Source organism: Columba livia, chromosome 1 (assembly GCF_036013475.1).
Source record: "Columba livia isolate bColLiv1 breed racing homer chromosome 1, bColLiv1.pat.W.v2, whole genome shotgun sequence".
NCBI classification, from domain to species: Eukaryota; Metazoa; Chordata; class Aves; order Columbiformes; family Columbidae; genus Columba; species Columba livia.
This window is the reverse complement of record NC_088602.1, coordinates 77275809-77337885: the sequence shown is the minus strand read 5'-3', so window position 1 is coordinate 77337885 and position 62077 is coordinate 77275809. Positions and strand designations below refer to the sequence as shown.

At 45.2% G+C, this 62077-nt stretch overlaps 1 protein-coding gene and 1 long non-coding RNA gene across 3 annotated transcripts; both read left to right on the top strand.

The window, feature by feature from the left end:
- The first annotated feature begins 7347 nt into the window (after positions 1-7347).
- On the top strand, positions 7348-12705 carry LOC110365465 (uncharacterized). The gene is made up of 3 exons (XR_002424968.2): positions 7348-7535; positions 10949-11115; positions 11888-12705. It is a non-coding gene; the product is annotated as an uncharacterized LOC110365465 (long non-coding RNA).
- A 24069-nt stretch (positions 12706-36774) lies between these two features.
- On the top strand, positions 36775-41775 carry NHLH2 (nescient helix-loop-helix 2). Of its 2 annotated transcripts, none has more exons than XM_065063432.1 (3): positions 36775-37934; positions 38232-38483; positions 40095-41775. In XM_065063432.1, the coding sequence occupies exon 3, from the start codon at positions 40115-40117 to the stop codon at positions 40556-40558; it is 444 nt and encodes a 147-aa protein (XP_064919504.1). In that variant the 5' UTR covers positions 36775-37934; positions 38232-38483; positions 40095-40114; the 3' UTR covers positions 40559-41775. The 2 variants fall into 2 exon arrangements, with proteins under 2 accessions (XP_064919504.1, XP_064919498.1); XM_065063426.1 differs by lacking the exon at positions 38232-38483 and adding an exon at positions 38121-38198 and having other exon boundaries at positions 36787-37934.
- The last annotated feature ends 20302 nt before the right edge of the window (positions 41776-62077 follow it).

Here is a 62077-nt window from a genome sequence, read left to right as displayed (position 1 = left end):
GACATTTGTCCTTAATTTGTGCTATACCAAATCCATGGGAGGTTTTGAGATTTTTTTTAATTGAAAAGTTTCTTGAAGCAATTTGAATTTGCACTTTGAAGTTTAGCCCATCCCACATGAACTGAACATCCTCACCCTATGGTCAGTACTTCTTGAAACCTCTGTATTTACCTAGTGTCAATCTCAGATTATCCAAGCAGAACCAGACAAGCCACTTCACCTCTGTGCCTCCATTCCACCCCCCAAAAAGAAACAGATTATTCTTCTTGCTACAAGCCAGGATTTTCCAGAACGTGCATATTTCCTTATTCTGGCACTGATCCAAAAGCTGCTTAAGGTCAATGCAAAGATTTAAACTGATTTCCCCAGGCTTCACCTTAGTTAATAAATATATTCTGAAGTCTTTGGACAAACAGCATTGTAGATACGCACTGTTTCAGTATTAGTGCATCTTCTACCATCTTCAGTCAGTTCTTCGGCTGACAATATTCCCCACAGAAGACAGACTGAGCTAAAGCCAGGTGTTGAGCTCCAGATTTCACCCATTATCTTCTAAAGCAACTGACTTGTAATGTAAATTGTTCTGCTTTTGTTAGGAATGAAGTGTAGCAACTCACCAAAAGTGAGTTGGGGCATTTCTTCACAGAGAAGATGCATCGCATCTAGGCAGTGGGACTGACACCTTAGGAAGTTTAATGGCCACAGGACATCGAGCTTTTTGTTACATCTTGGGCAGTGCAAGCCTGGAGAGACCTTCCCTGGTGAGCAGAACTATCCTTATTTCCCAAATAGGGAAGAGGAGGCAATGACAGTTTAAAGCCAAGCTCACAGCAGACAACAGGAAACCTCCCATTAACCTCAGAAGGGCCCAGATTTATCTAATGAATCCGTAGCACAGGCAGGGAATTGACCCAAACCTCACGTGAACAGTAGCTCTGCAGATTGGCTGCATGATTCTGCTCCTTTTAGCATTGTCTAAACTCCTTGCATTCATTTTGCCATATTGATGAATGGTAGTTTGCTTCAGCCATTCATCAGTGCTGATGCTGTGAAGCAGTGTGGAGGTACTGCTGTCCTGTTAGGTCCCATTTGGTTTAGCACTGATCTGATGAGGTCTCTGTTTAGTGTTCAAGACACTGACAGAAGCCTTTCTGTGGTGAAGATGCAGCACTAGTTAAAACTGGGAAAAAAATACTGCCAGACGGAGAAATCCTGCAACATTTCCTCAGTGTCTCGCAGGCTATAAGGGTTTACCTCTTAACAGATGCTCCTCGACCTGAAAATTCTCGGCATTTTGATCAGTGTATTAACACACAGCACTTGAATTGTCAAAATCATTTACACCTCCAAACACATTCCTTTTGCCAGGCAGTTGGAAGTAGTGTGTTAAATGTCTAAACAAAGGCACTGACCTGTGAGACTCAGCAAGCTCTTTGCATCATACACCCTGTAATATTGTTTGTCAAAGAAGGACAGAGGTACAGTCCCCAAATCTGAATTACCACTCTGAAGTCACACCAACCACAACAGACATTTCTCTCTCCCTGGCCTAGAAGTGGTGCCACATGCAGAGAATCCCCTGTTCGCTTTCAGTGGTGCTGCTCATGCACGTACACCGTGTTGGGTGGGTAAGCAGGAAAAGTAAATCATGCTGCTTCTCACAAGCTACTTCCCAGGGCTGGGCAAAAGGAACAGCATTTATGCTCAGATAAAAGTCAGGAATAAGTAGGTTTCAGGGTACATTTCTCTGATCAGCAAGTTCATCTTCAGATCCTGTTACAAAAGTGTGCTGCAGCATTCATCCTCAGGGGCTATCTTTGAAGGACAGATATTGAAGATGTCAGTTTATGTAGCCTAGGACTTCTGGAAGAAACTGCCAACACCTTATTTCTGACTGTCAAGTAATAAGCCAAAGCCATCAGTTCATCTCAAAGAGAACCTAGGGAGTAAGGAAGGAGTGGGTAACAATTTGTTACTAGAGCTGAGCTGTTGACTCCTTCCACAGATGAATAGCTAAGCTACCAGGGATCGAAGACATTGCCTCCAACAGAAGGGATTTGACACACATTTGCTTTGCAATAGCAAAATTACTACTAAACAAAGTGGAGACTCCACCCTTTGAAACCTACCCATCTATTGTTTGAGACTCACAGTTCCTTGAACATCTTTTGCAGTGATTTTGAAGATCCATCAAAGGACACCTTTTCTGATGTAGCAGTCTGTGTTGAAGTGGTAAGGAAATATTGGGGGACCTGGTAAGTCAGTCTACATGCATGTATTTTAATGCTGGCTGCCATATCATTGTAAAAAGACATTTTCATTCCTAAGGAGACTTCTCTTTTCTAGGTGGAGCCCTTTCTGGTTCTTACCCAGTGAGCATGTGGCAATGAGAAAAAGAATGACTGCCTGTAGTTGTGCAAGATCCATAGCAAGAATGAGACTGCATGGAAAGAAAGTAGCTTGCAGAAATGCTGCAGGGATATTTGTATTTCCAGTCTCAAAACCAGGTGCCCAAGCCTGCAAGGCAGTGTTCCTGCTTTGGTGCTAACATCTGTTGGTCAAGGGGCATATGGAGTTAAGTTAAAAAAGTTAAAGCTACTGTTTTCACATTTCACTGGGGAAAATGATTGAGTAGTAGGTGAGATTCACTGGTTGCAGATAAACACCCCACACCCACATGATATAGGGAAACCTGCAATATATTTGGTGAGTACAGTGACCAGAAGGATATTAGAGTTCAGAGAGGTGCTTTTGGAGAAGTTACAATGTATTGGCGCTTATACAAACATATAATGTAGAAGAAACACACAGAAGAAGAAACATGTACTTCAAGCAACAACAACAAATCTAGCATTGAGACCCACTAAAGATCTAAATATTCTGTAAGTGACCCCACCTCTGAACTGAGGCAACTCCAGTTTGTCCAGAGACACAGATCCAGGCTTAGGGAAAGAGCACTAAGGGCAGTTGAACCAAACCAAAGACAGCATCAAAACAATGGTTCCTACATCAGAACAAGTGTATTTTCATGATGCAGGAAAGCCAACTAATAAATCATACACACAGCCCCCCACAGAAACAACTCAAGAGGCAAGGTGGATAACATACAGGTCATGAGCAGGTGTGGAAGATGTTGGAGAAACAGCATAATTTCACCTCCCAGTGGGGTATCCTCTGGAGAAGAGAAGCACAGCTGTGTAATGGATTGTAAGGTACCTGACACAGACATCCAGCAAAGAGGATTTCCGTAGTATGGTGACAGAGCCAGGGAGATTCACACATACTAGGGACATCTCTGAAGACTGCTAGCTGTTCAGCTGCCATTGTAGTAACTCTGCTCTAAGATCAATGACCAATTTGATTTCTATTGGACTGCAGACCCAGCTACCATGTTATACTAGCAAAAATGATAAGCAGGAAAATGAGCTGGAAGAAATACATCTGTGTGCTGATTATATGCATTGGCCTGTGCAGGGCAAATGCAACTGAAAGTAGGAAATGCATTATTCTGTACAAGAAACAGCAGCCTATTATGTGCTTGAAACAGTTAAACACATCCTGCTCTCAGGAAGAATTCAAAGAAAACCACAACCATACCTCAGAAAAGTAGAGAGCAAAACCATGGCAATGGGAAGAATTTCAGTATTGATGTGTGCAGTGCACTAAAGCAAGCTTACCTGGATGCCAGCACCTCCCTGAGGGCTCTAAGCATAACTTCCTTGTCTCTCTGGATCCATCGCAGCAACATTCAGCCGTTTCTCCTGACAAAAAAACAGAAAGTTGAGTGCATGTTATTGCCATTAAGTGGACATAGCAGGATACGTCTGACAGTGCCAACATGACACGTGTCCAGGAGCAGCATGGTAAGGGCTACTCTGCAAGGAAGGGAAGTCAGGGACCTGAGGGTGACCTCAGCACAGGCAGGGCAGCACCTTCACCAGCACAGCACAGTCCCATGGTACCTGAGCAGGGCAAAGAGGTGACAGTCCCAGATAAAGTGAAGTGATGGGTCAGGGAGCCCAATCAGGAGCAGCAGGAGACAGGGTCAGAGCCAGGGCTTGGAATAAAGCTGCTTACAACACAGGTTTGGCATCCAGCCTTGGAAAACCAGCCAGTGAGGGTGGACAAGACAGAGGTACACCTAAGACACAGCTCAGGATAGACCTAGGCACTTCTGCCCTGAGCTTATATAGAGTCCTTGGGCCTATAGGCAGATGGTGTGTTGGTGGAGAGCCTAATAAGCAACGGGCAGGTCAATTAAAGTTAATTGGTGCCCTCAGGGTCCTAAAAGTACACAGAAACACCCTTTTCAAGTAGCAAATATTTCAAACTTTCCATTTGAAAACCTCAGGAAACAAGATATGCCCTTGCTTAGTTTAAGATATAAGACCATGGAGAAATGCTTGAACATCCTCACCAAGTGTAAGGATTAAGAGGTTACTGTAAATCCTATCCAGCACTGTAGCAAAGTATTTCAAGAGGTGAAAGCTCTGTGAGGTTAAATTAGATATTGACCCCTTTGTGCCACCTGTGAGACTACTGCAGTGTAGAGTTCTGCTGGACTTTTCTGTCAAGCCAGAAAACAACAAAGAACAGATCCACATCTGTAGCCATCTACAGACTTCTACAGACTTTCTATGCCAGCATCAAGAGGAAAAGCCAGTGGTCAGACAAGCCCTGGTCATATAGTGAAAATGGAGTATGCAGTATGCCACGGACATGCTGAGAGTTCATGACCACACACAGCAATAAAATGATAATTTCCATGAATGACTGGACCCTTAGAAACTGAGATACATTAAGGGTGTGATAGGAATCCAAGAACTTATGATTCTACCTACATCACTGAAAAGTGTACAATACCCTGAATCAGGCCACACCCCATTGGTACATCTACTGTATTTCAAGTGTAAATCTGAATATACACTTAGAATCAAACTTACCTCACATCATCAGCACACGCATAGGCAGCACCTGCCTTCAAGTGTGGGCAATGGGAAACACACTGTTTTCAGCCTGAGGCTGCCACCATGGTCATACATACCATCACAGTGATACCAACTGGATAGTGTTGGGCAGATAAGACCTCTGTTTGGTCCTTACAGTGGTACACACCACAAGGGCCCTTGGGATTCATAGGTGGTCCAAGATTGGAGCGTCCTTATAGCAGCAAGATCAAAGAAGTCACAGGCTGGTGAAGTGGAGCATGGTGAGGGGAACGCAACACAGCTTTTGCCCATTTCCTGAAAATATGTTAACACAACCAGTGAAACAGTGTGAGAACAGCCAGGGAGTTGCAAAAAGATCTTTGAAAGGAAAACACATGGAAGGAATCAAACTTGAAGTGCTACAATCTCTGTGACTTTTCTTTGAGATCCCTAAACTAGTGCCACTGGAAAAGGCCCCTCTGTGTATCCTGTTTTTCACAATCTTCCCTAGGCAGCTGCTGCTGTCTGCTGCTGGAGGCAGCACACTGGACTTGAAGTACATGTCATCTGATCCGGGAAGGCCATGTGTGTGAGATGTGTGAACTGAGTGAAGAATGTAGTGACTAGTAACAGAAAGAAACTCTATGTAGACTTAAAAAACCCCAGCCCATCTCTGGAAAGGGCCAGGGGGGCTGTTCACTGTTCAGAGACAGGATCATGAAAAGTTACTTGAGCAAAAATTGTGATCAGAAAGTTGACAGTGAGTTTTGCAAGGAATAGCTTACCAGACCCACCTTACTCACAGGATGGATCAGAGGGCATTGAAAGACATGACTAATTAGCACTAATTGGGAACCTCTCCTCCAGATACTGTCCCTTTTGAATACAGCAATCTTTGGGAAGGTAGAGTCAGTAGTAAAGGCAGCCAAGCAATAAAGGGAGTAGAAAGGGGTACATACCAAGCCAGGCCATCACAGGACAACCTCCTCACAGAACAGAATCACCCATTGTAAAGGCTTGGCCAGAAGAGCAATGCTTCTTCATCCGATAAGCAGTCTCCTGTAACCCATGGTGGGAATGATGTGTGGGATACAGAACTGTTGAAAGGGCTATGAAGATAGGCAGGCCAGCATTACAGCAAAGGAGTCTGAGACTGTGGTTGAGTAGGTTTGCTTCAGCTATCAAGTAGTCATGCAGAGGGAGTGTGGGAGGCAACAGTTTGAGCTGCAGTGAGATGCAAGTGCTGAGGTAGCTGCAGTCTCAGGACAGAAGGGTACACACAAGGCAATGGAAGAGAAGCAGCAGACAGCACACCCAAAGAAACAAGAGCTATGCCCAGAAATGAGAGCACTTACAAGTAGCTTCTGCCATTAGCTTGCTTGACATAGGAGGGTTGGAAAGAAAAAGCTGTGGGAGCAGCAAGAAGGATCAGCAAAATGGATGCAGCAAGAGAAAAGAAACTGTGCCCCTGATAACAGCAACAATGCAAACAATGGCTAAGAGAGGGATTCAAAGTCTGGCGAACTTGAAAGGCAGTAACAAATGTTCTTTCTAGATGGGGCTGTGCACTGGTAAGTGCGGGGTATAGCAAGTCACCAAACATTCAAACAAAACAGTGCAACAAAAGCAGGTAAAAATGATGCAATAGCAAGCTGCACGGGCCATGGAGCAGTGAGTGCAGGCTTGGAGGAGCCTGGAGTCTGGATGTTGCCCCAGGAATTCTGTCCACCCGCATGCAGGTACAACTCCTGCTGCAGCTGCAATCCCTCTAAAACAGCTGTTGTCAGTGACTAAACCTCTGTTTAGTCTTAGAAACATTGCACTGTTGCTTGCTGTGTGTCCTGCTAAGCAGTGCATGAAATAATCTCAAAAGCTGTACTCGAGGTTGAATCCACTGCCAGTGGCCCTAGAGGGATTTAAAGCTCTCCTCCTGTCTCAAACTGCATCAGCCCCAGGGCAGGGTAGGTTTCTAAAAGAACCTCATGTCCAAACCATACCAGGACCACAGATTTTCCAGTTGAATTAGCTTTTGGGCTTCTGAGGCTGAGCAAAGCTGTGCGATAAAACACACTGGAACGTCTGACCTGAAACCCCTGTCTCCAATTCTTTCAAAACAAATAGCATGTAAAAAAAAGAGCAGGTTTTAACCAGCTTTGGTTTGCAGCCAACATGGGCACATGGTTAGCTTTAGCAGGACTGGACAGCATATGGCACAGCGACCTGGCTTGCTGTGAATAATGGAGTATAATAAAACCTGTCAAACTGCTATTGGCAGCTAGGGTGAGGAAAAACTCTCTGTGCAGAGACAGATTGAGAAAACCTACTTGTCACTGCCATGCAAAATATTTTCCAGCAATTAATATATATTCATAAAGTGCCTCTAAGCCTGTGGTGTTTTATCCCCAGTTCCTGATTTTTTACTGGAATCCTGCACTACTGCAGGGTTGGCAATGTTGGGAATGCTAGCAGCTAGGAGGAACAAAAAACAGGTGCACAGGGAGGGGAAGGAGAAAGAAAAAGAGCCAAGAAACAAGTCCAGAAGAAAGAACAGCAGGAGGAGCTGGAAGGGGTGGTAAGAGGACAGACGAGGGTCATGGCCGCCAACAGGTGTGTTGGCTGAGAAGCTCGTGAAGGGGCTGCTTGTTGGCTGGGGTGGGAGAGTGGGTAATGGTGTGTCTGTGGTCAGGCGAAGGGAGGAGGAGGAGGCAGGATGCTGCCGGCGAAGCTGGTGCTGGCTGGCTCTGTGACTGAGGAGGTCTTTGTTGGGGCTGGGAGTGCTGCATTTTGAGTGCTAAAGCTTGAAGGTAAGGAATCGATAAAGGAGTTTCTTTCTAATCCATCTACCCAGCCAGTCCTGTCAGGGAAATGAGGACTAGGGGAAGTGCAACTCTTCACCTACGGAAGTTCAGCCAGTGCCTGGCCTCTGCGACATCTCTGCAGAGCATGTGGGGCCATGAGGTGGGCTCGCAAGTGCAACTCTGGCTGATGTGCAGGGGACTCCAAGTCCCAGTTCCACCTCCAGCCTGGGGAGGCTGATCCAAGCTTTGCCGCAGCAACACAGGTCAGAATGAACCTTGAATTTTGTCTCTGGAGTCATCAGGCTGAGCTTTGGTTTTAGGCTGCATCTCTGGAGAAAAGCAAGTACCGCAAGGCTTAAGGGCAGCTCAGCCTGAGCTTGTTTGTGCCCCGCAACATTCTTCTCCCTCTGGCCTTGGATTTGTCTGGTTTCTGCAGTTGTCCCATTCCCTGAGAGCACCACAGGCAAGCAGGAGCACTGCTTAGTGATTACATCCTGCCATTTCAAGCGTCAGTCTTGTTTTTTCGAAGAAAATACTGCAAGTGCCTCCCTCAAATGCCTTACAATGTTGCTACTGCTGTTTGGGGTAGCTGGTTTGTGATATCAATGGCCTGCCATAGCTGTGCTAAATGCACTTACATGGGAGCAATAGCAACAATCTGGAATTCAGAAAGTCTACAAACAGTCAGCCTCGTTTTAATTAGTTGAGTACAGAGACTAATTAATATGCAAATGAGGAGCTTAGCAATATTAATCATCTGTTTTACTAGGCTGCTTTACTAAGGAGTTTCTAACGAATTTGCTCATGAAGTTTCCATGACATTAAAAATCAGCTAGACACCGATCTGAGAAATACCCTCCACTTAATATACAGGGAAGAGAGAAAGGGAGGGTGGGGCTTTGTCTTTTTGGAAAGAAAACACCGGTGGCTAAAACTAATTTTGTCTTTGGCAAGTGTCATATAGGCTGAGTCAACCTTTTCCAAACCCTAATTGAAAGCATTTCAACAAGACAGACAGCAGAAAACACTTGGACCAAGAGCTGTGCACGTGTGTCTGTGTGTGTGTTTGCATAGATGCTTGTGAAGCACATATTGACTAAAAAATTGCACAACTGACAAAAATCACAATTTACTAAAAAATAACTATCTACCTTTGACATCTATCAATAGCGCTCAACACTGTAGAGCATAAGCCCCAAGTAAAATCATGGCAGGGTATATCTTCTGTGATTTTCCTTCCTCTATTCCTGTTACTAACAGCTTAAACCACAGTATCTGAAATCCTGCCCCTGAGCTACACCACTCTTTGCTCTGCTAGGTTTAGATTTTGCACTTTGCTGAGCTTCTAGGTGAGTTTGGTGGAACTTCTTGTCAAATTCACTCTCTGATTCTCATACATTACTTCAATGCAATCACATATGTGTTCCCTTCACTGCCCCAGAAAACACAGAAATTAAATAAAGAATGTTTCCATTGATAACAAATCTACTAAAGCATTTCTGTACCTCCTGGTTTTCTTCTCATATCCCTTTACCCCCACATTCCCTCTATTAAAAATGGAGCCTAAATTATTGGCATTATGTGTTCCTTTAAATGACTGAAAAAGGTAGAATGAGATTTTCAAATATCTTCTTGAGTCACAGGTGGGACCAAAAATCTGCCAGCAAAATACTTCAGAAAATTGAAGACAGCCTTAAAAATTAATCCAAAAACACTGGCTGATCTTTAGTGCCAGTAAATGGAGCTTGGGGCTGGCTTGCATTAAAGAGGTTCCTGAGGTTGCAGAGCTGGAAAATGGAAATAGCTCCGCAGCACCTGCCATCACTCCTGAGATAGGCTTCTCCCTCCCAACTGGCCACGTGGAAGATACACATTCCATTTATTCTGAAACAAGACCTGGGCTGAGGCTGCCCTTGCTCTTTGTTCACCTTCACTTAAGTGACAGTCAGGGCATGTTTCCTTCCTGAGCCAGGGATACTGAGATGAGAAGGACAGCTAGGACAGCTGAGCCCTGTGCTCACTCCCAACATCACCTGAAAAATCCTACTGCTGCTAACTGGTACTCAGTTTTTCTATAGCTGTCTGCAACATAGAAAATTGCTTTAATTTTACTTTTTGCATTTAATGAAGGAGCATTGCTCATTGTTCCTCTAATCTCTGTCTCTTTTCATCACTCTTTCCACCATGCTTCTAGCTCCCAGACTCAGGAGCTCTTGGGGTGGTTGCAGTAGTGCCAGGGGAACACCAGGGACTAGGGTCACACTGAGGTCCTTGCAGGACCTCGTGGGGACAGGGCAGGGGCAAAGGGGAAAGGATAGGCTGTGGGTGTATGTCCGGAAGATTTTAGTGTGTCTGAGAGTAAAGAAGGCAAGCAAAGTTGGGGAAATAAGGGCTGGGAGATGTCACACTAGTGTGGGAGGATCTACAGGCTTTGAATCCACCTCAGGAATAGGGTTTATAGAGTCATAGAATCATCTTGGTTGGAAGAGACCCTTAAGATCATCAAGTCCAACCAAAACCTAACTCTAACACTAAACCATCTCCCTAAGAACCTAATCTACGCATCTTTTCAACCCCTCCAGAGATTGTGACTCCACCACTTCCCTGGGAAGCCTGTTCTGGTGCTTCACAGCCCTTTCTGTGAAGAAATGTTTGCAAATATCCAATCTAAACCTCCCCTGGCACAACTTGAGACCATTTCCTCTTGTCCTACTGATCGTCCCACTGTTATGGGTGCATGAGCTCTGATATTCCTCATCATCCTAACAAACCCAATTCTGGCTTTCATGGAAAGAGCTGAGGTGTTATCTCAAACAAAGGATGCTTGCCTGGGTGTTTCCGTTCTTTCAGAGGCGGGTGTGTAGTCTCTCCCGCCATACTCCATGCGGTACAAAGGTCTTTGCTTTCTTCTCTTTCTTCTTTCAAAATGTTTCTGAGTAAGGCTTCCCTTCTTTGCTCTTGTCCTAACATCAGTTGGAGAAGACCCTCTTCCTGATGGCAGGGGCATGCTGGATGGACTGTCCCCCTCTCCCCTGTCAGTCTACACTGTCCCACGTTATACAACCCTCCCCCCTTGGTCCATGCCTTCCCCACCATCCTGTCACAACCCTCATCCTGGACCCCATCCCCATGATCCCACAAACCTCCAACATTCATTAAGATCTGAGCCTCGTATGTTCAGGTACTCATGGCACATTTCATCTCCCTGTCTTCTGCCTGCAGAGCTGGAAAAACTGATTCTGGGACCCACTGAATCCTGATCCACAGCCTGGCAATGGAGCAAACTGGAGGACAGGAGTCTGGAAACCTTCCTACATCCATTAAGGGTCCTCTCCTCTCAGAAGGATGACTTTCTGCCACCTCTCAGCCTCATCCTTCCAGTCACCAAGGTGATAGAGATATCTGCTTCTACAGAACTGCTGAAAGGCTTGGGCTTGTCTTTCCCGGATCAGTCCACCTTTGAGTGGTCATGAGGAACTGACAGGTTGCAGTTTCCAGAACTAACATTTTAGGAAGTTATGAGTGACTGAAAATTGGCAAATAGAACAAAAATGTTTAGCTGGCTTTAGCTGCAGCTGTTGCTAGCACAGCACCCACATCACCAAGCAGAAGGAAAGTCAGGACAAGAGATGGGAAGGTGCAATAAATACAGCCAAGTAGTCTAAAAAGCAAAGACCTGCCATTTTGCTGATATGAGCAAGTTAAAGTAGCCTCTAAATGTAGGGTCTGTGAAACAAGCTCTTTCTAAGCTTAAGACTAATAGCAATGTTCCCAAGGGGGGGAAAAGACCCCATTGATTGGAGAGAATTTTAACAGGGAAATGTTTTCTCTCAGTATTAGCAATGCAAATGACAGCATGGTGCTGGAGTTTGGTAACAGAAGGATGAAATTGTGTAGAAACTGACTGAGGAAAAAAACAGAAAGCATGTTTTTTTTTCCTTTTTCCATGAAAAGGTAAGCAGAACTGAATGACATGAAAAAAAAACAAAACAGGCAGGATATTTTAGCCTATTTTATACAGCAAATTTCCATTGTGTCATTAGCCAGCCTTCTAGAGTCTTTTTGTTTGTCTGGTTGGTTGGCTTTGGTTTGGTTTGGGTGGGCTTTTTTGGGAAAAATTGCAGTATTTAATATGGCTTTATTATTTTTACCACATGTTAGATTTTCCAAGGAAACTGAGGAGCAATCTTCTTGTTCTTCAAATGAAGCACAAAGATAGGAGAAAAGACAAAAAGAAGAGAGCAAATATGATTAAACAGAAGCAGTAAAGTGTCTAATCTCTAACACAGGATCCAACAAAAAAGACCACTGAAATGGTCTTTCCAAGCCCTGGTGTAATGTCTCTGTATAATCTCCTCAAAATAGTGTAAACCACAGTGATTATTAATATATTTTTGGTTGTTTATATGAATCTTGGGGGGGAAAGGAAGCTTCTGCCATTTTAATTCCTTTGTTAATGTCTTTATGAATGCAATTAGCACTTCATTCACGCTTCTTTGTCTCTGGATCCCATTACGATATGGCTTATGCCAACTCCTCTCTCCCAGGAGAGGTGAGGCATCACGCAGCACTCCGCTCAGCTGTGTGGCTGAGCACTGACAAACTCAATTTACTAAAGGAGAGTGTGAGATGACACCAAGCAGTCGCTGTTGCTGTGATATGGACAAATAGCCTCTTTCGTTCCAAACAAGACATCACCTATCCTGGGGAAACGTGTCTGTACATAGGTAAGTGGAAGGAAAACAAGGTTGATTTACCTGACAAGAAAGTAACCTACTGCAGCTGGTCTTCAAACTGAAATATCTAATTATTCCATCGCTTTTTTTACTGTTGTATCTCACCTGCTTACCAGATATCCATTCAGCTGCTTTTCATTTCTAAACATGGCACTAAAGTCACCCCTCTTTTAACCCCATCAGTCTCTACAGTCCTAAACCAGGGATGGATCCAGCCCCTCAAATTTTTCTTATCTGCTCCAAAAGGCTTTGACATGAGCTGAACCCCACGAGCTCCAGCTCCTGAGGCTGCACTGCTGAAAGCCAGACCTTTACATTACCAGGGGCTTGGGCTCACTGGGGTCTGATCCTGACCTCGTCATCCATTGGTGTAAATTGGGAGGGTGCCCAGTGAGATGAGTGGGCTTGCAGTGATGTAAAACTGAAGTCATAAGGAGCTCAAGCGTGTCAGCCTGCGAGGGCAGCTTTTCAGTGCTACATGGACATTTACAGGTGCAGGGACTGTAGGCATCAGGTGTTTGAGTGGTGCAGCACCACTCAGTGCTGCAGTGGGCAGTGACATGGGCAGTGACAAGTCTACGTGTTCCTGAATAAACCCACCGGGTACCAATTCACATCTAAATACTTTTGTGAATCTTGTTCTGAACCCCTTCGAGGCCAAGAGCCAAGGACCAGTCCTGATTCAGGAGTGTGCTCACTGCACACAGCCAGGAAAATCCAGAGAGATTTGAGCCTGTTGGAGCCCAGCAATGCTCCCAGCTGCAGGGTGACAAATTTTTTGCCAGCTTTGTCAGAGCAGAGGATGGAGGTGGATGCAGTTTACTCGCAGAATCAATTCTTTAAAACAGCTACACATATTCTCCCCAGACAGCAGGATGAAGGCAGTGAAGCTACAAGCTGTTCCTCTTGCCAAAAACTTCTGTGGAAGGGAACTGGGGGAAGTGGTTCACAGTGCTGTAGACCCTTTTCCCCCCTCTTTATGCTGGTTCCATGCAGTCTTTGCCTTCCCCAGCGCATCCTGGCACACAAAGCACATAGACAGACAGACACAAGTCCAGGTGCTCCCAGTGGGCTCCCCTCTTGCACCATCCCCTCGTCCCACAGGAACCCACTGCCGGGTAAAGGGGATTGTCTTTTCCATCAAAAAACAGAAAGGAACGAAAAACTGTGGGCTAAAAGCCCAAGGAAAAGAGACAGGAATTCTTTATCGCTTATTAAATGTGCAATTCAAAAGCTGGTGAATAGGGAGATGAAAAGCTCCTGCTGAGAAATGGAGAGAGAAATTGCATTTTGGCCTCGGGGAAACCTGTGCCTATAATATTAAGGATGTGCAAATAAATAAATAAAGGCAATAGCTAGATTTACGTGTCTAATATCCTTGCATGCCGTGATCAATGTCGATATTTTACTTTTTTTATGAGGTTCTCCAAAAATCTATGGCCCTTCCCTTTATTAATTGTACATCCTCATTGCAAAGGTCTTTCGCATGTCTCCAGCAACTAAGTCTTAGCTGTCAACTCCATTAAATTCTATTATAATATGGCATGATTGAATGCTCCAGTGGGATTGGCTAGCCAGTGTGTATTAATATATTATGGAGCGCACAGAGGCAGGCACCAGCACCTTGCTGCATTCACAAAGATGCTGTTGTGTTTACGTTTTTTCTTTCCTCTCCGTGTGGGCATCTGCTGTTTCAGTGGAAACTGGCTTTACTGTAAATTATCCCTTGCAAAAAGAACAACGTAAACTGCAAGGGAGCTTTCCCTGGGACATGGAAGCCAGTGGTCGTCCCTCAAGTGAACAGATCTTATTTTCTTCCTGGGATGTGTTTGTATGACTTTAATTAGTTTGTGTTTGTATAGTATGAAAATCTAGGAGGCCCATGGTATTTAATGTTAGGCAATATTGAAGAGCAGAGGATTTTCCACCTTGCTGGTTAGAAACAGGGATGTTATGCTTGTTATGCTGCTCAGAGCGAGCAGAATCAGAATTCAAATAGATGAGATGACAGTTTTGTTTGTTTGTTTGTTTGTTTGTTTTGGTTTTGGTTTTTTTTAAGTAGGATACACAGAAACATCACCCTTGGCTGCCTGCAAATGAGGAAATATTTCTAATCAAGACAGTTTTAACTGGGGCATAGGGGGATTGGGTGACATATTTTTCGAAGAATGGGGAGAGGACTTTTGTGGTACAAACACCACATTCTTCCACACCAAAAGCTCTGTTTGCTGCCCCTGTGGGAGGAAGGAGTACCTGACGTGGCTGCAAAGCCTGTCTTCACGATTCCTTGCTTCTCTCAGAGCCTAAGCAGCCAGCTGGTGCAAACCCTGAGCTGGTACAAGCTGAAACAGCCCCCTGCAAGCTGGTCCTCTCTCCAAAGGTGAGGAGAGTCCTTGACATGCCACCTTGCCTCCTCCTGCCCCATCACATTTCCTGCTTCATTACCTCACACCCAGCCTCACCCTTCCTTTGCAGGGGGAGGAAGTGGTCATATCATTGCACCTCTTGGATATTTGCATCAGGCTGATGTTTTGCTCCCAGAGTCGGGTTGGGGCTGAGCTGCGTGACTGTCTAGTGGTCTTTTAAACCCCTATAGCATTCAAAGGGGTCTGGCAGATCACACATGTGGGTAGTGGAAGACCTGTGCCTTTTTGGGGCAGTGCATGTAGGGTGGATAGGATGTCACCTATGGTGACAGCTTTTGGACAGTTTAATCCTACCCTTAGTGCATATTTGTAGCCTGAAATGAGCAGCCCAGCTTGGGCACCTGCTGCTTTTCCTAGGAAGGCAAAAGAGAAAAGCACACAAAGACTCTGACTGAAAATCAGTTTAATTCAGAACTGGGGAAAAGACATGTGAAGACATATCCAGGTGTTAAACCATGTGTAGGTCATGAGATCTCTACGTGTCCGGGGATGCTCTGATCTGATGCATTGCTTAGTTAGCAGCCATAAGTCAGCACTTTTAGGTCTCTGGAGAGCTCTGCTGGGTCACCAGCCTCTCAGCCCATTGCAGCTGTGTGCATTGGTGCCATTAGCTCTCTTTTCATGTGTTTACACTTGAATTTTCCAAAGCCCTGTGTGCTCCTGTGAACAGGAATGTGGCCAGGGCAGCACCAGCCACAGCACTACAATGGATGAGCTTTGATGAACATTAAGGCTGTGGCTGCAGACAGAAGATGTAGCCTGACTGTCTTCTGGGGCCATGCTGAGGTCAAACCAAGACTAATTCATGTCTGCCCAGCCAGGATGAGGCTGTCAGGGAGTCAGGCAGGTCTCTGTGTACCTTGATAGTGCACTGTAGGCAAACCTTGTGAAGTTCTTCAGTTATTGGGGGTGGCTATCACAACAATATTGCCTGAAATGCAGCCTCTTTCTCCTCCCATGATTTGTTCAGGATCGTATTCTGTGCTGTGCGGTTTCAGTTCCCATGTTTCTGATATACTAATTGCCTTGGTCAGAGATGTTGCCTTGCCCAACTCAATCTGGTTTTAAAGACAAAAACTCACCTAATTCCATAATTCATCCTTAGCATCACACTTCACTTGCTTCCAGGAATCATAGACTGATTGATTGATCTGTCACAACAAGGGCTAAAGACTGTCTAGTATTAGGGGCTGAGGCCAGGGAGAAAAAGATGCTGCTCATACTAATAGATTGTAATTCTTTTCCCAGAGGATATCATTGCCTTTAGCCAATTCAAGAGAATAACCATCCAATTTAGAAGAATAAAAATAATCATTATGGTTACAACAGTGACCGGGGGAAAAAAGAAGTAAAAAAAAATCAAACCTTTTTGAGAAGCAAAAGAGGAAAGGAGATCTTCTACTGCTTTGCTAAAGATGTACTTCATCTTAGTGCCTGTGCTGCACAGAGAGGAAAACCAGTTTGCTTTGTTCCTCCTGAAGCCAAGTCAAGGGGCAACAGTGTAAAACAGAAGCATGAGCTATGTTTTCCTAGATCTGAGGAAGATGTAAATGTGTAAAACATGATGGAAGATGTTGGATTTATTTTTCCTTTTTTTATTTTTTTTTATTTTTATTATTATTATTTCTCTCTCAGGAATGGTCTGACAGCCCCAGGCTGGAGTATGTGTCTCTCCCAACTACTCTGTCACCCGGGTAACCATGGAGACCATGACGATCGATTAGATGCCATCTGATCTCAACCTCATAAAAAAAACCCACGTGCACCCGTGCGCACACACATACGTGCACGCACTCACAAAAAAAATAAAAAGAAAAAAAAAAAGAGAGAAAAAAACCAGGCAGCAGATGGCAACCAGGCCACTAGACCTGTCTCCAGAGAGAGCAAGCTGGGGAGAGACAAAGAAGAGACAAAGAAGGAAAAGGTGGAGAGGGAGAAGACAAAGAAGCAAAGAGATAAGGGGAGAGAAAGGAAAGAGGGAGAGATGGGAGCGAGTCCTCAGCTGGTGTGATTTCTGAGGGACCTGTTTGGGTGGAGCAGTGATCATTTACACTGCCTGCAAGTCTGCCTTGCTTTGAGGGTGGAGGCTGAGGCTGACAGAGATAGAGGAAGAGGAGAAAAGTATAAAAATACCAGGTCAAATCCAAGGGAAAGCCCACAGAAGTGCAGTAAATGTGCCCTTGTGCACATCTGCCCCTGCAGCAGCTAATGCCCACCTATAACTGGTCAGGCCAAATAAGGTCTCTCTCTAAGGATGTGGGAAGGGGTCCAAATGAAGATAAGAGCTCCTGCACTAGCTCTCTACCATGAAGAGGACTGCTGCTATGCTGTGGTCACCCCACTTGTGATCTCAACTTTGTGAGGGATGGAGGCAGAGAAGCCACCTCACCTGCACCTCACCTCTGAGGAACCCATGGGCTGTCCAGCCAGACACACTCTCACTAGGCTGAAGGTGAACAGCAAGAGTAAAACTGCCTGAAACCCTTCACAGCATGAACTCCTGTGTCTGTACAACACCCACAACAGCTAGGTCCTTCCACCTGCTGGAGACTCCTGTGGAAATGCCGAATAACTAAATAAAACATAAAGGGATCTTGGAATTGTAGGACAAGTGATTGGACTGAGATCCAAACAGCATCTGGGAAAATAAATTGGGGTTTTAACCATCCCTCTGTGGGGAGATACCAAAATGAAACAAGTTAGAGACTCTCTGAAGTCTCACAGAAAGGATCCTATGGTCCATTTTTGTGCTGCTGTCAAGAAGTTAAAATGCTTTTTAAATACAAACTGATTTGAAAATGAGCAGGCCCAGAGCAGAGAAGAGAGGGTGCAAGCAGCAGAAGGCCAGACTTATGTATGTAACTCCATGGACCTCTTTGGGAAGTCGTGACTGGTATTTCTGTGATCCGCACTGAGCATCTCCATCTGTGAGAAAGAGGTCCCTCTGGTGGGAACTTCACCTCACCCTACCATGAATATCTAAAATAGACTAGATGAGTTGCATCATCCTTTTCTTCAGGGAGTTTAAAGGGAGCCAGGAGGAACTATATTAGATGAAATGGGAACATAAGAAATTAACAGACATGAATCCCTCTTCAGTTGCGTCAGTAGCACCAAGACTGCTGCTAAATAACTTATCTTTTTCTTCATCCTCCTTTTATAGACACATATGCAATCACATCATAGCAGACAGGAGCTGGTTCCTAGGGATACCTTCCTAATATGCTGTCAAGAATGGTGGGCACTGTGTGGATGATACCTTCACTGTGAGGACATTACCAGATGAGGAAAATGCTCCATGTTCGGGACATGTTGACTCAAGTGAGTTTGAAAGTTGCTCTCGGGAACAGTGGACACCTTGAAAATTCAGCAACTGACAGTGTGTGCTCACCAAAGTTAACCTTATTTTCTTCAAATGGGGATAGTCTTCTCTTGAAGATGGTACCAGTCAGTTGTTGGGCAGGGTGTGGAGGGCAGGGGCCTGATGATTGTCTGAAGAGGGGCTTCTTTGACACCAGCTCTGAAGAAGGTGCTAACTCACCTTCTCTTTAAGGAGTGGATGAAGAGGACCAGATCTGTATTCATGATGCATAGAGGTTAGTCATATGTGTGTTCATCCTTCAATGGGTTTCCTGAAACATTCAAACCAGGATATTATCTACACTGATACCTGTTTGCTTCTTAGATTGACATTTACCCTAGTTAAGAAAGCAATCCAAACTCAAGTGACGAACACTACCCGTGAACATTAGTGAATCCAGAGAATACTTCTGCAGATTCCCCAAGATGGCTTACATCCCAAATCCTTATTTTCAGATTTCTGATTTCTTCTCTGAATCACTCCTTTTAAAAGAAAGCTTCATTTATGTATCTTAGAGTAAGCATAGAAGGGAAATAAATCAGAAAACTGAGAAGAGATTGCTGTTGGTGAACTGCACTCATGAAAGCATTTTTTCCTAGATACCTTCAAGGAAGATGAAAGCACAAAGTCATCTTTTGTTCTCAGATACCCCTCTGAAAAGTCGCATGGGATATTTCTGCAGCCAGACTGTTATTCTTGATTTGCAGTGAAGAAGTTGAAAAGGAAGCATGACAAGTCATCTCACAGGGGTCTGATCAAGTCTAACGTAATCCACCTTAACACACTAGTTATTCCATTCAACCTTAGTCCTTCATCAGGAAAGAGTCCTGTACTTCTCTGAGTGTAAGCCAGTGACAGTGGATTAGTGTCACTAATGGAGGGATGAAATTGCTCTAAGAAGGCTAAAGGTCTAGCTATCATGAGTGTGATTCTTGAAATGAAGGAGAAACGGATCAGGCATCCAGAAAGAGCTGAGTTCCAGAACCATTAGAGCCGTGTTGTGTCTGAAGACCAGTACCGTTTCAGGTGAAATTTGTTTCATTAGGTAAAGTACTAGATTAAAAGCAGAAAGAGCCAATGAATGTTCTATGATCTGTATTACACAGGACAAAAAAAAAAAAAAAAAACAAACCACAAAGCAACAACAAAAAAAACCAAACCAAAACATAACATTAGTGTCCCAGTTCACTTCTTAGCCTAGTGGTAAAATTTTGCTTCCTTGAAATCAAGAGCAAGTTGTTCTGTGGGTCAGATTTTCCTCTCTGTTTTTTTTTTCCTAGCAGATGGGTAATGGGAAAATAAATTATCCCCATTTAGCCAGAAATCCGTGGCACTGACCCAGTCTGTCCTGAGACACTTGTCTTCCTGTTCTCTTGCAGAGGGGAGAGGTTGATTAGTGTTTGGTGGTTTAAGCAACTTCAGTACTCACAACGAGCTCCTGTGAATTTTTTCTGGGATGGAAGGCCTGAAAAGTCCTAAGTAATTTCTAGCTCCATAGAGAAATGACAGAATTGATGTTTCTGGTTGTGTTAACAGCTCACCAGGGGCTCACAACAAGCTTCCCTGGTCTCCACAGCCTTTCTTTTGATGAAGCCTAAGAGAGGGACCACAGCTATACCAATGCTGATCACACAATAAGAGATGCTTCATGGCACCTCACCAGCAGCAAGAACAAATGTATGCCCTAGTGAGAAGGCTTTTTTTTTTAAGTTGGCATTAAGCTGGGTATAGGTAGGCAGGGTAGAAGCATGTTCAAACATTTTCTAATTACTAACACATCTATCTCCCAGCAGAACTGAGTATTCATTATCCTCAAGGCCGGAGGGCAACATTATTGCTGCAGTGTTTTGTCACCAGGCTACCATGTTGAGTGGTGGTAGCATGTGATACTGTATTTTAAAGCAAATTATTCCAAATCTCACCCAATCAGTAAACAAATACCACCTCAGAGATACTGCAAGAGGAACAGGAACTGGACAATAGGCTGAATTTGGACTGTTGGGTTGACAGGGTTTTGCTTGACAAGCAAGCTGTTTTACTTTCTCCTGCCTGCCAAAAGACGACTGAGAAGCCTGGTTTGGAGCAAATCACCAGAGCGATACCCAGGGAATTTTCTGAAATACACAATAAAGGAAATCAATATCCCATAATGATGTAACATAGGAGTACAAGAAACCCGGCATGTTTGGTGTCTGTGACAAATTCTGAGTGGTTGATTTCTCTGTTTTGTCTTAGTTGCTGCAGATTACATGACCATATCCTTAGAAGCAGAGCACAGAACATTTTGATTTGAATGACCATAGCTAAGTTCCCAAAAATCAAGAGGCACTGAAACAAATACGCCCTTATCTTCAGAGCTCCTGGACAACCATAAACCCTCTAGCTGCTATTGAAAACAAATACAATTTTATTTAGATGGTAGGATCTGAGAGATCAATTGTATATTCAGGCATACAAGCCACTGTGCTTACATAGGTAATTAACAGTGCTTGTGAGCATTCCTTTTGAAATTACATCCATGATGGACACTCGTCAAACAGAGCTCACTGTTCTTGCTCTTCAGAGAACCGTTCTTTTCCCACTGGCTTAACTGGCAGAGGCGTCAGATTTCTCTCACAAGAAAGTACTTCCCTGCAGATTGTTGTCACCTGTCCTCACTTCCAACAGTCCTACCAGCCAGTCTGCAAGCCAGAAAGCTTCCTTTCACTTCAGTGAAGTGCATGTACCCTCCACTTCTTCTGTTTTCAGCCAAACTCAATGTTTTCTCACAACTCTGCCTCCTCATCCTGCATCTTATTTTCCACCTGCACACTTAGCCCAGCTATATCCCAAAAGACTGACCATTCCAGCCTCCTCTACACCAAGAGCCATTCCTCCTTCAAATAATTTCTCAGAGCTTTTCTCAGTCTTTTTTGAACAAAAAGTCAATAAAAACATTCTTAATTCAACCCCAGGCTCTCACACAAAGGCACCAGCTCACAAAGCAGGACAAGGACAGATTTGATTTAAAGATCTCTGAAATGGCCTTTTTGCCTAATGAACTCATTGTAAATATTTTATTTCCACAGCGGCAAGAACAAACTATAAAGGGAGAGGCTGAAGAGCAATAGCAATAACCCTAGAATGGGGCAAGGGGGTTTTATTTTGAGCAAAGAGTATGTGTGGGAAGAGTACCTAGTTTGGCTAGCCAATGACCAAGGGACAGCACAAGTACAAGGAAAATACTGAAGGATGAAGTAAGGAACAAAACAATAAAGCATATGCAACATAGAAGTAAGAAAGTCGGAACTGGAGTCTTCAAGACAGAGGTTGCCAACAAGAGGGTGGCCAGGCACACAGACCTGAATAACCATGCATGAAAGAGTGGTGGGCACAGCCTGATATCAGTGGAAGACCTTGGTGGTCCATGTAGCATGGAGGCACAGTGTAATTAATGGGAGGTGTAAGAATACATTAGCTTCCTGGGAAAACCAGTCCTTCTAGCACTCCCTCAAACAAAATAGTCATCTGAAATTGAATGGAACAGTACTGAAATGCTTCTGAGCGTCTGAGTGATGCCACGGCATTTTATCAGGCTGATATGGCTCAAGTAGTAACAAATCGGAGATGTTTATGAGCATTGATTCCCTTTTCAGGTCTGACATGGGGTGAGGTGCTGCAGGTCTCATGAGGCACCTGTCTGCAATGCTGGGTTTTAAGGGTGTGAGCAACTCTGTCGGAAAAGCCTCCCATGGGACAGGGAATTCCTGCTGGCTAGAGTATTTAAAGCTAAGCAAAACATTAGTAAAGATACTTTAGTTTATAAGCATATGCTGGGTGAAAAAGGGAACAGATGGGACCTCATTAATCTCTTCCATCTCTAGTTTTCATGAGCCCCTTTTCTATTTTGTATTGCCCCATGCCTGCATGCTATATACATAAGGGACTCAGCAGAAGGGTGACCCTATCACTATTTGTAAAATAACACCTACGCTTATGTCCCATTAAAGAAATAATGACACTAATAATAGTAATAATATGACCTGAGGGCTCTGAGGAGACCCAAGCTGTGGGCCAGAAGAAGCAGGGCTGGGAAAACCCACTATAAGCAAGAGTCTTCAGTGTGGGCTGTCCTTCTGAAAGGGTAAGGACAACAAACACTGGAGCCTGAGTTTAGCTTCTGAGTCTGGATGGTTTTGTATCTTTGTTAATGAAATTAGTTAGAGTTTTTTACCAGTTCTCTGTCCTTGCTCAGCCATCCTATTTTTATGACAGAGGGCCTTAAGCTAAAGAGCAAGAGGGCCACTTACTCCTGGCTGCTCATGATGGACCAAATTCACTAATTTCAAGCCCTTCTACATTAATTTGCCTGTTGGCTGGCCACAATCATAGAATCATAGAATGGTTCAGGTTAGAAGGGACTTTAAGGATCATCTAGTTCTAACCACCCTGCCTTGGGCAGGGACGCCTTCCACTAGACCAGGTTGCTCAAAGCCACATCCAACCTGGCCTTGAACACAGCCAGGAATGGGACATCCACAGTTTCTCTGGGCAGCTTGTTCTAGTGCCTCATCACCCTCATGGTGAAAACTTTCTTCCTTATATTTAATCTAAATCTATCCTCTTTCAGTTTAAAGCCATTACCCCTTGTCATATCACTACATGCACTTGTAAAAAGTCGCTTTCCAGCTGTCTTATAAGTCTCCCTTCAGTATTGGAAGGCTGCAATAAGGCCTCCCCGGAGCCTTCTCTTCTCCAGGCTGAACAACCCCAGCTCTCTCAGCCTGTCCTCACAGCAGAGGTGCTCCATCCCTCTGATCATTTTGTGGCCTCCTCTGGCCCCTCTCCAACAGGTCCATGTCTTTCCTGTGCTGAGGGCTCCAGAGCTGGATGCACAGCTCCAGGTGGTGTCTCACCAGAGTGGAGGAGAGGAGCAGAATCACCTTCCTTGACCTGCTGGTTACATTGAGACCAGCCATGAAACTCATCTTTAGATCCTTATTTTTCAATACCACAAGTCCCAAGATTTGTTTCTATCTCAAGTCAAAAATCATGCAGAATTCCTAATGTGAATAATTTACATTAGGGAATGGTATGACAGCTAGTTAGATCAACACACTCAGATAAGTTCCCTCCTCCCTCAAGCATGCTCGAAGCTCAACATGACCTGATCTTACTGCTAGGAACTCTTTTTCCTGTTTTTTTATTGTGGTGTTTTGGAGGGGTGGGGTGGGGGTGTGGGTTTGGGGCTTTGGTTTTGTGTGTGTGTGTGTGTGTGTGTGTGTGTTTTTTGGGGTGGTTTTTGTGGTTTTTGGTTGGTTGGTTGGTTGGTTTTGTTTTTTTTTTTCCTTCTCCTTACTCTTTTCCTACTCCTTCCTTCTTTCTCTCCTTTTCTTACACTTTTCCTACCTTTTCCCTGCTTCTCTCCTTCCAGTAAACCGTCATCTCTCCTTGCCCTTACGTAGTACAAAACCCTGTTTTATCTCAATAAAGGAGGATTCAGACAAGATGAAACAGAGTGGGTGCTCACGGCTTCCAGGCCTCTTTCAGACAGCGCTTAGCCCAACGACTGCCTTCCTCATGCAGCTTTTCATCAAGGTTTGCTCAGGATTTGATTCCCCCCAGCCTTCAGGACTGCATCCTGCCAGTTTGATATAGTGCAATGCCAATTATTTCAGCTGTGACATCTGAGGATAAAGTTGTGGGGGAGGAGGCCAAATAAGTCCCTGAGAAATCACACTGGCCAGATCTTCAGAAGCACTGAAGAAACTAATTCCCTCCAAAATCAATACTGCAATGCCGTTGAGGAATCAAAGCAATGTACTTGAGCGAGAGCAGAGCTGAATATACCTGTGAACAAGTGTCCTGATCACATACACCTTGGTGCCTGACCCCCTCTCCCTTGCAATATTACAAGTCATGAGGAAATTAATTGCAGTCCACAGGGCAGTGCAATCATAAAGCATGAGTAAGTGAGTGAAGAATCAGGGCAAATAAAAATACACTAATGGTGATCAAAACACTCTTTCCCAGCCCATTTTTTTTAATCTTTCTTTTTTTTGCCTTCTCCTCTTCATGCTTAACTTCACTTCTCAGGCTTCCTAGTGCTATGATTATTATTATTGCTATTATTATTATCATTGTTGCTTTGTGAGCTGAGAGTTGCAGATCTCAAGAATAAAGCAGATGTCAGCAGCTCCGAAGGAACCTACTCTATTACACAGCAGAACAAATGAGTATGTCAAAGAAGGACTCGCCAATCTAACAAGAAAACAGCACAAACAGACACAAAATAAATAAATAAATAAACCCTGTGGGGACAGGCAGGCTCGTTCTGATTAGACATTATGCTAACATGATGCCTGCTTTCTACACTAACAGTGTTTTAATACATTTAAATGATACTGGGGAAATAAGTCATGAAATAGGAGAAGCAGCCTTCATGTCAGAAATGATTAAGATTATCCAAGGGGTCCAGACTGCCTTTCTCATGGAAACGTGGCTCACAGTGTGGGATTATAAATGTAGCCCAAACGGTATTTTCACAGTGTGTCTGACACTATCTCATTACCTTTGCCAATGGTTGCTTCTCCTGGCTGCTGGAAGAGCAGTCCAGCTGGTGAGGAGGAGGCCAGTACCAACATCTGCACCAGAGCGAAGTCTCAGCCTCTGCTGAGGCTTTGCAAAGAGATGCCATAAGGGAGAGACCTGAGCAGCTGTATGAGGGTTGGAGCCAGCTGCCACGGTGGTGCTGGCATTTGACACTTACAGTGGGCACATGGTCACCTCCATCTTTCCTGTGGAGGGGCTATGACCAAAGCTGGGCTCTTTGGAAATGCATGTTTCCAGAGCAAGGCTGTGCTTTTATTCCTTGAAGTATTGTCCCTCCAAACATTCCAAGAAGGGAGAAAAACAGGTCTTGCTTGACTCAACATGTAGCCTTTATCTTCCTCTTCTCCACAGCCACCTCCCCATGATTCTCCATCCCATAGACAGGAAGATCTCTTCTCTCTCAAAGGACTTGCATAAAAAGCCTAAATACACTTGTCAAGCTTCATGCACAGATGTTAATATTGCTTGTGAAACTGCGGCCTTGGGAGATTCTCCATCTCCTGAGTTTTTGCAGCCCTGGTAAATGGCCATTTATTAGCTGCAGCCCATAATTTCCTTCCTCCTGTGACCCATCCTGTAATTTTCCTTGAGATGACAAGCTATGAATGAAAAGCATATTCATTTTCCAGCTGTAGCATATAAAATATGGATATGGGCATGAAATCTTGAATCCATCAAGAAAGCAGAGACTTTTCCTTTTAGGACCCGAGGCTTTAGGGACCCAGGGCTCGGCTGAAGCCTCCACACCTTGCGAAGTGGGGTCTGCTCAGGCACAGAGTAATCATACTGATCCAAATTACCAGTAACTTGATTCACCCAGATGCTCTGACAGATGAGCTTGGACAAACCCCGCAGCAGTAGTTTAAGAACTTCCTGGTGACCCTCCTCCCATCGCTTCCTTTGCAGATTTGGCAGATGGGAATGTGTGTCCTCCTGTGGCTATGTCATGGTGGAGCATGGTGCATTAGCTTAAAAGCACTGAGACACCAGATGATGAACTGGAGCTGCTGAGACTTTCTGTCACAGAGGCAATAACTTGTGGCTGATGGACGAGGCAGACAGCTGGATATGAAAGTAGCCTAAACTGCCACAAAAAGACTTGCCAGCTCATCTGTCAACCCTAAGTGAGCAGTGAATCAAACTGCATTAGCTTCTGCTCAATACTGCAGAGCAGCAGTTGTCAGGAAGATCATACCCAGTATATGCAGGGGGGCAATTCACAACTCAGTCCTCATTTTAAGAACCTGTGGAGAAAGTGAGCAGAGTAGAGACCGTATGTGAGAAAACAAGAAGAGGACTTCAAGATGGCCTAGCATACAACTTTATTTCTTTAAACCTAGACCCTATGTATAAACAGACTCTGGCCAATAACAAGCTAGAGTCATTGCAGTCTAAAAACAGCTGAGAGGTTCCATTTTGTGAGGCTGAGGACTTGAAGATGCTGTGCTGCATGAGTGCTCCTACAGAGAATATGGCTACCACCGATCTGTGGATGAATTCCCCTGGGAGTGTTCCCCAAACACCATGGCCAGTGAATGGCAGCATTGGTGGACCTAGGAGTAGGATCTTGTTTGACTTAGCAGAGCACCTGCTGCTTTGGTTTAACAGAGTTACTGCTCTATCCTAAGCCAGCTCATGGAGGTAGTCAGGGACTTGTTCTCCTGGACACAAACTCCTGATATCTGAGCCTTGGTGGAGAGAGGATTGGATCTTGTTCCTATCTGTCCTCTACCAGATGTCTTCTGTGCCTATATTTCACCCATACACCAGCTTCCCTTGCCCATAAACCAAGACAAGTGAAACTATTCACCTTTTAAAACCACTTTGAGATCAGTGGATAGAAATATTCTCTCTGAATGGGTAATATTATGCTGAAGTCATTCAACAAGAGTCTCTTGGGGCAACAAGTGCAGCCCTGACAGGGATAAGAAAGGCAGAAGTGGAGAAGAGTTGAAGCGGAACTCCGCAGACTTGAACATTTAACTACAATCTGCAGAAATGGAAACTTCTCTCCCTCAGCCTTCAATATCAGGCACTCTTCACACCTGGAAATGCATACACTTGCTAAGCCATATGGGCTTTTAAGTGCTTTAGAGGATCCTACTACGACCTCTAGTCTTATTAAAAATCTTGTGAGTAACTGTGCACAATGAAATTAGACCCCATCGAAATGATGCAAGATAGTTCATATCTCATAGAATTTTGACCTCAGGACACCACATACACATTCAGATATCTCTGCATCTAATACCCTCCAGGCATGTTTTCAAATTCATCTGAAACCCAGGAGGCCTAGAAGCACTTTTTTAAAGAAATGCTGTAATTTTACATAATCATATCTCCAGAAGAACTCCAGACTCCCCAATGAGATACATGGTTTATCCTAACCCTGCACACATAGGCAACAGAAGGAGGAGTAAATGAGAATGTGAATTATAAAAATGCAATTTTTCTGTTTTTTTCCCTTTCTTTAAATGTAGCCCTAAAGTGGAGTTTTCTTGAGAAGACAATCAGAAAAACTTGAGCCTCAGAGGAACCTAAAGTAGCAGCCTTACAAATGTGCCTATCTGAAAACATATGTATCTATATCCATAAAGAGTTATTGCCCTAGGAGGCTTCAGTAGAGTTCAGATAAACATCAGGCATTGTCCTGGATACAAACAAGAATGGATTGAGTTCATGAGGGAAACCCTAAAAGACAACAGAGATTATTTTATCCTTCAGGGACACTGTCTTGCCAGCTTGGGCTGAGCCCTTACCAGCCCTTCTTCTCGATAAGTCGTCTTCTCTTCAAAGGGACCACCCAACTAAGGGGTCTAAGAATCATTTATAATTAACAGTAACAAATAACAGTGTGGGGAAACAGGAGAAAATAGAGGATGCAGGAAGGAAGGATTAATGTGGACAGCTGACAGTTTTCATATTGAGAAAGATATTAGGAAATATGTTCAAGAAGAGGATGCAAAACCAACTCTAGAGCCTACAGCAGGAGACAGAGGTCAAAATTACAGGAACAGAAGAGGAAAACCACTTTGTTAGTCTTGAGTGGATTCTTGGATACAGACAAACAGACTGGTCATTTCAGTCCAGCAGCAGCCTGAGGCACCAGCTGATCATGGGAGTGCTCTACACTGCTGGACAAAGAGCTGGGCCTGTCTCTCCTTTGCAGTCTTGTCACAAGGAAAGGAAGAAACCTCCAGGCCCTTTCGTTATGGGATAGGTGTCCTGATTGTAACGCACAATCTCAGGGAATGGTGCAGGTCATAAATCAATTTGCCTCCCCTGCCAGGAATGACCAGATAACTTAGAGAAGCTGGAGTAAAGCCAGATGCAGCTGCCCCAAACTATACAAGTGGAGATAAGTTGGTCAATCTGCACCCTCAAATGCTCTGCATGCTAGCGATACCCTCCTGCTTGCTCCAGACATTAAAATTATTTGAATTTTCATTATGCATTTTCATTATGCATTAATTGGTCCCTCTTTACAAGGGCGTGAGAGCACAGGGAGGGACATGAGGAAGAGCGTTACAACTTTCTTTGTGTGAACATAATTAGGGATGGCCCTAATTAACACTGGTCTTCCCTTGTTCAGCAGCATCCATCCAGGTGTCTCAGACACACTCACCTCATTTCACAATATTTTATCTGTGTTAGGTTGGGAAGTTCCTTCTTTCCTGGGGACAGAACTGAGGCACAGAGAGGTGAAATTATATGTTTTAGAACACTTTCTGTCTCAGTCGTGGGTCTGGGCTTAGACCCAGGAATTCCAGGCTTCCTCTTCATCCAGTATCACCCCCAGACAACTCTGGACCTCACACCCAGTCATAAAACTACTGGGAAGGGAGGCTGAACAAGCAGCCACTTTGGGAGACAACTGTGGCAAGCATGGAAAGAAAGGGGATGCATGACATAACTGAAAGCACCATTATGTCACCATATGAATTTATGAAGTGTTCACATCTTGAAGAGTATATTCTGGCCCCCTCCCCACTCCAGATGACAAAGCAGAACTTGTCACAGTAAAGGAAGGGCAACAAAGATGGACAAAGGTATACAGCTGCTCCCATCCAAGTTACTACACAGATAAAGTAGAAAATAACTATATAGACTTGGGAATTTTGTGGCTGAAAAAGAGACCACTGGGGAGAAAGATGTGATAGAGATCCTATGAAAGCAGGAAGAGTGGAAAAACTAACACATGGAAGAGAAGAGCAGAGAATGATTGTTCTTTTTTTCCTAAAAATCAAGAAGTAGAAGACAAATGAAATACAGTGTCTTCAGAATAAACAAAAGGAAGGATGTATATGATTTTTTTTTTTTAAGATTGAACAAATTCATGGAAAACAAATTATTCAGGGATAATCAAAGCCCTAAACCACTTCTGGCCCCAGGAAATAACCAAATCACAGTTTGCTAGAAGACAGGAGACCATGGCTGATGATGCTACTCACCTTGTTCTCATCCTTCTCCTCTAAGCCTCTTTAACAAACCAATGTCAATATGAGGCAAGATGACCCTTTGGCATGACAGAGCCACTCAGGTGTCTTCAAGCTAGTAAGTAGCTGCTCTTCCATCTGTCTGTCCCATTAAACTGCTTCTAAAGGACACTTACCTACTTGCCACACACCACTTGTGGTATAAGGTAAACCTTAAAATGACATTTATGACTGCCTGTTTGGTAGGTGCTCGTTGTGTCACCCCTACAGGCATGCTCTTAGCCTGTAAACTCTGTTTTGTGTGGGCACATCCTATTTTCAGGCTGCAATATTTGCAATAGCATCTTCCAGAGGGCTTGGTGCACTCACCCGTGAGATGTCCCAAACTGGCCATGGCTGGGGAAAGGACACTGAACTGGGCAAAGCACCAGAATGATCCAGCGAGGCAGTCCTTACACTGCATGCATCACGCAGTGGGGTTTTTCTTTCCTGGTCAGCTAACCCAAACTGTCCAGTAATGACCACTGGGTTTTGTTTTACAAGTTCTACTTCTTCAAAGTGAAGAAAGGAGATCTGGGGGTGGGGGCACATGGTGTCAGTGGAGGGAGAAATATCTGCTTATGGAATGCAGGTGGTTTAAAAATCTCTCTCCTTTTTTTTTTTTTCCTTTTCACAAGAAAGAGCATTTCCCCATGGCTACACACACAGACATCAGATTTAAAAATAGCCAAGTTCCACCTCGACTGTGGGGGAGTGAAAGACAGAAGACAGATGCATTGGCTGCCAGCTAGACTTGACATCCACTTTTTCTTTCCTCACCCTGGCAGCCAGCAGCTGTGCACATGTGCACAGGTAAGGTCTCCTGTAGCAAAGCACACACTGACTCCCTCTCAATCCACTCACTGCTGCACCCCAGACAGGTGTGTTTGGGAGCTGCTTAAACCCGTGCACCCTTAGCATGTATCAAAATTATCAAGTTCCACCTATTTGTCCTGCTTAATTCACAAACTACTCGCTAGTCACTTGTGCGTGTGACTTGTTAGTGCATTGCAAAGGTTACTGTTCACATCTCTGTTTCTGGCTTATTTTGTGAGCTCCTTTGTGCCTGCTCTGCACAGCCACTTTCCATGTCTCCAAGCTGTGTAACATATGTGTGTGCATGTGCACGACCAGTCCTATGTGCAGACCCTGGCCCGGGTCAATTTAAAGTGATTAGATGCTTTCAAGGAGCCAGGCCTTGGTCTTGCTACCTTCCCCCCACTCAGGCAGTAGGAGATTCTTCCTCTTTTCCCTAACTGGCTATAATCCACCCACTATTTATGTTTTTAAAAAAATACATCATTGAAAACATAAGGCATTATTGCATGCAGAGTTCATTTACTCATCAGCAGTAGAAGCCACAGTAATACAGTAAACTTGCCTGATTTATTTGCAAACATGTTTACAAGCATCTCTTTATGCATTTACTTAAGTTGCATGGCTCACAGAGAACTCCTTGCCATGGGCAATTAGGAATGCTGAAAGTTTACATGAGTTCAAAAAAAGAACTTGATGAATTCATAGAAGAAATGTTCATCCAGTGCATTAAACTGCAATTAGCTGGATGTGAGGAGAATATTCAGAGACAGTATCACTGTTGGTTTGTCTTATTCTCACAGGCTTCCCAGGCATCATCTTTTGGTACTGCAGAAAACAATAAAACTTTGGTCTAACCCACTGTGACCGTTCTTCGGCTCTCATATGTGTTTTCTGTGATGTTAGCATGATATGATTTCTAAAACGCCTATCGCAGGAGCATCCAAGCTACATTAGAATCTTTTAGACCAACTGAAAAATATTATATATATTTCCTGCTCTATATTCAGAGCTTGGTGTACTAAGCATCTCGTTTCTGGGCTAGAATTATGGACATGAAGAATGGCAAATATCCCAGAGCAGAAGCACTTTAAAAGTAAAGCAGACTTAGTCTCTTCTGCACGATGACAAGGTATCCAAACCTGCTTAGTTTAACAAAAAGGAGGCTGCAGAATTGGTGTGGCCGCTGCTAATGAATACTGATCTATGAAGCACCAACAGATGTCCGAGTTTACTCAGGCATGTCTCCACTTTCTGCCTGAAATGTTTGCCCAGTTGGAATTTTCCCGTTTGTCCAAGGCTTCCAGACATCTGTCTGGAGCAGCAGCGATAGCTGGGCTCTGCATGACCACGAAGTCCAAGCTAATCGCTGGTGCATGCAGACACATCAGCTGTACAGCACACATCCATATACCTGTTTACAAAAACCCTACCTGAACATGATAATATCATAACAGAGAACTCTTAATCCAGAGGGCCAAGACATAAAATTTCCATCGGTGGATGCTGAAGATGCGCATGCTCATTTTCCGTAACAGTGTATTCAACAGTGGGGAGAAATTGCTGGTGGAGTAACTTAGAAAATATCGTCCTGAATCCTCCACTACTACCAATGTTTAGACCAAGCATGATATTATTTCTGAAAAATACACACTCATTCGTACAGGAAATGAATAGGAAAATCCTGTGGCCTTCAGCGTGCGGAGACATGCTCATGATGGTCCCTTCTGCCATGAAAACACCCACATCACCCTCCATCTCCTGAAACACCCTGCCCTCAAGAGAGCTGTGAATATTAACTAACATTGCAAGGATGATCTTTGGAGATGTCAAGACAATATGGCAGTGAACGGTCGTGAACAACCTGGTGATGGCACTTGGATCTTTACAGTAGCAGCTAGAGCCTAATCTTAATGTCACAGCTCCTCTAGTCCAACAAGCAAAGGAAAATACTGGAAACAAAACAGAAACCAAGAGACATGAACCAAAAACTGCAACTAGGTAAAAATAATTAGGATTTTGTCCAAAAGCCATAGATTTCAACCATCAGCTAGCCTGGAGAATACTGGCTCAAACATAGTAGCTAATCCCAGAGACAGTCACACGTTTGCAAGGCAGCAGCTGAGAGGGCCTGACTATCCTGCAAATGCTGGCAGACCTCAGCCAGTATAGCCCTACATCCATATCTGGTGTCTCTAGACCCTCTGTTCGTGGCCCAGAGAGTGAAACTATTTTTTCACCTTCCCCAGTTGCAGGCCATTGCTGTCAGCAGCCTCAAAGCTCCCAACCAGTTATCAAAACAGCCTCAATCCCACTGCCTAGAGAAAGCAAACGTGACTGGTGGAAAACCAAAAATATTACCCCAACATCCAAGAAAGCCACAAGCAGAGACATTGAGCCATATCCAGCACTGATTTTTCAAAAGGACAAGGATTTTCATAGCTCAGCGTTCTAATTTGTTTGACCGTTTATTTCCGAGGAACACATCCAAGAGTGACAAGCTCCATTTATTTCAATGGGCAGCATATGCCAGCAACGTGAATGGCCTATGCTATAAAAGAGAATGGATGTTCTCAAGCATGCTGGAAAGCTGTCCTTTCGACAGATAGAGGACGTGTCAGTAATGAAAGTGCAGCTCTGGTCTGACAAGCAACACCATAAAAGTGGTGTTGTGGGTTCCCATGTTTGATGTCTCCCCATGGCAGCCTGGTGAGATTTGCTCAGGCTGCAAGTGAAAAATTATTTTCCTAATACCTGGCCTAGTGCTGTAGAGCTCAGCTGGGTTCTTTGTTCTTCTGCTTTGCCAGGCCAGAAGAATATCTCCTTGGGACTAATGGCTACACCAGGGTGTTAGTGCTTCACCCTTGCAGACTTCTACTGGGTACATCCCAACCCAGACTATTTTCACAAATAACATTGCCTTCAAATGATTGTGTGACAAGAATCTGAGATATTCAGAAAAGAAAGTGCCCCTTCTCCATAAAATACGATCACATGACAGTGCTATTTTCACTCTTGTCTCTTCTGACTACACCCTGGAGACAATCTTCTTCCGAACCTTGCCTTTCCAAAGCTCAATCCTGCTGGCCCCTGAAAAACCCTGGGTTGTGAGTCTCTGTTACAGATTCAGGATCGCCTGTCACTTGATATTGTTTGGTGGCCTGTGATACTTTGCTGTAAGTCTCATAGCAGTGGGCAGCTTTTATTCACTATCATTAATGAATTACCTGATATTAGTTCCGTGCTAGGTCTTACCTAATGACCAGTCTGGGTCATAAGGTTTTATTGGCTTGCCAGTGAGCCCTGGCAGTCAAAACAGAGCAATTTTCTTCTTGCTTTTCAGTGAGATAGCCCCTAAAAAGGTAGCATATGGGGTTTTTTATACTGAATCTTTCTCTGGCCACCTTTCATTCTCATTAAACTTACGCGCTGGTGGGAAGGAGATGGGTGTTATGTGAGCTGCAATGCCATCCACAGGAAACCAGCTCCACTTCTCCTGTACCTCCAGCTCTGGGAGCAATGTCTCAAGCCAGGTAAGGAAGAAGAGATGCTCATGGCTCCCGTGCATCATGGCATGGCAAAAAGTAATCCCAGATTATCCTCCAGGAGATGTCTGTTGACTTGTTCTTCAAGGTTCTCTATCATGGATTTAGCCTGCAGTAAGGCCACGGCCAAACAATGTCCCTGAACACCCATTGTACAAACTGGAAACACTTATTATGCCTCAGTTTTTCCTATTTGCTTTTTCTTCATCAGGTCCAGCTTGGAGGGTGCAGTTTCACCTTTTATGGAGAAGCCAAACCAATGCTATTCATGCTATTGAGGTCACTTTCTATATCATTTGGGAATTTCAGCTTGTCTTGATGCCAGTGAGGTGCTTACTTACTGAAGAGACCGACCATAGGCTTGCACTGGCCATGCCTATATTGGAGGACAGAAGTCATAAGGTGGCCTTGCATCTACACAGCCTCCTTTGGGACCATACTGATTCCCAATGTGCATGTCTTCACTTACATGAGGCTATGAAAAAAGACATGGAGAGCTTGAGGAAGAGCCTTAATCATCTCTCCTTTCCCAAAATGGAACTTTTTTAGTTTCTACTAACTGCACTTTTGCCCCATAATTTCTGAATCATTTATGGTGACCTCCACATTTGGACTAGTTGGCCTGGGAATGCTGAGCTCTGGAAACGGGACCCTTTCTCCAGGTGTGGGTGGTGGAAGGCAGGAGAGCTCTTAACTAGGAGAATTTGGCCCTGCTTCTGGGCTTTGGGACTTTGCTCAGAGAAGAGACAATCTCTCAGCTCCAGCATTTGTGATTGGCTTTTTAGGGCTAAAGATACAGAAACAACACCCTGGCTCTCGCAGTTGGTGTGAGAAGATCCACAGTATTCCAGCAGGGCTCTTTGGGTAGATGCCACAGGCCTGGCATGGCCAGGGCAAGGTGGAAACTTCTAGGTTTAACATGTCTGGGAGCAGAACAGTGGAGTAATCAGATCACAGTGGCAGTAAACAGTCCTTTGTGAGGTGTCAGAAATGTCCACTCCCAACCAAAGGGCATTGAGAAGCAACTGCTTGATCTCCTTCTGGAAATTAAAAAAAAAAAAAGCAAGCCACTTGATGACAGCATCTGTAGCAGAGAACAGGGTAGCTTGCATGAATTAGTATCTTCCTCGCTTTTTTCTGGGGCAGCCTTAGACAGCTACTCATGCCATCACCTGCAGCTTCTGTGGGCTGTGGCCTCAAACTTACACCTTGAGGAATACTGCAAGCCAGAGCCCTCAGCAGTGAGCCACACTCAAGTAAGAGCTGGAGAAAGTTTTCTTCATGGCTTACTCCTTGAAATGTGGGATGGTGATCATTTGATGGAATGGGACCTTGGGTCTTGCAATGTGGAGCACAGTGACCTTGAACTGCTCAGATCCTGATCTCCAAAGAGCACCTGTGAAGGCTGCCAGAGAGCTGAGCTGAATGAGCAGGTGCCACAGCCTCGGTGATTTGCATCTGAATCTTCCTGGTAGAGTAGCTGAGATTTTAGTTACTTCTTTTCATAGTAGCAAAGGGGTTTACTGAGTGCCTAGGAGCTCAAACACCCCCTCAAGCACCAGTGTAACCCCCCTTCCCATGCAGACCAGGTACCTCACAGCAATACCTACCTGCTTCCCTCAAGCTTGGCAGGAGGCTTTGCGCAGATCTAGAAAGTCCCTTGTTGGGACTGTCAGAGAGGTGAGCTGAGGGCACAAGCATTTCAGACCCTCCCAGCCAGAGGCTGCACTGCATTTCTACAGTCTGCCTTCCATGAAAGGTCTTTGACATGCATGTCACATGGTAGCCAAGGGTCACTTAGCCAATCATCTCAAGAAGCCCCGCTGCGACTGTGTTGAATATCCATAAATCCAGTGCTGATATGTGGACTCAGGTACCTACAAAAGTGACCACCCCTGCTGTCTTGGAGACCTGGTGTGGGTAGGGGAAGGGAGAGAAATTTTCACATTTCCCTAGAAGAAATGTCCGTGAGGATCCTCTTGCAGGCATTTCTTTCACTAGTGGGCTAGGTAACATGCAGGTAGGATTGTATTCTTTGCCAGAGTATCTATCTCTTTTAAAAAAAATTGACGAAAAGAAAAATTATTCAGGCATGTTATTTTTAATAGGGTCCTGTAAATCATATGAAGATCAGAACCTCCCCCTGTTCAGAGATCTCGCAGCCTGTTGCATATGTTACTGGATGAACCACAAGGACTCCTGCAAGTGTTTTCCTGTCACCTTGCCCCCACCCATCCTACTGATGGGATGCAGGGAGAGAAGCATCTCTGGCAAGACTAAGCATCCACAGAGCTGCTGGTGAGCAGCAGAACCAACTCTGTCCTATGCAGGAGACCACTACCTCAGCCACCTCTCCCACCGCCCTTTTTGGGGGGCTCCAGAGGGAGCCTGCCAGCACAGGCTTCTGGCACACTGAAGTCCCCAGAGAGGAAGATGATTACACTGAGAAAAGTGCCTACGGCTCCCATTTGATGGTATCTGAAAGGCAGGGAGATGGGGAAAAGGAGATCAGAGTGGAGAAGGGGCTGTCAGCTGGGAGGGGTCTGGGGCAAGGTGGCAGCAAGAAGAATCACCCTGGTCACAGGCACCTCCTGGCTCCAGCCCAAAGGGGCCTGGTTCCATCCAGCCCCTTGTGAGCAGAAAAGCTGTGGACCCATGGCCGGCTCCCTTGCCTCATTGTCTGTATTGCCGGAGCTGGGGGGCGGGGGACATAGGGACCGAGGCAGCAGGGGCTTGTCTGCCCTCCTGGCTCCGGCAGGGCTGTGCCTGCCATGCACCGGGGTTGGGAGTAGCAAGGCGGGGAGACAGGGCATGGGGACCGCCAAAATAAATGCACTAGAAAAACAGTCTGATGATTCTCCACATGTTCAGTGTACATGATGCAAATTGATGTTTAAAGCTTATTTGTTAGCTTGCATGCGAAATGCCAGTGGTGTTTTTCTAGATCAGTGGGTAACCAATATTTTTTTGGGGGGAGGGACACAATAGCGGTGAGAGCAAGCGTGGCTCGAGGCTGTGTATCCAGAGGCTGGGGTTTATATCATGAGCTGCTTTCGACTGTTATAATTTGTGGCACAGATTCAGCGAGAATCTGATCTGCTGAAAATATTTGGGCTGTGAAAACTCCCACACTGTGACAGATGTCAAGTCCAATTAAGTGACTCGTGTCCAGGTTTCTGTCCAATAGTCTTTCCCATTAAATATCAATTTAAGAGGGAAAAAATGCCGTCCCCTTTTCTACAAGCCTTTATCTCTTCCAACCATCTCTAGGCTAGACCCTTTGGTACCAGAGGCGAATCCGCACGCATCTTCGCTCTGTCTGTCTGTCTGTCTGTCTCGTCCCTGACACCTTCCGCACCCCTCCTTGGCTTCATTGCCACTCCGGGAGGAGTGGGAGGAGGAACTGCACTTTCTTTTTGTGCGTGTGAGCGTACCTTCGCCTGCACCGACGTTGTCTCTCGCAGCCGCTCCGAAGCCTCGCCGAGATTTTATTTTATTTTTATTCTTTTTTCTTTTTTTTTTTATTTTTTTTTCCTCTATTTTTTTGTTCTCTTCAGTGTTCGCATTTCTTTCTTAATACTCACTCAAGACATGCAGGAGGAGTTATGAAGCTCAGGGACGGATGGGGGTTTCGTTTATCCCTTTTTTTCCCCCCCTCGCTGGCTCTTGAAGGACCAGAAATAAAACTACACCAAACATTTATTTTTCGACGGCGTCTCCCTCTCCTACTCCTCTCCGCCGGACCGGTGAATTAACAAAACTGCACGTGATACCAAAAAACAGAAAAAAAGAAAGAAATAATAGAAAATAATAGAGAAGAAAGGAGGGAGCAACGCATTGTTACCCCGGCCCGCGGCGTGCCTGCGCGCCGGGCCGCGGTGGAACAAAGCAGGCAGGGCCGCACCGGGTTCCGCGCAGCGCGCAGCGGGCGCCGGGCTCCGTACCCCGGGCTCCGCGCCCGGCCCGGCCCGGGAGCGGCGGTTCCGCGGGCCGCCGCGGGGAAAGGAGAGGCCGAGGGGGCGGGGGAGAGGGAATAATCCCGGCTGGTGCTATCGCCGCATCCCTTTTGTTATTTATCGCGATCGGGGAAGAGGAGGAAGAAGAGAGGGGGAGACGGCACTTTCCAGCGGAATTGCCCCCATACCCACCCTCAAAAGCGACTCGCAGGAGCTGCCGGTTCATTTGCAACCCGCTGCCCCGAATTAACGGGCGGCAGCAGACTTTGATGGGGAAAACGCTTTTTCTCCCCTGATGCATCGTAAGTAACTTAAGTTGTTATTTATACTCCGCAAACACGACGATAACATTTCCCATCTCTGGAGCGCTGGAGGCCGCGGCGAGGGATGAGATCTGTTTTTCCCCATCCGAGCAGGACACTTTTCCTCTAGTAATTTATTTGATTTGATTTTGATTTTTGTAATTTTTCCATGCTCCGCTCCCGAAGGGTCATTTGAACTGTAAAGGAATCGCCGAGGGGGCGAGGGGACCTGGAGAGGGAGGCTGTCCAAGCGACTCCGCCGAGGTAAGCAGACTTAACAATATATTCCTTTTCCAGGTAGCACGGGCATGGGTTTACTGGGGAACAACAACAACAAAAAGGCTGTTTCCGGCTCAGCTCGCCAAAACCCCCAGCCTGGATAAACCCAGACGAAACGGGAAAATTCAACACACACCGTAGAGAAACCTTTAAGCAACTTTCTCCAGGAACCACCTCTGTAATTTTCCGTTTTCGCACAACCTCCCTGCAAATCCTCCCACTGTCAGTGTGCTTTCGCACAAACCTTCTCGCTTGGAGCTTAACTGAAAGGTGATTTTAAAACCTTTCCTTTCATTCCTCTCCCCCCCCCCCTAAAGAAATCTCTGATACCTGACCTGCACGCTGGCCGGCTTTATTCCCTACCCCTGCCTTGTGGGCCTGATTAACCCTCTCTTTTAAAAACAGAAGAAGCAGCGTTTCCGATGGCCCTGGTAAGCGGCGGCTCTTTTCCCGGGGAAGCAAGCGCCCTCCTCTTCCCCTCCCCGGGCCTTTCGCCCTGCGCGCCCCGGAAAGCGCGGAGCCCCGCCACGCGTGCCCCGCGTCTCGTCCCGTGGGGGGACGCTTGGCTCTAGCCCTGCTTGGGAAGTATCCCTCCTGCCCGTCATTTCATATCTCTTATTATTATTACTATTATTATTATCGCTTTTAATTTATTTTTCCCAACCGGGTCTGAGACCCGACAGGGGACTTCGCCTGGAAACTTTACGCGGAAATTCTCGGTAATATGAATTTGGGGGAAGGGAGGACGCAGTGTTCCCTCCTCCCGCAGGCTCGCTCCCCACCTCGCTCTACACCCCAGCCGTAAGCGCACACACACATTTGTGTCCAAGGTTATTCACTAGTAGCCTGATGTATCGTTTTATTACATGCCGGCATGTCCACGGGCGCGCTCGGATTTGTATTGCTGTCTACATGACAGATGGTGCTCTGTGAGGCCGCAAGAAGATACGATTCAATTTTCTTTTGAAAGGCACGTCCGCATTTATTTATTTATTTAAACACCAGCACCCCACCCCCCTTTTTTCGCGCAGTGAGGGGAGAGGAGGGAAAATTTAAAGGAACGGAAAAGTTCGGTCGCTGTTTTGGGATTTGGTTTCTTTTTTGAATTCTCACTCTTCAAAACCGGAGACTCTCCAAACATGCGTTTGATCGCTGGAAATCGCTATCCGCACAATTAGCAGTGGAAAACAAACAAAAAAAAAAAGGCAGGAGGAGAGCTTAGTAGTTACATCAGATCCCGCAGTTTGATTGGAGAAATAAATTTCCCCACTGGCCTTGTTACGTTTGGCAGCCCTTGAGATGTATATTTAAAGGCATCATGTCTGTAGCCCGGTATCCCACAGAGTGTTACAGAAAGAGAAATGGTTAAACAGAGATTCGCAGAGGAGGAAAAACCATATTAACATTGGGTAAAAACAAATCTACCTAATATTGAGCTACGGGATATTAGCTTGCTTGAGAAAAAAAGAAAAAAAAGAAAAAAAAAAGTCTTTTATTGCTTTCCGGGCCTGTTCCTACACCGAAGCAAGCACGGGGAATAATGGGAGGAAGTCTATTCCGTTAGAGCTGCCGTCAAACGCTAGAAACGGGATGGTAAATGAAGGGTCATAATTTATCCCCGGTATTGCTCTCATTAGTGCTCCTTAAAGGAGTAGCGAACCCGCCCGCCCGCTGCCGCCCGGCTCTCCCACTGCCCGGGCCGGGCGGAGCGGGGCTGCGGCGGCCACCGGCGACGGAAGCAGGGCGCGGGGGCCGACATGTCCCTGTCCATACCCGTGTCCCTGCTCCCTGTCTTGCCCCTGTCCCCCCGCCTCCCCCGGTGCCGGCGGTGGCGGGGCTGGGGCGCTGACGCGCTTCTCTTTGCTTCTCTGTCCCGGGAAGGCTCCTCCGCCCCCTCCAAGATGATGCTTAGCCCGGACCAAGCTGCCGACTCCGACCACCCCTCCTCGGCGCCCTCCGACCCGGAGTCCCTGGGCGGCGCGGACGCCCAGACGCTCAGCTGCTGTGTCTCCGACCCGGAGCCCGCCGAGGGAGGCGGTGGCGGCGGCGGGGAGGGCCGGGGGGGCGGCGGCGGCGGCGGGGAGGGCCGGGGCGGGGGCCGGCCCGGGCTGCACCCGCCGCCGCTTAGCCGGGAGGAGAAGCGACGGCGGCGACGCGCCACGGCCAAGTACCGCTCGGCCCACGCCACGCGTGAGCGGATCCGCGTGGAGGCCTTCAACCTGGCCTTCGCCGAGCTGCGCAAGCTGCTGCCCACCCTGCCCCCCGACAAGAAGCTCTCCAAGATCGAGATCCTGCGCCTCGCCATCTGCTACATCTCCTATCTAAACCACGTCCTCGACGTGTAGCGCCCGACCGCCCCGACGGACCCCAGGGACCCCGGTTCACCCTCCGCCGCCCCGGGTCCGGCCGCGGGGGCAGCGGCGGCAGCGCCTTCCCCAGGGGTGGGGGTGTCCCCGCAGCGTCCCCTCTCTCCCCGGGGGTTCCTCCACACGGTCGCGGTGTGGCCGAGGGAGAGACCGATTTTCGAAAAGAAGTGTAAAACCGGATTGTTTCTTCAGGCTGTCAAGTGCCCCTTTATATATATCCAAAAACATTTACTTGTGACCTTAAACGTGTGACCCATGGGTGCAGTCAAAAATAACTATTTTTTATTTATGGTAGAAGGAGTTGACAATTTATTTTTTTCAAGATTTATTTATTTTTCAGAGTTGTGGCAATTTTACTTTGGATACTTTGTGCCAATTGGTTTCTATAGTCGAGTGTTTACACTTGCTCCTGTGGAATATTATGTTTAACTTGATGAGTGTTTGTTGGGATCGATACAGTGTTCAATTTACTTTTTTTTTGTTTTAATTTATTTTTTCCCTCCAATTATATTGCACTTGTGCACGACAAACCTTCCCTTCCTCCCTGTTTATATTTTATGTATATGAAGGCGTTTGTTCTTGACATTTTTTTCTTTCTTTTTTTGTTCGTGTGGGATCGACAACCACTAGCACTTAACTAGGAGAGTTTTTTAAAGACTTGTTGTTATTCTGATCTATAGTTACGTCTGAAAAGTACTTTGCAAATCGTTTATAAGGGAAGTAGTTTCTTTGTGGGTGTATATGTGTGTGTGTGTGTATACATGCATGTGTGTGGGAGTGAGCGTGGGTGTGTATGTGCGTGGCATATTTTTAGGAAAGGACACTTTTCCTAAAAAAAAAAAAAAAAAGGAAAAAAAAGGAAAAAAAAAAAAGGTAAATCCAGGACTGCTTTCCTTTGTGACAACCAAAAAAATTCTATAGCCTGAAAATGTTTCATGTTCTTTGCTGTGAATCTCTGAAAACAAGAAGCGCATTTTAGGGACGAAAGAGAAAAAGAAAAAACCACATCTGCTATCCAAAGATTTTAGTCTTTTTCAGGGTTTTTTTGTGTGTCTTTGTTGCTTTATATAATGCAATATTTTGTAGTGAAAATAGATAAATCTGGTTTCTATCTGATGCGTTTTTCATATCTCTCATGAATGGTGAGCTGTTTTGCATATAAATAAAAGTATCAAATAAAAGCTGTTTTTTCCTAATTATTTTTCCCTGTTGGTCTTTCTATAAGATGGAGACACGATGCCCTTATGAATAAGGATTGCAGAGGCCTCTCCAGTCATGCATGGGAAAGCTCCAACAGGTTACCTGCTGCTTCCTGGGGAGACTCAGGCTGCGGTTCTCCCACCACAGCTCCCCTGCTCCAGCTGCTCTCAGCTGCTTGTGCTGCCCAAACGCACAGGGGGCACAGGACCGCTGCTTTCACTTTCTCAGTCACCACTGACATCTGGTCGCGTGTTTCAAAGTTCAGGCCGTAAAATCAAACCCCATGCTTGCAAAGCACCTGTTTCGCCACATCGCTCTTCGGTATGACCAACTTTGCAACCAAAGGGTATGTGTTTCATCCTGCCTGAAAGCACTGGGTTTTCTTTCTCTTGTTTAAATTCGGTTTTGATCCCGCTCCGCCCAGGTCCAGTTCTACTGAAACCAAGTAAAAATCTTGGGCTCTTTCTCCATTTTTTGTAAAACCTCAACAGTATTCCTTTGTATAAGGCTTTACTGCTAAAATGTCATTTGAAGCAGGGCACAGATACAGATTCAATCACAGACAGGTTATTACATGAGTAATGTGAGACCTCTGTGCCATTTCATTTATTAAATCCTTCTCTTGTTTACCGCAAGGGGTTAATTTTACCTATAATTTGAATATCGCCATTGACTCGGGTGGTCATGTTCATTGTTACTTGCTGGAGAGATAAAACCCTCCTCCCCTCCCATTTTTATGGCTGACACTTTCCACAGTGGTTTAATTAAGAGTGGGCTTGACCAGCTGAAAAGCTCCATGCAGAAAGCCTGTCAGAGAGGCTGTTAATTCCACTTTCTACCAATGTATGCTTCCCACACCCCAAGGGACCACATACAGATTTGGTAGTTCGATGCACAGTTTTCAAATCCTGCATCTTTCAGGGCAGAAAATAACTCCACCAGCTTTGGAGCTGGTTTTCTTTAGGACAGGCTTTTTCTTTGGTTCTGTCAACATTGGGGCATTGGTCATGTTCAACGTTAATAGCCTGAGTGATATTATTATAAGTCCTGTCATGCAGCAAACTTTCATTCTATCAACATTCATGAGGACTTAGTTAATAAAAGTATTAACGTATTATTCCCTTCTCAAGTGTGGGAATGCATGTTTTACCCTACTGTAAAGCAGGGTGACTGCAGTCACGGGTGGCTGATTCTAGCACACAGAGTATGGGATATGGAGCTGTGAACCCCATGTCCCCCTGGCCACACTCTCTCCTATGGGAGTGTTGCAAACACATCAGGTCACAGGTTAAGAGATACAGGTAACCACGGTGAAGTTTTCTGGAGATCCAGCAGCAGTTATTAGCTCAGATGTGCCCCAGGTCTCAAGGTTTCAGCCATGTGGCTTTGTGCCCAAGTGATGAGACAGTGAGCCCCTACATTGTGAACATCGGAGAGCATAGCATGGAGCTGTCTGGGAAAAGCTCAGGTTTGGAAGTAACATTATCTTCTGGGTCATCCCATTCCTACCATCTCCTGGGACGTCAGAGAGCCTGCTTGCACTCAGAGGGAGGGCAGGAAGGGTTTTGCTTTTGGTAGTAGCCACAGGTTTGAGTCTCAAAGTTTAATCTGCAGAAGGGTCAAAGCCCTTGACCTGAAGGTATGTCCTTTTCTTCCAAAGGTTTATCTGATGGAAGAAATTGTTTCTCCTTACAGCTCCTCAGTTCCATCCACTCAACACCTTGCTTGTATCTTCATCATTCCAACCACTTCTATTTTTCCTGCTGGTACCATTCTCATCTAACTGTTGATGACCATTGAAAACAAAACCTAGGTTTTGCTCCCCCATCCCACCCCTTTGTTATTCTTCAGAAAGATCTGAGTAGCATGTACAAGCTACAAAGTTAAGGCAATAAAAAGGCTGCATGACTAAGTGCTCAAAAGTCTGGATTTATGAAGAATGGGTAAACAAATTTAACTCCATCTCATTGCAAGTCTGTGTTAGATAGCTATAAAGTCTAATTATATAATCAAAGTTCCTTTGCCTATGTCTGTGTTCCCTCAGCAACACAGAACTGAATGACCTTGCACATTATTATAGGAGGAACTGGGTGGAACTGCTCAATGGAAGTTTCTGTCATCTGCGGTCAATCCAACAATTGTCTTAAAAGAAGCACCATATTAGTATTTCCTGAGTTTTTAGGGAGTAAAGCTAAGATTAAAGCTACATTCAAATACCTTTCACATTTAAAGTGTAGCTCATCCTACAAACCATGAAAGAAAGCATACTCAAAGAGAAAGCAGAGTACTGCCTCTGGACCTTTAGCTGAGGCTAAAAGAGGTTCTTTAAGCCTGACTCAATCCAATATGTAAAATACGGAATGGAAATCTCCAGCATTCACAGAGAGGAAGTACTTCAAATGTATAGATCTCAAATATCCCAATACAAGGAACACTCAGCACACACTTAGCATGAAGTGATAACATTGATTAAGATACATTTGTGGACACAGACAAGGGGTGCAATGTGTTCACATTGGTATCATTAGGAAACAAGACATCTAACGCATTAATCTGAACTGTAGAAATAGATCCTGACCCAGTGAACGAGGACAGACAGCAAGCGAAAAGTAATTTCTACAAAGAAATATACTGATTTCTGTGGGACTGTACAGCTAAGGGGGAACTGTTTCTATGTTTCTATTTTCCTAACAGATTAAAGGATCTAGAGGAGAAAATATTCCAAAATATAGACTTGAATTTATGCTGCTATTAGATATGTGTATACAAAAGGAAGGATTTCTAGACACAGGCTATCACTCACCAGCAAAGTGCATGGTACATGTACATTTAGGATCACACTACTCACTGGCCACAAAGTAGTGCCTTATTGCTTGTGTTAAAAAGGAGGGAAGCCAGGTAGGATATAACAACTGATACTTACAGCAGAGAAATTCTGAGGGTCTTGGGTGTTATTTGATATCTTTGCTGTATTTCTAGCAAAGCATGTGTATGTACAAAAGAGAGAAAAATTGGAGGGGGTGGGGAGCTTAAGAGGACACTGCATATGAAATTCAACAAAGAAATGGATCTTTTCCATTATATAGGCAGGAAGAAATACTAGCAACATTCTATCTATTCACGTATCTATCCATCCAGACATTCTGTAACCCAATTAACCCAGTCCTTTTAGGGTGAATAAATGTGTTCTAATATCAGCCATTATTTTTCAGTACTCTCGGTTTATTCTCCAGGGTGGGACAGATCAATAACCACAATAGCAACTGATCCAAAAGGAAAAGACAATCTCTTGGCACTTTTTATTTATTTCTTCAGAGGCGATTATGTTTTTACTGCCTCTTCCCCCGGTGACGGATTTTGCCTTCCCTGCCCAGAATGGCTGTGTTGTTTTATCCTGGGCTCTATTTGCATGTGGGCTTCAGATTCGTCTTTGGCTCCTTGCACAGTTTGGGATGAGACCCTCCTGTCCCCAGAGAGGGGGGCAGGTGTTGCTCCAGTCGAGCGAATGGAACCAAATTACAGGACCGTCTGTCGCCTCCTCTGGGAGTCGGCGGAGGGAGGGGAAGGAGGGGAGGGGAGCGGGATGCAGTATGACAGAAAAGAAAAGCAGAACATCATACTGATGCCGATAAGAGCTTGAAAACATGAGTCACCCCAGCCCACAGCCCCACCCAAAACCAGGCAGCAGCCACCTGAAAGAAATGTCAGGAGCAGAGACAGAAATAAATTGAGTCACTGGGCTGGAATAACTCAGGCTTCAAATGAAAGAGAGCTCAGACTCCGTCCACTTTCTGACACGCAAGCGCAGGCACAAAGTTGGGCTAGCTAACTCTGCTTTTTTTCTGAGCTCCCTGCTGCATGCTTTGATGTCCCCTTCTCTGTCCCTCCAGAGCAGACTCTCCTGCCCACCGCTACCCTCCACCAGCTCCTTACAGCCCAGCTCTGCAAGCAGCTCCTGGCCCCCTCGCCTCCGTCCAGCTGCTCCTCCTGCCCTCCCCACAGCCACCCTGCCCTTCCAGGTCCTGAGAACTGTATGACTGCACAGAGGTCCTGCTCCTCCATCACCGCCAGCCCATGCCCTCCAGTTCAGCTGGTCATTGTTCCTGCAGGGAGCTGCTTGGTGCTCCAGCTCAGAGGCAGAGTGACAGATCTGGTCTCTCACTTCCTCTCTAATCTGTGGAGACATTTCCACAATGGGGAAACAGGTGACGTTACAGAAGTTACACTCTTCAAACCCATCCGGATGCTTCAGGCATTCTTCACAATTTAACACAAAAAAACATCAACCCTGTTTTCCATGCTTTTCCTCCTAAAACCTCCTACATACACACACACACATGCTTGTGTGCACACATTTTTATGTGCAATTTTATGTTAGTGTGGCAGGACACAGAATCACTCAGAAAGCAACAGGTGACATTTGTTCTGCTGGTCCTCACTGAAATATGAAGATGACTAGAGAAGACAAAGCCACTCTGGGGAGAATTCAGAGGAGACCTAGGAGAAGGGATGAAAAAGAGTGTCATTAGAAGTGCTTAAATCAAAGCAAAAGCAGTGCAGGATGAAAGAGAGAAAGGCAGAAGAAGCCAGCTCACATCAGTAGAGACTGGGAACGATGCAGGGCATTTTGCATGAGGCTGGTGTGGTGTACAAGTAAATCTGGGGAATACGCAGGTGGAGCAATGAGATAAAATAATATGAAAAGGCAGGCAACAAACATGGGAAAAAGCAGCAGCTGAAAGTATGAGGAAGGGGAAGGATATAAGCGGCGGAGTAGAGCTGCTTATATGGGAGGATAGGGAAAAGATGCTCAAACAAGCCAGAAGCAGCAGCTTGCTCATGGGGTTAGAAGCAAGTTCAGTCCAGAAACAGACAGGCACGAGGCAGGGAGAGAACTGGAAGGAGTCATCAATTAGATGTTCAGCACTACTGAGGAGAGATCACTACAACTCTCATCATGGCCAGAGGGATAGACTGGCACAGGAACATTTTTTCAAGGACCAGAAGACGAAGGGGTTTGTCATATAGCATCTGTCCTCCAGAGAAGTCCTCTTTCTCCTTCCTCAAAACTGATCTGTACGTGGAAGTGGCAAAAAATTTGCAAACACCCTAGAGTTCAGTGTGGGATCACAGGGAGGGAAAGGAAAGGAAGGAAAAGGAAGGGAAGGGAAGGGGAGCAGGAGAGAACACAATTTATTTGTGTGCAGACACAATTATTTCCCACACCTGAGACTTGATATTGGCAACATCAAGGATCTTCCCCTTTAAGTGATTTCAAGATTTCAGACAGGATTCAAGTGTTTCCTAGAAATTACTCCTATAGGATAGAGCCACAAACCTCTATTGGACTTTTGTTGTTTCAGATAATAAAGACAAGCACTGACCATGAAAAATTGCAGAAGGACTGTATAAGACTGATAAAATAGCACAAGGAATTCAGTCGTAATAAAGTGATAAGGTGATGCATGCAGGAAAGAACATTTCTAACTTCACATATAACTGATAGGTCCTGAGACAACCGTAGAAGCAAGATCTTGTAGTTACAATATATTGTTTCATGATAACATCATCTTGGTTCTTGGTGGAGTGGAAAATGAAAATTAGATGTTAGATATTATTATCTTTGTAGAGAGAACAGAACAGATAGACAACAAGGCAGAGAGCATCATTATGCTATTTCATAAAACAGAAATAAGTCTGTATCCTGAATACCATGTGCAGCTCTGGTCCTCCAGTCTTTCAGTAATGATACAGTAAAAGTCCAACAGCACCTGAGAATGGCAGCAAGGATAACCCAAAGCATGGAGTAGCTTCTGTACAAGAAATGACTACGTGAAAAGGTCTGAGTCAGCAGTAATTTTACAGAAAGCTGTCATACCCCAGTTATGAAGGGGATGGTGGAAAGGGATCAGTTGTTCCCTGTCTCTTCCAATATAATTTGATAGCAGGAGGCATCAAATGAAACTGTTGGGTGCCAGGTTCAAAACAAACAAAAGGAGATGTCTTGTCACACCATATGCAGTAAAACTGTGGAGCTCCTTCCTTGGGATGCTGTGAAAGCAAAAATGTTATAAAGTTCAAGGACAGAAGCTCGCGGAAGAGAAATCTGCTGAGGATTTTTAAGCATGTAGAAGTTGCTTTCAACTCAGGCTCTCCTCAAGCCATAAATGGCTGAAGGCCAGAAGACTTCTAGCAGGAAGTATCATGTATACCTCCACTACTGTGATATTCCCCAGACATCTGGGTTTGGCCCCCCTTTGAACTGAGATGCTGGGCTAGATGGATGTTCAGTTTGGCTCAGTGCAACTGCTCTTACATACATCTTCATGATCTGAAGGAAATGGATCTTTGACAGATGCCAACTTCTTTCAAGCCTCAGTCTCTTTGAACCTGAGCACAGAATGTATAGGTAAGTCTCTGTATGGTGAGTTCCTAGTGGACCAATGTGACAAGATAAATATGATCTTTACATTGGGAGGGAAGAGGACTTGTTCTCTGGGGCAATAAGCAGAACAAATGAGGTTTTCCTGAGAGCCAGACTTGGAGTTTGATACGTCAGATGTAAATGTAGAAGCACAGCAGTTCCACTGATTCGATGGAGATTCTTATGATTGTGACCAGAGTAAGAATACTAAGAAGGATCCTTAAGATGGTCATGGTACAGTAGGATGCTCAAATGCAGCATGAGGTCCTTCCTTGAATTTGGTCCCAACTTTCTTGTCCTGATATTTTTTCCAGTCCTTACATGGACAGGACTACCTTCTAAATAGGTAGGACCTATTAATCAAGGTTATAAGTTCTTACCTTGCTTGAATTGCCTAAAGCAAACCTAAGCTTGGGAGACCTTAAATAAAACTAATCTAGCTAAATAAAAGAATAAAGGTCTGATGAGAAACTTGAGATTTTAGATTCAGCCATAAGGGAGGTTAAAATGGTGACATAAAGAGGAATGAGAACAGGGGAGTACATGAATAGTTGGTCATCTAAGCTCATGCCATTGGGGCTTCTTAGGTATTCAAAGGTGTCTCAAACAGACAAATAGTTGCAGGGTAACACCGTGCATAGTTACTCAGACAATTATAGTATAAACAGACCAGTCTAAATTTTGTGGCCAGAGGTCATCTCCAGTTTGAGCCAGGTCTTGCTGTTCAGCTAGGTGTGGAGTCTCCAAAAGTGGTTTGCAGACACTTATCCCTGATTTCTTGATGGGGAAACTGAACATAAAAATGATCCAGAGAATCAGGAATTATTTTTAAAGGCAAAGAATCACTTTCCTGGCCATGGTCATATGGCTATCTCAAAGTCTACACTCTGTAGTTCAGCCTGTATCAGAAAAAGCATGGCTTTCAAAGAAAGTGGTCTCAGAAAAACTGCATAGCAGCCCCCTTGGCCCTTCCAGTCCAGGGCTCCCCACACAAAGCTCATCAATGCCAAAGGATTTCTTGAGAAGGAACTACCAGATTTCTTGACCCATGAAGTAGCTTCAGACAATGTACGAAATAAATCAGTGCAAGGCTTCCCCACTCCATTCATCCTTTAACAGCATCCAAGACTCGAACCTTACTCTGTAAAGGTTAATTTACGTCACTTGACCTTTTCTTGAATGACTCTTAAAGCAGCTCTCAGTGGTGGGTTCACAATGCATGCTTGACCTACAGACGCTCATAATACCTCCTCTGTATCATTTCAAGAAATACAGGACCCTTGCTACCAAACAACTTGCTTCTCAGTAACATCCAAAAGGTGGAAGTGCTACATGAAACAGGATTCAGAGTACAGATTTACAAGCTCTCAAAGCACGTAGTGTTATGAAGGGCCAAGGCCAGGGTGAAGACCTGTCAGTCGCATAGGGATTCTAGTAGTAGGCCGCATTGTAGCCAAAGGGTAGAACAACCTTGTAATCTTTTTAATAATGCAAATGGTGTCAGTAGCCTCTTAAATATTCGTATCAGAAATAGAGGATCAAGTGAGAGCCAGCACAGTACGAGCTATCGAGACCAGTCCTAGTGTGATGAATAATTTGGAATCTCAGAATCTGAAACCCAAGCAGCATTCATCAGCAATCTCAGAAGATGGCCCAAGGACTAAATGCAAGGTGAAGCTTGCATCTGGCCTAAAATACAGTCTCTCTAGGGTAGGGTTGAGCCATGCTGGCAGTATGACACAGAGAAACCTGTGCTGCTAGCATAAACAAGCCACGATAGCATTCATTGCTTTTCTACTCAGACAAACCGCATTTAATTACCGTGCGTCCAAGTTGCAGTTATCTGGATACAGACAGATCTGAAGTAAATTGAAAGGAAATGGATTTTACGTGACAATGTAGAAAGGAAAAGCACATTAAGATAAAGATGATTAGGTGGATTGGAAGAACCTTGTAAAAGATAATTGCATCCAAAACAATAGCATCTTCAGCAGAGGAATTTCTGCCAAGTGAAAGTATACCACTGTCACACTTGAATAGCTGTCACCAGATTGACTCCTTCTTCCTATGCATAGTGGCTCCTTGAGTTTCTCTAGGAGTTGCAGCTTCTGGCTTGACTGACACCAGCAAAGCCATTTCTCCAAATCTTGCAGCCGGTATGGTGTCTCACATCCTCCTGCTAGACAACACATGCTTCCCTTTTCCACCCTTTATGTGTTTAGATTGCAAATGCTCTGTCAGCAGCATAAGGACCTGACCTACCCACCCAGTTGACTCACAGCCTGCCTAGTCCCACCTTGTTTCTGAACTCTTATTAATTACTGAGTGACAGTGAAAGGTTACTGGGGAGCAAGGATCCTGATGGAGGTCATCATCATCCACTCCCGGAGTGGGTGGTACAGTATGACTTAAGTCTCCATACATGCTCTGCCACAGCTGTTCTTGCCTGCTTGTCTCAAAAGCCAGTTATTGATATGGTTAACCATATAAGAGGATCCCTATTTGACATGTCTGCAGCACAGAACTTTGAATAAATGCCTACAAAAGGTAAAAATATGCAGTCAGTCTCTGATTAGCTGGTCCAACAATGCTGAGTCTATTGTGTCCCAAGGTCTCTTTTGAGAGAGCAACAGCACAGCTGGTAAGCAGCAGTAAGTCTACTTGTGGCCATGTTACATCAACTGTCTCATCATGATTCTGCTGTCCTTGTCTGAGGCCCTTCCAAAAGAGATGGCTGCCTCAGTCCAGTGTCATTTTCACCAATGTTGTGAGAAGGTGCTCCTTATTTCTTCACTGTATGCATCGATCTGACAAGTATATTTGACAACAGTTTTTCGTGGTGGTAGGGCTAGCCTCACAATTTGCAAATTTGCCTTCTATCATAATTGCATATTAGCAATTCCTATATCCCAGAATCACATATTCCTTATTTTATCTTGGCTTTTTGTATTGATATGTTAGAGTCCCCAAGGCCCTCTGACTCCAAGCATTTTTGCCAGCATTTTTCATGCTTTTCAGTTTCCTGTTGACCAAGATGTTACCAGTATGATGAGCCCCACTGTTGTGGTACCACTCTGCACTGTAACAGTGCTGAGCATCCATCCAAATCTGGATCCATGTCCTTCTTCAGTAAGTGTTTTACTAGCCAATTTGTAAGATTGGAGAGTATAGACATCTTGGTGTCAGGCATATTGCATCCAAGCAGAATTGCTTTCATGCATATGGAATCCTCTTGATTGCTGACAATTAGCTGTTTTTTCAATGGGTCCTTTATACCTTTTCAGAGTCTGCAGTCTTTACGGGATGAGTGTTTGCTTCAGACTCTCGTTCACTTCAGCTGCCATAAACCTTAGGCACAGTTGGTGCCCAGTGTCTCTGATTCCTCATTTCGGTCATCTCACAGTTATTTACTTGCGTTCCTGTTGGGATAACAGGAAGATAACTGGCACATTCAATGTGCTGTAACCTTGCTGCCATACTCCTGTTGCCAGAGACCATATCTGCTGTGGAGATATCTGTGTTGGGGCGCTGTTGAAGTCCAGGCCTGATATAAACAGCATCTCCCTCAATGTCTACAAATTTGATTGCTCTAAGTCATACCTTTGGTGCTCAACACAGACCAGCCTTTCAACCCCTGCTTTATTTTTCTCCTTGTGGTTTCACACAGACCCATATTTCTGTTCATATTTGCCTCACGGCAATTTTACTATTTCATAGTAACCCTACTATTTCTGTTACTTACCTGTAGATATTTGACAAGTTTCATCAGCTTCCTTGACGTCACTGGCCTTCTGATGCCAGCATGAAACACCTTTGGCTCTTCTCTTTGATTTTTTCAGTTCCCGAATGCCTTTGATGTATCCCTTTGAATATCTTTTTCTTGCCTACCTGGCTGTGTTAACTTCTCTTTCAGGCACATCATTTCCATCATAAGAAATACATAGTTTTGCTTGTTCAGCTGGAAACTCCAGCTTTTTCCAAAGTTGCTCCAAGCCATTAGTCTTCTGTTCTTCCCTACATCCTTATATCAAAATACCACCTCTGCAGATGCAAGTATCTTTATACCACCAGCTTTCCTACTCTTTCTTGGGGTGAAGGGTAAGATGTGAAACACAGACTGAATGCCAGTCAAAGGAAGCGATGTTTCCCAGAAAGGATATTGATCACGTGCCAACATGCACTCTGTTTTTCTAAAGCCTTGTTCTGGAAGCCTACTGATACATCACATTCAGGTAATATATTAGGGGATCACAAAAAATGTCTCTGATGGCCTGCAGTGAAAAATATTCCCTTTAGTTTGTTCATTTCACATCAGGAACTAAAGGAAGAACTTCGTCCGTTTCACACATGACAGCAAATATGTCTACTTGGACTTTTCTCCTTGCTTAGTGACTTCTGAAGCTGTAAGTCTACCTGGTTACACTTTTGGCCATTGGTGAAATGCAAAAGAAACTTTCCTGTGTATACCTCTCAGCTATATTCCCATGATCCATGCTCTCTCTTGTGGCACCCAGTACCAAGGCTGCCACACTTGGTTAAGAAAATTACAAGGAAAAATGCAGTTCAGGACTGCACACTCCTGTGCTCCGTGGGGATGGGCCACGCACAGTGGTCATGAGTGCCAAGGATGGGTAGACAATCTGGCTGTTAAATGCTGACAGAATTCTACTGGGCAAGTGCAAATGAGATTTCCTCTCGTTTTCTTTGGAGGCTCACAATCTGGACAAACTGGGACAGTTTTTCAGGAGATGACGGAAGTCATATCCCCCACAGTGGAGGCCCTTTTAAGCCAAATTTCTAGTCTCTGCTCCACAGAAGCTTTAGATCTTCCCAAAGAAAGGCACTGCCAGTCAATTTTAAACTACAGATACATCTGTTTCTTTTTCTCTAACCTTGCTCTGAGAAACTACATTTGAACTGTGTCAGATTAAACTCAGCTCCCCCAGTTGAAACCACCAGAGACATCCACCACAGCAGATCTCAGCCTCAAGGGTTACATTTGGCTAGGTCATAAGACACTGGGGACAGATTCTTACAATGCAACCAGCCTTGTACAAAGCACTGTCTAAAACTGTGTTTTCTTGTTTTCTAAAATAGCTGTTGCAGAAAGCAAACAGAGGAGCTGAAAGCAACCACCTATTGAGCTGTACCTACCTGCAATGCTAAGGGCCCTATTTCTGCCACATTAATTTTTCTCTCTTTTCAGTAAAACAGCTACTACTGCGATCCCTTCTCCTTTCAACCTCTGCATACACCCATCAGCGAGTTAATCCCTAGGAATCATCTCTTGCGGTTGCTTGATGGATGAACCCAGCAGAGGCACGTCCTGCTAATATATCAATAGTGTGTGGTTAGGCCAGGCTTAAGGGGTCTGCTTTTGAATAATAGACAAGAGAGCAGCCATAGTGTGCCCCCTACATATGAGATGGACCCCTGTGAGAAGAGGTGTAGAGAGGAGGGGGGATGTGCTGCTCATGCAAATTTTCTACATTAGATTAGCCCTGGGCATTGATGCACAGAAGCAGGTTGCTCCCGAGTGTTAGGATTCAAAAAGAAAGAGACACAAAGGAGCACTGCTGGCTGGTCCTACAAACCCCACACCTTGTTTAATTCTGCCCTGGAGAAGAATAACTGATGACCACTGGAACTGAACAACTCCTGTCTGAAAGGAGCATGTACCTGCCTCGCTTGGAGCAGGAGATGCCAACCAAGGGAGGATTTCATCCACAAGTAAACAGCTCCACCTTAAACGAGACTGTGAGACACCTAGAAAGATTTCGGAAGCTTATATAAGCATAACCACCACTTGTACTCATTGCTTTTTAAATATATTTATCAGCATTTCTATTAGTGTGAACAAGTCAGCTTCATCTTGTTCACAGTTTTTGACCTCTTTTATTTTCTCCAGATCATTCTCTTTGAGTCAGCGAGAGTCAGGCACCCCAATGTCAGGCACTCACACATGTTAATGGACTTGCTGGATTGGCAGAGGATGGTGGACACATTTGGTGGGATCTGTTTTGCGCCGCTTCTGAAAATTAGGCAGAGACACTCACACGGCACTAGAAATACCACTTGAAATGGCTGTTTATGAAAATCTTGGCCAGGACCAGACCTTGCATTTTGCAAAACTGTCTCTTCTCCTCTCCAAGACTGGTTCTATTGCTTTGCTGTGTTTATTGCAACCTGAATGCAATCAGTCCTCATGGTGAATATACCTTTATGAGTCCTACACTGATTATTCATGTGCTACGTGCTCGATGGAAAAGAATCAGCAAATGTCCTTTCTTCACTCACCAAAGATTCTCCTGCCTCCCTTCTACTGTTACATTTCTGGAAGCTCTTTTCCTCCTTTTTATTTTAGTCCTAGGTGTCCCTTGAGCTCCATGATTGTATTTAAAACAGACACAACGACATTATGAAGCATTAAACTAATGGCATTTGAGACCATTTTTCTCCCGTAAACCATTACGACGTCCCTGGAATGGCTGGCAGAGAGCTGAGCACCAGCACTGCCATCCAGGGCTGCATCCCTCTCTGCATCTTGGTACCCACTTTGGGATTCGAGGTGCCATCTCTCGTGCTGCTCTCTCTGTAACAGTCCCCAAGAAAGCTGTTTTGATCTTCAGATGAGTTGTTTGGCATGACCATAATGACAAATATGCGAATGGGGGGTTAACTATGAATTGCAAAGTACCTATCAAATCCCCAAGGTGGAGAGGAATATATCTTCCTTCACACCCTTTTGATGTATAGTTAATTACACGAATCTGGAACTGTTACCATGTGCAAACACAGTGAAAATTTACTTTCTAAGCCATCCCTGGCCCCTCTGCATGTGTTGCTCGCTCTAGCCCAATACCATGCCCTGTCTGTACACACGCAAATATATAATCAGTGCTGATTTAGACTCTTTTTTTGACAATCCAGCTTTATAAAATGTTAGAGGGATAGAACGGAATGTAGCGTCCTTCAGGTCTGATGCAGCTTTTTTAAAAAGAAGAAAAAAAATATTTTATATTGGTTGTTCTTTCTCTTGCCTGAATAAAAGCTTTAGCACAGCTTGAAAGGGTTGCATGTGCTGAAATGTAGCCCAAGGATATGTGTTATTATCCATCCCCTCTTGACCAGCAGGGTCTCGGCTTTCTCTCCCTTTCAGCCTTTTGTTTGAACAGATGGGATTGGGGAATGAGGGGAAAGAAAGGCAGTCTGTTCTCATTAAGTCTCCCAGTACACAAACACAAACCTGAGCACAGGGGACCTACAGAACAGGACTGCTTCCACTCCGTACACATCCACTGAGACCATATGTACCCGCACACAAAGGCAGACAGAAGACTCACATCAAGCCAGCTACTAGGCATTTACCAAGGATGACTCCTCACCAACTAATTAAAAAAAAAATTTTTTTCAAAAGCCCTCATAGGTCATTTCCTTTTTATTCAGCTGCGCAATTTAAAAAATAACCTTCAACCGATGTGGTATTGAGGCTGTTTCAAAAGAAAGATTGTCATCAGATCAGCCTAAAACCTGAGCTGGCAGCATTTGTTGTGTCTTGGTCTGACATGGCCTATCTGAAGAGGCTTCAGGCTGAACTTACCAGACTGGGGACATGGTTCATCCAGCCCGGCTTCCTAGCAAGGGTGAAGACTGCTTCTTCTGGAAAAGGTGCTCAGAAACCTGCAGTCAGCCATGATGGACTACCTGTCCTTTGAGGACAGCTCCTCACAAACTCCATGGCCAGGGTACACTGTGAATCTTCAAAACTGTGTCCTTCTGTTTCCATCATGGCTCTTGCATATTTTTCCATATTTATGAACAAAGGTCTTGGGAGTGTCATTTAAACAAATAATTGATGCTTTTTTTGAATCATGCATGGTTGTTGGCCTCAGTGATCTCCTGCAGCAGCAAATACCTGCCAAATACCATGTGGGGAAACATCTCCTTCCAGCAAAGCTTGATTCCTCACTTTGGTGAAGAACAAACAACTCCAAGCTCCGCAGCCTGGTGGCTCACCACCTCACAGCAGCTGAGCAGAGGTGACTGCCTGCAGCCTGTGAGAAACACAAAGCCACCTGAACCAGCTTGGCTTGCAAAGACAGGGAAGCAAGGTGGGTCACTCAACACCTCGCAGCACACCACACATCCATCACGGGTGCATGGCACACACAGATGGCTACCATGGCATGGCTGGCACATGGCAGCTCATCAAGCCACCGTACCGCAGCTGTACATTGGGTTCAGACCATGCTTGGAGCCACAGCGGAGTGGGTTTCTGTTGGAGCACGCTAAGCTGCTCCAGATACAGAGCTACTCCTGCTCCCCTTCCTGGATGGTGACCACAGCACAGAAAGGGGTTTTTGGGCAACTCGGGTCTTGCCACTTCCTCCTTCCTCTCCGGGCCAGCTCTGGCTCTGTTTGTGCTCACCTGCCCTTCCCAGCTCTGACAGGGTCAGGCCTGAAGAGAAGACATGGCAGACATCTGCAGCTGCCTAACAAGGAGCCCCCAGTTCAGAAGCACAACAGGTACTTGGTGGCTCTGAAACAAGCACCGGTGAAGATGAGTAGAGTCAGGAATGAATTCCTCAAATAGGATCCTTGGTTAAACCCCCCAACTGATCTTTGTATTTGATCATATTTTCCCAGGAGCTTCCCTATACCCTAACTAACATCATATCTTTATTTAGCTGATGGGTATTAAGGTGAGTGAAGCACGAGAGTGGCTCTCCTCCAGCCACAGTAGGATGCTGTGAGCTGGAGATGTGGCCGGGTCTTTCATGAAGTGTAGAAGGAAATACTCGGGTATTACGTCCAGCATCAGGTAGATCTATATTTCATTACAGCCTCACGCATTTGACATGTAGCCTCAAGAAAAGAGAGATGTCATTTTTTTTCTCAGGTATTGCAAGTGTAGGCAACGCACACCAGAAAATGAAGTGGTTCTCCCCACAGGGCTGTTTGCAGAAAGATCACAGGGGTCCAAGGTGGAGAAGCTTTAGTGGCTCTGCTTGCAAGCTTTCATGGGCTCTTTGGGCATGCGGAGGTAGGTTTCCATAGCCACACATCTCCTTTGAACACCATTGCACCAACACATGCATTTCAGTCTATTACCAGCAGATGAGAGGCTGGCAAGACAACCTGTGTCAACATTTTTCCATGCACTGTTGTCCAGTTTCCACAAATAAGAGCAGCAGTGGCAGAGTCCAAATGCCTCCCCGCTGCTACCCATCCATGGACTGGCACAGAGTGAGCAAAAGGCTCACAGGTGGCTCTGCGGGTATTGGGTCCAGGTTGCACATGAGCTATACCATGAATGTAGAGGCCACCATGCTAGCTCCATGGCAAGCCACCTCAGGCTCAACTGCTCTGATTAGCTGAAGCACAGCTTGTGTCCTGAAGCAGCACAATCACTTCAGCGTGGAGCAGAGCACAGCTAATAAACCTTGATGGGCCCAAACCAGCAGTAAGCAGGTGCAGCCCGGCCCTCCTGGGATCAGCATTAGTGAAGGCAACACAAGTTGCATGGCAAAAGGAGCCAGGGTCAGGACACATGACTTAGCACAAAATGATGTTCAGGAGAAATCCTGTCTCTATAGCACATTTCCCAGCGCTTCCAGCCCAGGACTGGGGCTGCAGCATCCTAGTACTTGGGGCTGAGTGGTGGCCATACCAAGACCTGCAGCAGCTCAGACTGCAGTGCAAAAGCCCATAGGAGGACTACCCAATCCAGGTCCACACAGCTAGCCAAGAGGTAGAGCTGGCTCAGTCTTGAGCTCCATATAGGGCCTTACAGGGTCCCTGTACAGGAGACATACTCTGAGGGGTTCCCATGACCCTTACCCCATGCCTCAGATGAAGGAGAGGTCAGCATGCCACACCAGCACCTGCAGTTAGCAACATTCTCATTAAGGTCTGCCCATACCTCAGAAGCGACGAACATCAGCTTTAATTGCACAGCACTTTAGACAGGCAAGCGTTAGCAGAAGAGAGCAAACCACCAACCACCATTTTCAGTAGTCTGTAAGAACAACATTCTTATCTCCAGGCTGATGCTTTGCCCATTAGCACACCTGCATGGCATTAGAAAGAGAAAATAGATCCTGCTCTTAAAAACTCAGTCAGCCAACCAAGGAACACAGGCCTCCAAGCTTTTCAAAGCAAAACACTTGAAGTTTGAGTTCGGCAAACACGATATGGCCACGATATGGCTCAGTAACTTTCACTCTTTCCAGCAAGAAAAGGCAGTGTTTCCAGCCAGACCATTACAACCTGTTTACAAGGGAAGAACATTTTAAAACCTGAACAACCCAGAAATTCAAAACTTAAGTTTTTGAAGTCTAGAGATATTGAGGTTCCTTAGTTTTCCTCTGTCTTCTTGGCAGAGGCAGATCTACCCATCTGACATTTGCTTTCACCACATACCAGAAAAGCAGCCTGGAATTTGAAGTTTCGCATCTAACAAAAAATCTTTGCAAAGAAACGAGTTTCAGATCAATGAATATATTTTGCTTCACCTTTAAAAAAAAAAGAAAAATCCTAAGTGACAGGCTGCTTGAAAATGAAATATCGGAACAAAGCATTTCAATAACTTGGAGATATTCCACCTTCAAATTACCTATGGGCGAGAAAGTGCCTGTGTATAGTTGAAAGAAGCTCACAGTGCAGCTGCAAAGACAGCAAAGAGCTGGGGCTGTGAGTGGTGCAGCCTCAGTTATGCTGTGTCATAGGAAGATTGATCAAACTCCTCTCTGTGGGTATTTCCAAGATGTCTCAAAGCTATAAAATTAAGCTTGAAAAGTACAAAGCTGTTCTACTCCTAGTATCTGTATCTTTTACCTATGCAGCTGCTACTAGCCAAGCTTGGAGAAGGGATACTGAAGGACAGCTCTTTTGCCCAATGAAGTTGTCACAAAATTGCATATGATATTTTGTCATGTAGAAGAGACTCTCTTTCAGACCATCTGTGCCTCAGAGCACAGGGTAGCACTGTGGTACCTGAGCCCGCAGTGCCATGCAGGAGATCATCCTGGGTCAGGCTGTGTCCTGGTGCCACCAAACAACCACTGCTTGAGATCCATCCTTTGATACTTGCTTTGTTTGGCAGCTGTCAGCAGCTGGATGTGCCCTGCTGTACCCCAGCTCTCACATAATTTCAGATAGCTGGAACAGAAAATGGGCAAACACTCAGGGTACTGCCACCAGTGGGGCTCAGGAGGTCAAATCCCAAATGCCAGCTAGCATAGAATCATAGAATAGTTGGGTTGGAAGGGACCTTCAAAGGTAATTTAGTCCAACCACCTGCAATGAGCAGAGACATCTACTAGATCAGGTTGCTCGGAGCCCCACCCATCTTGGCCTTGAATGTTTCCAGGGATGGGGCGTCTACCACCTCTCTGGGCAACCTGTGTCAGTGTTTCACCACCTTCACTGTAAAAAATTTCTTCCTTAGATCTGGTCTGAGATATCTGTATAGTTTGTGTAGGGCCCACCAACATCACCAGGAGCACTCCTGGTGGTACCTGTATGATTCATCCGTGCAGATGCACTTGTTTAGACCCAGCTGAAAAGAACCAAGGGGTTACAAGTGGAAGACAAGAAGAGTGTCCTCGTTGCGAACAATGCCACCCCCATTCTGGACTACATTAGATGATCAAGACAAACTCTCCAAAGATGATTAAGTCAAACTCTCATACAGCCCTGTCACCCATAGGCTTGGAAGACAATGTGGAGGAGCTGGAGGGAGAGTTCAGTGTGACAGCTCCTAAAAACAGGTGAAGCCATTCAGGAGCCAGAGCCACTGCAGGCAGAAGGCGCTTGCCCTCTCCCCTAAGTTTTCCTGGGATCAATAGCCAGAGGTCTCAGTTCAAGTCAAGGGTCAAGTGTCTTCATTGAGCTTCAAAAGTTGAAATAACTCCTCTGTGCAACTGAGGCGGCTCCAGGAATACCTCAGCTGTGCAGGGATGCTTTTAAACCAGTCCTGGCTCTGGTTTTGCATTATTTCCCTCTGTCTCCCTGCATAATTTCCCTTCAAATGAATGTGGTACCATGACCATCCTAATCCATCTACACTGTTTAAACTTGGATCACACCCTAATACAAAGGGGCTGGACACAGCAAGTAAAACACCCTATGTTAATTAGCTTTGAAAATTGCACAAGTCCAAAGCCAAAACTTCCCTTCATCTGAACTCTGCAGAACTGCTGATATGGATAGAGATCTGAATTTTGTGTTTGACTGATTCTAGTGCTCCTAAGTGGAAATCCCCTATTAATGGGGGAGAATGTGCTGGCTGCTGGACTGCAATGGCTAGCTGCTGCCAGTTCCCAGTACTTTAGCTCTGCCTAGCCTACCACTCATTCTGTTGTCACTGAAATAGCTGAAGCTGGGACATTCAGCTCATGTGGACCTTCAGCTTCGCTGCTTGAACCAGTTTCTACGTGTGAGTTTGTTCTTGCTCCCAGTTACATGGAAAACCCAGGCACTCAGTGTAGCTATGTCATGGACTGGCACAGATTGGGGCTTAGTTGCCAAGATGTGAATGAAAAGGGAAAGTGATGGATAAGGAAGGACAGATGAAGTTGAGCTCCACCTCACTCCTTGCTCCAGGGCCCAACTCTGTGTCATCAGTAGTCACAAGAGCTCAGCTCCCCAGCAGCTGCCTGTATACACTTGCATTCAAGTCTTGTGTGCGAATGTGATTTAGGATCCTTAAGAAAAATTTGGTCCTTTGGTCCCAGGTGGTGGGTGCACAGGGAGGACAGAAGCGAGAATGAGCAGTCCATCTTGTAATCCAAAATGAAATAAGAGGGCTCAGCAGTGGCAACACTGGCAGGAAGAGCAGCAGCCCCTCCATTCTGTCTGGACTATTTCCCAGAAGGGACGGCAAGGCCTGTGTAATTAGGCTCAGCTGGTAATCAGGCAAAGTCCAAACTAGCATAAAGACTAAATTATCCCTCAGTCCTTCCAGCTCAGGGGAAAGGATATTGATAGGGGAGGCGAGGTTGGCTGCTGGACTGCAGCTGCCAGCAGCAGCCCATGCAGACGGAGAAACATCTTTCCACCTAACCTGCCTTTCATCCTATTGTTATTTAAATAGCCGGCGCCTGGTGTGCAAAGGGCACAAGCAAATCCCAGAGCACCCTGCTCAGCCGCACACCAGCATAGCTGCGGGCACCCTGCGGCCCTTGGGGGGAAATAACGCCATCTGTGCTTGCCAGCACTGCCTGAAGACCCTGACTTTCTCCTTCCTCTGGTTCCCTGTCTACAAAAATGAGTGATGTCTGAGTCAGCATGAATTGTGGGCCCATCAGGCTGGACAATACCTGGGTCCAAATGGCCGAGTAACCTTGTTTCCATCAGCAAGGGAAAGAGTGCACAGTATCCCACCACAGGAAAGAAAAAGGTCTGCCCCACTGCTGGATTCAACCTTGGGTGAAGGCTTTATCACACCTGTAAAGCCTGTCCCTGCCTGTTAAAAAAATCATAGCCCTCCAAGTTACATGATCATCTTTAAATTACAAGATTTAAATTAAAACAAACAAACAAACAAAACAACAGATGTGTGTACGTGTTTTTGTTTGGGAGTGCATGAACTTTTTTACACCCTAGTTTCTGAACCTTTAAAACCCTGCCATGGATCATTACTTCACGCTGCCCTCTGCAGCTGCTGGGGCTAGGGGAGAACCTTATGTTTTAAAAATTGAAAGCCAAGACCCAAATTTCCCACTAGTCATCATCTCCAAGGTCCTCTGACTCTCAGCCGCGCCTTCGCACATTGCAGACACTCTGTTGGCTGTGCAAAGCACTGCTCGTAGGGACCACGCTGTGGCCCAGACCTCTGAAAAGGCCCTGGTTAAAACAACACTCAACGAAAC

Coding starts and splice junctions, on each gene's coding strand:
- NHLH2 (XM_065063432.1), top strand. CDS start 40,115: ATGATGCTTAGCCCGGACCAAGCTGCCGACTCCGACCACCCCTCCTCG.